We start from the raw sequence: 72,089 nt of genomic DNA on the forward strand, positions 1-72,089 counted from the left end.
ATGAAAAGTTGTATTCAATTGTTTATGTTTTGGTCTTTCGTGTGCACCTAGAGTATTTACACAACTTATGAAGGTTATTTTTGCACACATTCGTAGACTAGGCATTTCAGCTTTTTATTATATTGACGACTCACTGCTTGAAGCAGATTGTGTTGAGAAATGTTTGAATCGGTCACAAATCATTACAAGCAGGATGTCTGATTTAGGTTTTTATATAAATTATGAAAAATCCAATTTAATTCCATCAACTAGGGTGATTTATTTAGGTCACTTAATTGATTCAGTGGAATTTAAATTATATTTACCTGATGAAAAAATTGAAAAAATACTGAAGGCTTGCTTAGATGTTGTAACAGCTACTTCATGCGGTAAGCTTACAATCAGAAATGTTGCTCATCTAATTGGTCTATTTACATCTGCCAGAAATGCGGTGAGACTGAGTGCTTTGTTTTTTAGATTTTTGAATAGAGATAAAGTTGATGCTCTTTTAAAAAATAATGATAATTTTGATTCAAAAATGTCATTGTCTCATGAAGCACAAACAGAAATTAAATGGTGGCAGGAAAATATTAACATAAAAAAAGGAAAAGACATAAGACCATCTAAAGTCAGTTGTTATTTAGAAACAGATGCTTCAAAATCTGGTTGGGGTGCCACTTTTGAAGGTGTTGAAACAGGAGGTAGATGGATACAACAAGAGTCTTGTCTGCATATCAATATTTTAGAAATCAAAGCAGTTTATTTTGCTCTTTTGAGTTTATGCAAAGATCTACATGACACTCATGTGTGTATCAAAAGTGATAATAGTTCAGCTGTTGCATATATAAATAATCAAGGTGGTTCAATTCTGTCCTTGTTTAACATATCAAAGTTAATATGGCTCTGGTGTGAGGAGAGAAATATATATATCACAGCAGTTCATGTTCTTGGTAAGCTTAATATCACAGCTGATTATATGTCTAGACATTTCAGTGATTCCACAGAGTGGAAGCTCCATGAAAAATTTTTTGCAAAAATTTGTCATTTAAATTATGAACCAGACATTGATCTATTTGCTACAAGACTTAATAAACAAGTTTTAAGTTATGTGTCTTGGTTTCCAGAACCAGATGCAGTGGCATCGGATGCTTTCAGTATTAGTTGGTCAGATTTTAATCCATACATTTTTCCACCTTTCAGCATGATAAGCCGGGTGCTACAGAAAATCCAAGACGATCAGGTGAGAACAGCTATTCTTATTGTACCAATGTGGGCAACACAACCATGGTTCCCTCATTTACTAGATTTATTAATTTCTGTACCCAAAATGTTGCCAAACATTCAAAATTTATTACGACTAGTTCACAACAACCAATTACATCCAATAAACAAGAATCTCTTTCTAGTCGTCTGTACTGTATCAGGAATCACCTCAAAAAGAAGGGGCTTTCAGAACACGTTATTAAACTCATATGTAAATCTTGGAGAAATTCAACATCAAAGCAATATGATCTTGTTTGGAACAAGTGGATTATTTGGTGTAATAAATGGAAAATCAATCCCTGTTACCCATCTGAAAGTCAAATTTTAGGTTACTTATCTGATCTTGTTTACAGTGGCAAATCTTACAGTGTAATCAATACTCATAAATCTGCCATAAGTCAGACTTTGTCTTTATGTGACAATGAAATGATATCATGTAGTACAGTTATTTCTCGATTCATGAAAGGTATATATGTTGATAATCCACCAAAGCCTAAATACACATTCACATGGGATGTAAGCATTGTTCTGAGATTTTTGAAAACATTCTGGCCATTAGAAGAACTGTCTTTAAAAAATCTTACATTAAAACTAGTGGCACTTCTTGCTTTATCTACAGCTCAGAGAGTTCAAACTCTCAATTGTCTAAAATTGAGCTTATTAGCCAATTTTGGTGACTACGTTGTCTTCACCATTGATGAATTAACGAAAACATCAAAACCTGGTAAGAAATTACAAAAAATCAGGATAGATAAATTTAGTGATAAGGCTTTGTGTGTTATTAATACACTTGTATTTTACTTAAAACAACCTCAAAGATAAGAAAAACTGAAAGATTATTGATTTCTTTTAAAACTTATAAAGAAGTTTCTACTTCTTCTATAGCCAGATGGCTTAAGGAAGTTTTGAAACTTTCAGGAATAAATCCTGGTATATTCTCAGCCCATTCCTACAGAGGGGCGTCTACTTCATGTGCATTTTCATCTGGTGTTTCTTTGAAGGATATATTAACAACCGCAAATTGGACTAATGCAAAAACATTCTACAAGTTTTACAATAGAGATCTGCAGTGTTCATTTTCTAATGATGTTTTGTCAACCATGGATTAATATTTTATATTTGCAGTGAACAGAGTGACATTGACGTTGGATGAACATTGATTTATGTGATGAGTTCGTTGGATGAACATTGATTTATATGTGATGAGTTCGTGGGATGGACTATTCCGATTGATGAGAAAGAGACTTTATTTAGTGCTATGATAGAGCAGTGCAGTACATAATTGAACTTTAATACATTTATTGTTTTCTGGTGGGGTAATGTAATTTGGGATGATTACTTTATTAAAGGTTATTGATGGTATTATGTTTTATTCAAGGCCTTTTGTAATACGATTTGTTGGGCTTTAAAGATTCCCAATTAAACACGAGATAGCCTGGAGGCTATATGATAGAGAATATAAACCTCATCCAAGCATCCAAGGGATGTAATGGATGAGGATTATTCTCTGAATAAGCCGCTAGGCTTCGCGGGTTTAATTTCCCTCCCTAGTAATGTTGACCCTCCCTTTTGCAACAAATCTTTACTTTAAATAAGCATGAGGCGGGAGCGCGCTCGTCCTTATATACTACCTGGGTTGGTCACCCGGATGTTTTTTATTTTAAATAGTTCTTTAAATAGAAAGGCACGTGGCTACTTTGTTGACACAAATTCCCAATTAAACCCTCGAAGCCTTACGGCTTATTCAGAGAATAATCCTCATCCATTACATCCCTTGGATGCTTGGATGAGGTTTATATTTGTCCCCATTTAGAAGAAGTTTACTTATTTTTAATTGCTTGCTTCCAGGAAGCAATTCGCCGACATATTTTCCGTATGCATAGTGACCCGAGCGTAACTCTCCTCGTAAAATCCGGTGACCACAATACGCATGGATATGTCATTGAAATATACAAATATCTGATTATACATGTTAAACACGTGCTCAATACCCATGCTTTTTGTGATTTGTTTACTATAAGGTGACAATCGGTAAAACTCGGCTTCAAAACACGGCATTTAATGAGCAGCCATATTTGTTAAATCATAGCAAACAGAGAGAGAGAGAGAAAAATGACGATTATATGATATATTTGCGAAAATAATGATAAAATCGTGCACAGAGGACTAGGTTTATGATGTGTACATGCATTGGTCCATGAATTGGACAAACATTATGTTTCGACACTCACTCGTTTCATATGACTTTAACAAGTTATTTATAAAGCGTGAAAGAAAGCAAATCATATTGTTTGATAAGTGTTATGTTTTCAGTGTTTTAATTTATATTTTTACTTACGATGTATGTTAAGTTGTATTTGTATTTCATTTTAGAGAATCGGTTGTTACTATAGCATATCAAGCCAAAATTACATGTATCTTTGATGAATAAAGATACTTCATAGCGAAACCGCATACTCGACTTTATTGTCTGATTTGATGTGATCGGTGTTGTCTAAATAATGGAATTTGATGCGACTGTTACACAAGTTAGAGGTTTAGCTAGTTTTAAAACCAGGTTTAAGGTAGCACAATACAAAGATTTTATAACTCCAACTACCAAGTTTTAAAATGCTGTAACTTTCTTAAAATTGCTTGAAAATTTATAAAAGTGGTAGTTTTGGATAGCTAACAGATTACTCTTTCAAATTAATGCAATGTTAGCATTATGCAACAATTATGTAACCAATTATAATGTTAACGGTGTCTAAAATATTTTTCACCAAATTTCCACTTTCAAATGAAATTAGCTTCTGCATAGGTATCCCTAGAGGCTTGATTTTACTATATGTTGTTCCTATGGTCATTATCTACAAAAGGGTGTCTCAGATTTCAGATAGAATGTATAGAACAAATTTTGCACCTAATTAAACATTATCTTCTTTTATGTGGTTAGGATGTTTCACTAATTGGAGATTTATGAGAGAATATAATACAAAAGAGACAATCTGAGACACCCTTTTGAAGCCCATGATGTGTTGATTAAGATTTCGTTAAAATTTTCTGTATAGTTAAAGAGATGAAAGAGCTAAATTCATTCAAGTGACCTTACCCAGATTTTGCCACTTATTACATAGTAATTGATTACATAATGATTGCATAATAAAAATATTACATTCATTTAAAAGATTAATCTTTTATCTATCTATATGTACCTCTTTTATTATTTTCTATGCATTCATAAGAAAGTTACAGCATTTCAAATGTTAGTGATTGGAAGTAAAAAAATCTTTGTATTGTGCTACCTTAATCCACATTTTTCTACATACAAAAATGTAGTTAGGACTAAACAGTTGCTATATATTCGTTTGGTGTTTTTGAGATTTTAATTTTCCATTTGATTAGGGACTTACTTTCCTTTTTGAACTTTCCTCAAAGTCTCAATATTTTAAGAATTTGCTTTTTTCCATCAACCACAACTTCCTTTAATGGCAAAACATAAATTAATCTCTACTATAAATCTTGTCAATCACATAGCAGACTGATGAACTGATGATATCATCGGGTGCTGATAGTCGACCAGCATGATTATGGTAACTATTTAGCAAAAAAAGAGCAACAAAACGGAAGACATCTAGACGACAAACATTGCGGATTACAGCAATAGACTATTGTCAATAAGCAATATGTTACCTCTAAGTTACCCCTACGCATGAGTCCTCCCATCAACACCATATTTCTCAAGTGACATAACTATGAAGACAACAATATTAAGAAATAACACATAAGACATGCGGGGACATATATAGATAAGAAAATTCTTCTTCATTCTCAAAGGATTTAACAAGAACATTTGACTTGTATCTTTTATCAATAAGAAGTGTGTATGTTTGTCAAAACTTCAGATGAGAGTTCTTATTTTAAGGTAGTTCGCCATGACGTGATCACATCAATTTAAAACTTGCCACACATGTTCATAATTTAAGAACTTTTTCACATTAGCGACAAAGGAGTAGGTCAGGTAAGGGCCGATTTTGGCCTCAATTTTCAAGTTCATCTGACGAAATATTTTAGACACTTTTTAAACACTTAAGTGTCTATTTCAATTGATTTATTTAATGTTTGTGAAAGATTTTAACTGATTAAGTCATTAAAAACGCTCCGATTCAAGCTTAAATATGAAAAATCTATCAAATTTGCCAAAATTCGTCACTTTTCAGATGGTTTTTGTCAAAAATGAAAGTGGCCGCATCCGTGTTCATCCTCAACCTTTATATATATTATGTATTATCATCAAATACAACTTGCATTTCAATATTATGAATGAACATTTTAGACAGAAACCGTGTAAAATCGAACTAAAATGCTAATTTTATGAGGCTAGTTACCCGATATATATGCATTGTATTGTCAAAAACAGCCCATATTTATGTAGCAGAATCATTCTACTTTCCAATAGCTTCATGATTACATTATTACCATTTTGTAAAATGCTATATTTTGGGGCCAAAAAGGTGTCTTACTGAACCTACTCCTTTCGGGTTTATAAAAATTAATTTACGATTCACAATTAATTCTGAAAACGTGAAACATTGTGTCCTCATGAGACATACTCTTATATAGCGGTGTAAATATTACATTAGAAGTATCAAGATGCTTTTGTACGATTTGGTGTTTCTGAAATGTGAAAAACGGAATTGATACACATATGGATATTTACCAGCGTGAAGACCTTCTTACAGTTCAAAACTTAATAATTTCTATACATGAACTACAATTTCACCGAGGCACATTTGTCATCTTGTAAGAATTTATGATTGAAACTAACAAAAAGGTTAATTTGAAAAAGATATTAGTGAAATAAGCTGGAGGTTACTGATGCAGTTTAATTGGTATCCTAAATGTTACTATGACAGTGGTATTAAGCTGGTACCAAACACATTTACTAACAAAAATTTTGCTCGTTTAATTTTCATAAAATTTTGACAAAGTATTTACTTTGACCCTTTAAAAAAATATAAAATTTCAAAACTTCTGAACCAACTGTTTAGTCAGAAAAATTACACTGGTTATATAGTAGTTTGACAAATACCAATTTTGATCATTGAGAAGCTTATTATTCCCATTACAACACAACATAATTAAAACGTTAAGCTGATTTTACAGAGTTATCTCCCTGAAGCAAAGTTCAGCGGTTGTTCCAAATAAACATTATAACCTTAATATTTAGCTAATACATGTACCAAAGATTAGATAACTTGCATCGCGGTTGGATATTCGTGTCAAATATTACGATACAATAAAACGGAAGTCAGATTAACTTTTGAATTTTATTTAAAAGGGCATTTTATTTAAACTTTTATATTTAAGCTACTTAAATCACACAATTAAGTAGTATTTGATGTAAAGGCCTGGATACAACATAAGCATGGGATTTAAAAAAATAGTTCTAGTAACTTTAATTTTGATTTTATTGATTTGAACTGCGAATAAGGCACCGGTAATCTATAACTCAAATATTACTTGATTTTTCATTCATACTCAATATTGGAAGCTTATCCCTACCATACTCAATGCTTAAGCACATGTTTTTAATTCATAAAATTATAGAAAGCGCTTACATCACTAAGGCTAATCAATAGATGAAATTACCGAAAAAGATCTTTCGTTTATTACAAAAAATGCATTAACAATGAAATAAATTCTTAAATATATAAGAAATCGTCCCTCTTTTGTGCTTTAAAAAACCCGTACAGTATTCATAGTGTGTAAGAGAATGGTAATCACTTTCTTTATCTACACGATAAGTACTCGTAAATGCTCGATTATCACTTTCTTACAACTATTTATTAGAATTTCAGACGTCTCCTCAAATATTTTCATACAGAAGTTATGGATTGAAAGGGGAAACAAAAACACCAAACTCCCCAAAAAATTCAAAGAGGAAATCCATAAAAACTGACAAAATCGTACGATAAAAAAGAAAAATCTGTCATACTGTATAATTTATTGCTGCTATCGTCCAGTTGTTGAAATATACTGAGAAATGTACATTTAATTAGGAGGAACTAAGGAAATATAAACACAGAGGAAATAAACTCATCATAGATACCAGGACTATATTTAGTATATACGCCAGACGCGCTTTTCGTCTACAAAAGACTCATCAGTGACGCTCGAATCCAAAAAAGTTAAAAAGGCCTTTTATCACTTAATACGTTGAAATGAGGATCATACAGTTGCAATTGATGCATTATATGTATGCATTATGAAAAATTGAGTTTGAAGCAAATGTACCATGTTATTATCTCAATTGTTAAAAAAGCATACCTTTTGAATACTGATAATGTCTAGAAACTGTTGATTCGTTATTGTCTTTACTTATAAAAGTTTAGTCATAAAGTGTGATTGAATATTTATCAAAGGTACCAGGCTTATAATTTAATACACCAGACTCGCGTTTCTCTAACATTAAAAATATTAAAGGAAGAAATCTTTGATACTTTAAGCTGATCATAGAACTTTAAAATAATAGTTATAGTCAGGAATATGACAGTTGTTATCCATTCGTTTGATGTGTTTGGACAATTGATTTTGCCTTTTGATTTTGGATTTTCCTTTTGTATTTTCCTCGGAGTTCAGTATTTTTGTGTTTTTACTTTATACATGTACCGTAAATGTATTATTCCAAAAGTTAGAACACGTCATCGCATGGCCTCCACAGTTTGCCAAAAAAAATCACCAATTGCTACGATTTATGTTAAAAAAAGAATATCAATAGCCTAAACAAAACAAACACTATCAACGGGTCTAATTGTATACTTATCGTTACTTTTTAGATAATAAGTTGTATATTGTATAAATTTATAAAAAAAGGTTGTACTTTGTCGAACAGAGTTGACCTAGGACGAATTTGGATGTCATCTTTGTTCACATGTGCATTGAATATGCTCCTCATGCTCCTACTCTCAATGTGTGTTAAACTGTGAATGCTGCGTTGAGGCACTCAAAAGAAATTAGTACATGAAAAATGTGTTGTGCACACGGTTTCACCAGATTAGAAGTAAGTAATTATATTACATGATTTATGGTGGGGACATCTTTCATTGAATGCGTAGAATGGATGTTTTCTCGTTCAATTAAGACAATTAAATGCCATTCAAGACCTTCAACAGTAAACGTTTTGTGTTTGGCATACTGATTTACGTGATGTCTCGCCAAGTATTTAAGTATTATCTAATATGTAAAGAATATAAACGAGTAGCCAAACACCCTTTATAACGTCAACTTGGCATAGGTTAAATAATTCGTAGAACATTCCTCTCGAAAAAGATATACTGCCAAGGTAAGAATGAATAACTTCGACAAGTTTTTAATTCACGAGTTCAAAATTTTAAATGACTAGGAACAATTGATATGAAAGTTTCATTCATAGTATCGTATGACGTTATAAGCCATCCAGTATTATCATTATAGCAGAATGAGTAACTTCAGTCTAAATCATGGGAACTTGTCCTAGATCTTATCAAAGACACAATTTATCAGATGAATTGATGCTAGTACAAAAAGAGACACACAGAACCTTGACGTTTTCAGTGTAAGTTTTCCTTGTCATTCGAGTGACACACTTGATTTTCAACCAACATCGATTGAAACCAAATTAAAAAGCATCATCATATGAGTTGATACACCATAGCAAACTCGATGTCATGCATTGCATTAATGGTTTATGTTTCGACCAATTGACAGGAACTAATATAGACACTTTTGTCTAGTCAACTTAAAAAAAACATAGCATTAGTTTTAAATGTTTTTAATCAACAGTATATGCATTACATAAAGTGAATAGGTAAAAACAATTTAATAATCAACGATCATGAAACAATTACATATACATTGACTTCAAATTAAAACAATCAAGAACTCAAAATAGTATGTATATGGCACATTTGTTTTTGTACAAATTAAACTGAAATGTTATATCAGATGCTAGTAGTCCTAATGATCTTGATTATAAGAAGTAAAGTGTTTATGGTTTTCAACGCAGACAGTCTTAATTCAGTAAAATTGATAAATGTTACAGAGTTGTTTTGAAAACAACATTGTGTAACATTCTAAATATAAGTATTTGAAAAATGAGCTTTTAATTTCCATCATTCCATTAACATGACAGGATATAGTCGAGTTTATTTTGCATCTCGAACGTGATTTTATATGCTTTTCTAAAAAAGTGTATTTGAAGATACCAAAATTTTGTTGATGAATAGTTCGTATCTACAAATTATACATGATGGTCTTGAAGTATAAATTTTATGTAATTTTCATCCCACTTTTGTGTTATTGTGCTATAGTCAGTTGAGAATTGATGTCTTGTATTTTTAGAGTTAAACTTTGTTAATTACTATTTCTAGTTTCTTTGCTGAAACGGTTGTTTGATTTTTATAGCTATTGTCATGATTGTATTTGTTTTCTCTCAATCGATTTATAACTTTCCAACAGCGTTATACTACCATTATGTACCCCAATGTTGTATGTTTAACCTATCAGATCTGTGTGTTTTGTTCACACATTGAGGTCAATTTAAGAGAATTCAGAGGTTTAGCTATCTATAAAACCAGGTTTTATCAACCATTTTCTACTTAAGGAAATATGTGTTTCAAGTCTGGGATATAACAGTTGTCTTCCATTAGTGAAATGGGTTTTAACTTTTTGAATTTGCAATTTTATAAAGGACTTTCTGTATGAAATTTTTCTTGCAGGTCGGAAATTTTGTACTTTATTTTTGTATATGTAATTAATGGTAGTATGACAAACACGTTATGTACAAAATGGAAAGATCTTTATGATACACAGATAAAAGATAATTCCATAACTAGATATTAGATAACATATATACATTTCAATAACATGTCTCCACTGCTTTCACATAGTATCGCTATCGTTGTTAATTGAACGCGTATTTAGTTTGTCAATTTGTGCAGTAAACAATCCGATTGGCTAACCAAAACCACATGGATCATTGGCGCCATTTATTTTCTAGCTTTCAGCATGTTATTTGATATGTTGGTTCCTTCCCATTGGTAACAAAAAAAATGGATATAACAGTTGACTGGAAGATGAGACATACATTAGTCATTCCCTTTACTAGACTGTTTCTCGGGAAGATCCGTTAAAACAGGTTGTCCAACTTATACGGTTACTGGTGTCACGCAATCTTTTCTTTTTAGTTGTTAACTTTTTTTATTTCTTTTTTGCCATTTTTGTAATAAGGCACGTTTCGACCTAAAAGTTTATCACAGACCCTTTGGTCATCTCAGTGTTTTAGAAAATATAACCATTAGTATCAAGTAAAAGTCGCTCCTGAGTCGTGATGACGCTTTCGATTCTGATCGCTGTTGAGGGTCATTTTGAGTATTATCACCTAAAATACAAATGAAATGCATTATTTATCTAGATTTTCTACAAAGACACCGTTTTTTCAGCTATCTATATTTCATTTGGTGAAGATTGATAACATTTGGAGGTTCAACTTGTTTGAGATATACATGTATTAATGAAAAGCCCGGAGTCATATGTTATAAATAGCTTAAAAGGTGTCATACCACCAATTACACCCTCAAATTTAGAACATATGTGAAAGAAGGCCTACTCGGACAAAAAATAGTTCATTTGAAGTCATTGTTCACCTAAACTAACCAACAAATTTGCAGAAATGAAACTTTTGTTGAAAGAGAAATATATTAAGACCATTTTGAGCCAAATTTTACCTGTCTAGGAGTTTGCATTTTAAATTGAGGCTTAATGCGCTCCATGTTATACTAATTTAAGATTTCCAGAAAACCAGGGGTTATTTAAGTGGTACCTCCTTTCGGGAGCTCTCTTCTTTCTTATTTGATTTTGTATGTATGTTGAAAGTTGGCATGCAGAAAGGTGACACCTGTACCATCCAGGATATACCTAGTTTTTATGAAGTTAAACTTAAGGTAAAATATTTAGAAAGATGTAAAAATTGCAAAATTTGGTTGAACGGATAGGGACTTTTTATTGGTGGTATGACACCTAAAACTGTTAGAAATCGATAACGTTGTGTACAGACCCACGGACTGACACGTTTATTACTATAGACTTTCCGTAGATTTATTCGACATGGTCTCTATAATACATGAATTTATAAAAATTGGATAAAGGTCAACAAGACAGAAACTAAATAAGATAAAACAACGAAGTCCCGCTGCAAATGTTTGCACCTGTCCTAAGTCAGGAATCAGATGTACAGTAGTTGTCGTCTGTTTAGGTAGTTCATACGTGTTTTTCGTTTTTATATAGATTAGACCGTTGGTTTTCCCGTTTGAATTGTTTAAATTGTAAGGGCCCTCTATAGCTTATTATGCGGTGTGAGCCAAAGTTCCGTGTTGAAAGCCGTACCTTGACCTATAATGGTTTACTTTTATAATTGTTATTTGGATGGAGAATTGTCTCAATAGCACTCATACCATATCTTCCTATATCAAAGTAATTGTATAAAATGATAACGAATAAGACCTGCATGCTAAAATCGAATATGGTCAAATCCGACAGTTTATTAAGTAGTACTAATTGTAGTAATTGGAACAAAATAAAATGCTTTCGGTCAGAAAACTTTTCTCAATACAAGGAATAAAAAGGGTGTTTGAAACATCAAAACTTCGTGTTTTTTTTCAATTACTGCAAATGAGTACAATAAAGTTTTTGATCCAAAAGATAGAAAGTCTTGCAAAATTGTTTTATGTTCCAGTCGGAGAGGAAATGTCCGACAAGTAGGTACATGCGTTGGTTATCATCAAAATGTGCCTTAAGTTTTGAAAATTTTCGAATTCCTTTACATATTCCTGTGTGATATAAAATCAGCCAATTATTAAAATTATCGACTTATGAACTGTTTTTTATATTCGTCTGAAGTTGTTATAAATACAGTTGACCTACTGTACAAAAGCAAATAAATCGTGCTACGTTTCATATTTGGCTACGCTCTATTATCAACCACATAACCTTGTTTCAATGTTCAACGGATAGCGACCCAGACATTTAACGTAATAATAGCGGAGTTGTCTAAAGATACATAAGAATCAATTTAATGATATAGAAACACTTTAAGTGACTTAGCTTTTCTATTATGAAAGTGACACTTAAATGTACAAATCATTTGTCAACTAAGGATACAGCATTTCAATGGTATCATCATAATGAAATAGATAATTTGATTACATATACCGTGCTTAGAAAGTTCAAGAAAATGTTTGCATGACAACTTCTCAAACTTTTAAACATTTTTATTATATCGTTCTTATCCATCCACCGTATTTGGCGGTTATTGAAATTTTAGAACATACGAGCTTGCAATAATTTAAAAGTAGATGTTAAAAATACATTGTTTCCGTTTACTGGTTTTATATAAAATTATCACTACGTAAACGTATCTTTCCAAATGCATTTATTCCAATTAACTATGAAAAGATAGCGAAGAATCTATAGAAAAAATTAATCTACCGTAACGTATAAAATGAATGTTCTGTTTTTGGTGAACAAATATTTGAGATAGTTGTACACTTGATTTACCTGTTGCCATGGAGCAACATATATCACAATACAGATAAAACACCAAAATCATCTCTATGAAACATTTCATGCGCCAAAGCTTTGATGACAATCACTTGTTTTATTTCATAAATAAATATTTTTTAAGAATAATTACCTTCTCTTTTGATCTTTGTGATGTTATCTCCTATAGGAATAAATAATAAATAATGTAATAGTTTTACTTAGTAAAAGTTCCGTGAAAACTCATGTATGTATGACATCAAATGATAGTCCGATTGAAAAATGGATCATATTTTTTTTGCCAATAATATATATGCATATAAGAAGAAATATGATAGTGATAAGGACAACGACTTTGTTCTCTTTGACAAAATCCGTTTGTCCTCTAATGATATCTAGTGATAATATCTATACCCAAAGAGACACCCACACTTCCCAGGAATATTAATACAAAGGGTGTCCTGCTCACAAATTGGCTACTGCTGCTCACGTTAAAAGTTGAAAATCTGGATGCTAAGCAGCATATATATCTTATAATGGGTAAAACCATTCAAAATATTCAAATATCGCATAAAGGGGCATTACATGTCAAATTCCAGGCCACTGATTTGACTCATGTTGTCATATTTGACTTGATTTTATAAACCGTATATTTGAATTAAAAAAGTCTAATATATACGCTTAATAATGTAAAGACTTGCATTCCGTGTGCATCACGGTCAAGATGTCAACTAATAGACCCACGAGAACAGCCAACGGTCATATATTGACATAATTATAAATAGACAGGGAAGCAAGAGCAATTGGATTTTCTATGTCTGTTTGAATTTGAAGTATATCGTCGTTTTTTTATAATCATGATTTTTTGGTGGATCATATCAGTCAACCAAATGATTTAAACACGCCTAGTACTTGCGTAACCAATTTTAAGCTAAGAGTTTAAATTGAAGGTTACATGAAAACAGATTAAATGACATTACATAATTCACTTGCAGGTCAATGATACACCAGCAAAATGTTTTAATTTATTTTGACAAGTTTGTGACAAACTTAGTGCTTGTGACGAAATATTATTTCAAAATTCGACACTGAATTGTACTTGAAATAAACATAATCGTATTATATTTTGTCTAAATCGTTGCTTATGCCACTTTACACTTGCTAAATATACATCTAAAATATGACACTTTTAATAAAGAAATAATTCATTGACAGCAGGGATTAAACTTTTACTTATGCACTTGTTACTAACAGAATTAAGTAAGTATTCATAAAGACACGTGCTTCAAAATGGTTATATGTTTCCATATGATATGAAAGTTTATAACGGCACAACGTAGCACATATTTAAGTAAAATAAAAACACCTAATATTGCCTTTAACTAGGACATTATATAAATATATGTAATGGTCTTAATTATTTTAATAAATTGTAATGTTTACATTTTACTTCTATCTAAGATTGATATGAATATTTCTGGCTTATATCAATTACTTGTTAGAAAAAATGAGAATTTGATTTTTTCATACTCGTTTAGCGGTTAAACTTTCGTTTTACGGTTGAATTAACCCTAATTAATAAATAAATATTTATAAACTAATGTCAATAAACATGTTTGTGAAATCAAATGAGAGGCAAGACCGTTAAATAGTAAATGAACTCATTATATCGACATGTAAACTGTTAATGTCATTCCAATTACACACTGGAAAGATCATAAGTCATAAATTAATTGCTTTATAAGACAATTCTGATTACGCTAACTGACAAGGCAGCTCGTTATACAATGCTCAGGCAAATTGCAATTAATAATCCACCTGATGTAACGATTTATCAGTAATCTGGTAATGACAATTGGTCGTCATGGTTCATTTGCTGTTGAATTCAGGAATCTTGTAGTAAGATAACCAGAAATAAACTGAATCATCTTTGTACTTAATTGCTATTGTGTCTTGTAAACTGGCTTCCCATGCGAAACATTTAATTAAAACATCTCATTGCAGTCAGATGTATGAAAATATAAACTACATGTATCTAAAAATTTGATTAAAATCATTTATGCGAAATTCAAATATTACAATGAAGTATTACTTTAAATAGCCAAGTAGAATCTTAACCTACCAATTAAAACGATTAATCCCGCCGCAAATGTTTGCACCTGTCCTAAGTCAGGAATCTGATGTACAGTAGTTGTCGTTTGTTTATGTAATATATACGTGTTTCTCGTTTCTCGTTTTTTTTAAAAATAGATTAGACCGTTGGTTTTCCCGTTTGAATGGTTTTAAACTAGAAATTTTCGGATCTCTATAGCTTGTTGTTCGGATTGAGCCAATGCTCCGTGTTGAGGGCCGTACATTGACCTATAATGGTTTACTTATTTTTAAATTGTTATTTGGATTGAGAATTGTCTCATTGGCACTCACTATAATGTATCTAGCACTTACCACCAAGAACATGCACATTGATGCTCGTTGTTTCAACATCAGTGTTTATACTTGTTGCTGAGCTTCTACAAACATATATCCCAGCATCATCAAACTGTACCCTTTCTACCGTTAACTGACTTATAAAGGATCTCCCCGAATCTTCCGGTATAAAATTTGAAACGACTACCCTGTTCCGCCATTTTTTGTCCTTTTCATCTATCAGATTGCCATCAAAAAACCAATCGATTGCCTCAGGGGCACGTAAAGTTCCAGTCGCATTACACGTAAGATTCAATCTTTGATAGGCATTGAGGTACTTTGTTCCTGTTAGTCTTATTGCTGAAATGATAAATAGACTGTTTAGTTCTGGGTAGTTTATAAGATGAAATTTAAAAGCTTGAAATAATTAGATCAATTGCCGTTCATTATCACTGAACTAGTATAGATATTTGTTAGCGGCCAGCTGATGGACGCCGCCGGGTGCGGGAGTTTCTCGTTGCATGAAGACCCATTGGTGGCCTTCTGCTGGTGTCTGTTCTATGGTCAGGTTGTTGTCTCTTTGATACATTTCCCGTATCCATTCTAAATTTTATTGGTTTGTTAACGTCGTGTAATGATTCTAACTGGTTTACATATTTATGCATGCAAATAGATTACTATATTGCATTGCTTAATAATATATTTTCATTCAAATAATTGTACTCTGTAGTTAAGAGTAAATTGAATAAGCGTCGTATAATTTCTCATAAAATTACATTTCCAAAGATAAATTGATATTCCAAACGTTATTTTTGTAAAACTGTATTCGTACTTATCAACAACAAATTACATTTTATAATGTTAAAACATCGGAAAAAAGTATATATCTAACCGAAATTACCGATTAGGTGACTTATATTATAGATTTACAATTATGTTTAGCCATTAACAAACTTTTTACAGCAATAAAGGATCACATTGATCAACCTCATGTTTCCAGCAAAATTCAACATCAGAGGAAGACAGGCAGAAATCAAGAAGATTTGACAGTCAATTACTGACAGCAATTAAGTAGTAGGATGGTGATATACCAAAGTAATCAATGGCTGACCGATTTCCCCTACTCTAAACATCGATTGCACGCCCCCTGTGTTATTTGCTCTGAAATGTAAATGAAAGCCTACGGTAAATGTGAGTGTATTTAGCAACGTGTGTAAGGGGTGACCATTAACTGAGCCCCCTTGTGTGTATCCGTGATGACACAAGTTTTTGTGAAGTTCGTGTTGCTGTATTTAATTTATTTCTGCAAATTGTTTTGAAGACTCGAATGTCTAGTTATTTTTTAAAGCAACTTGTTTTATTTTTTTGAAATACAAGAAAATATACAAAATTGGTTCAATGGCAGGAAATAAATATGTTTTGTACGAGGCGAGGTCAACTGTTTTGTGCAGAATACAAAAAAGCCAGTTGTATTGTTATAAAATTGTAAACACAAAAAATAAACGTATTTCTATCCAGAAAAGAACCAGATTTTGTAGATAAATACAACAGGAAGTGTTTGACCTGTAGTGCAATATCTTTGCAATATATTTGTATTAAGCTAAAAGCACTGCCTGTGTCACACCCTTTAATATGTGTATCAAAGAACAAATGGGATACGGTTGGTTTCAAAATGCAGTTGATGTGCCGTTCAATGTAAATGTGTGCTTGCATAATCAACTTAAATTAACAAGACTTTACAGTTTTTAATTCCGTGTAACTTGTTGTTATCGTCTTAAACATGCATTTAACCCAGTTAATACAGACCAATGTTCTGATTGTGTTTTTTTGGGGGAAACCGATAGAGACTATAATAAAGATAGTGTATGTTTGATAATACTCACAAGGTTGCACCGGTATTGGGTGTCCTACAAATAAACACAATAAAATGTATCCTATGTCAAAAAACTTTCGAGAATCAAGTTATTTTTCAACTAATTGCAAGTAATTGAAATAGATCATGTAGTGACAGCGAAGTTCTTTCAAATCGAAATGGAAAATAAGAGATTTTTTTTCTCGTATACGTTATATTAAAAGAATCATTCTCTCTGTATTACAATTACAATTTGTGTCGATTGCTTTGTAAACAAGATGTACAAGTGTATATTTATAATCCAGATAGAGGATATTCATTTAATGATACAGTTTTGGGTTTTGTCAAAGATTCATGAAAGTTATTTTGAAGCAGTACTATATTCGTATTAGGAACGTAAAAAAACCATATAAATCAATATGCACTTTATGCTCGTAAAAATTATGATGAATTACATAGACGATAAGTTTTGACATATATACTTACTAAGGACAGTCAAATTGACATGATATGTATAGACTTCGGCAGCACTTATTTGGCATTCATAAGTTCCAGAATGAGACGGATTTGCTCGCTTTATAATCAAGTTAATACTTGTTGTTATTGGGTCATTTTCATGATAGTCGATACTCATTTCTTCATTTGGAGCATACATCATTTTGCCAACTGATAATGGAAATAATTCTGAAACTTTTCGCCAAACTGGCTGTAAAAGAGAATCATATTTAAAAATTTTAATACACGTAGTTACGTTTAGTTTGATCCATTTGATTATAAAATATATACTTGAGTGTTAACTCTTTTATAATCAGTTCAACGTCTAAATGTTAGTTTTTTTACCGGTTATAATTGTTAAAGCCCTTTCTCCCGCGATTCACTCGACATGACTAGTTTTAAAACTTTCAGATTTGACACTGTACATTGTTTCAAGAATTTGTCCTGTTATTTACCTTGTTTTCAATATACGCTATGAAAATATAACAACGCTCTGCGAGGTCAACCATGGTTTTGAGCACTGTCTATTCAATCCAACAAAACATTAACAAATTCGACTATTTGAGAAATCATCATGCATGGGTATTGTCATTGCGAAGAATTTTCATGGTAAAACCTAGGATAAGACTTCACCCTCAATAATCGATCATTTAAATATAACCGCGTAGTTTTGAAATGAACATTTTAACAACAAGACTAATCTAAACGAATAAAATAACTTTTGCAGAATAACGATATTCAGTACATTTTCCGCCATACAGGCATGCTATGTAAAGCCATCCAAAACATTGAATGCATTATGATAGTTCTATACATACTTCTCGAAAATAACATGATAACTGCCTTTCTTTTAACATCAGACGTTTTATGGTATGATGAATTGACATACTAGTTATGATAATTTATACATATATGTCGACGCGCGAGATATATAGCGGTTGCAATCATGGGTAATATTCAAATTCGGCAACAAAAGGAGAACGCTATGACAAGAACCTAAAATGACGCAAAGACACATAGGAAGTATGCGTTTTTTCACTAGTAAACTAGTTTTTTTTGTCAGAAACGGTCATTTGATCTCAACAGCTCTTTTCAAAATAAACAGTACATTTTAAGACTTATCCACTACAGAAAATTCAGTTTTGTTAGGATATATTTACAGTCAATTAAGATTATTCTGTCTATGAGTTCAGATGTACAAAATTAACTATCTACATATTATAGACCAACATCAACACTAAAATTAGTTGTCTAAAAAAGTAAGGTTTGATAAGGAAATTTCCGTTTTTAATTTTGTTTTGAGTTCGGTATTTTTGTTATTTAACCTTTAACCTTCAAGCGAAATTTTCTGCTTAATACTGAATTTACCGTGGTGGATAAGTCTGAGTAAATTGACTCAAAGAATGAGAATGACCGAATGATTTATTGTTTAAAATTTTCAAATGATATTAGGATCAAAATGACAATTTGATAATAAATAACAGTAGTATACCGATGTTTAAAACTCATAAATTGATAGAAAACAACCAAATCTATTTACGAGTGTTTGACAAAATATTATTAAAATAGTATTACAACGAAAAATATGTCCCTATACTCCTCTAACGCTTGAATCAATGACAACGATGCTACATCAAAGTTAAGTCAAAATTATACAGACAAAATATTGATTACAAATGTCTTAGATCATATTTGTAACGAAGTAAGAAAAACAGATAGTTCAAGTTATTGACGAAAAGACATTATGAATGTAATTCATCTTAAGTGGGCAGTTTAGCAATGTATAACAGTAATAGACCACTTACAGACCACATGTTACCAATACATCGCCAATATTTTGATCTATACTTACTGTACATCAATACAATAATCTTTGGGTTTTTAATTGTATCGTTTATATATATATGCTTTTTTTCAGACATTCATTTCTATTCGGTTACTTTTTTAACATTTTTATCCTTAGACGAGGTGTCTTAACAATGATCTAAGTGTTGTATAAATATTTTTGTTATATTAGATTTAAACAAAATTTGCAATTTCATTCGTACCTTTTAACGGAGCAAAACCGAAACAGAAGATACCTAAAGGATAATGAAAATCATAACTCGGAAGAAAACATACGATTAAGTATCGGCAGCGGTGATTTCAGGTGATCTTAAAGGGTGACAGAACCTGTTCTACATGTGAAACACATATTGTCACTACTAGTCAGATAAGCCGATGTTTCCAATTACTGTTTTTGCAAGAGGACGGGATTGTGGCAATTAGCTCATATAAAAGAGGGACGAAAGACACCAAAGGGACAGTCAAACTCATAAATCTAAAACAAACTGACAACGCCATGGCTAAAAATGAAAAAGACAAACAGAAAAACAGAAAAACAATAGTACACATGACACAACATAGAAAACTAAAGAATAAACAACACGAACCCCACCAAAAACTAGGGGTGATCTCAGGTGCTCCGGAAGGGTAATATCCGCATCCGTGGTCATCTGCGACATAAATATTCCATCTGTAACGGGCAACACTATCATGATTGTGGAAATATTTTTCGAAGGGATGATTTCAGTACTAGGTTCAATAGCTTCCTTGTAAGCATTAAACTTCTACTAGCGATTTAGAACTAACTATACGCTCCAGATGACATAGACCTTTGTTTACTAAAGTAAACAGCATGCCAATGTACTAAGACAGTTCATTTAGTGACACAACGTGTACTCTAACGAAAACATTTTACATTCCTAAGCCTGTATTATGTTACTTTGAATTTAAAAATACAGATGAAAAACTGGATGTTCGTTCATTTCACTGGCTAATTAAATAACATAAGGTTCCTTCAAATAATGTTATTTTGGTCGTCCGTTGAATGCTCTATAATCTAGTTACTATATTAGTATTCTTAATTACAAAGATTTATTCAGTAAGCAATCCTAAATCGAATTTATGAGTTTATTTATGACCAATTGCCGATACGACATAAAGCTACGAAAAAATTTCTATAAAAACTTTAAGTGCAATACTCTTCTTGTGTATACCATACAAAACATTTGACTTCTCCAATCATTTATAATATTTTGCTTTAATGTATTCAATAAGCTAGGCTTTAGTATAAAGTTGGAGCTTGTATTTCCAGATGTATTTGTTAAAATGTGTCAATCTACCAAAAAACAACCCTTAAAAATCTCGAACCAGATGCGTTTTTTATATCTTATCGGCATGTTAGTTCTTGTCAGCACATCGTATCAACATTTTATTTCCGTAATGGGGTAATTATGTATTTTCATTGCATTTTGGAATTCCGACACCATAGTTAGTTAATATAGTTACAGGGACATTCAGCTTATAAGAGCAAAGCAATAACTTGTCTTACTAGAAAATTTACTCATACAAGTGTACATTTTGTAAATTTTAATGAGATGGAAAAAACATAAACAGGTAAAGACAGTATGTTAGTTGATAAATGTTATTCTTACAATGATATCGTATTTCATATGACGGCGCCAAACTTCGAAAACAGTAATCAATGTCAATATGATCAACAAAGAGGTTTATTCGGACACATATTTCCACTTAAAATATTTTCAATTTCAAAACAGAAAACCAACAAATGTTTACTTTCATGTGCTTTGACAAGATGAATATACAAGTTATAAATCAAAGCTATACAACATTCTGCTCATTATCCTTATTTTTATCAAAAGTTTCTTTAAGATGAAAGAAGAAACAAGCATCAATCATTGAGATTTGAGTTTCAACAAAGAAAGAAAACACTTTAATTTCACAAAATCGTGTAGATTGTTAGTTAAGATGATTTACGTCTATTCATTGTGCCTATTTATCGTTAGAAGTGAATTACATGGTTGTTTTGTTCACTAAGGGCATATAATGTACTTTTTTCGTTCAATTTTGTTTGTTCGTAATCAGCAGTCTCCTCTCGATGACATATTGATCAAATGCAAGGTCCAAGAATAATATGCGGCGAATATATAGTATATTGGTGGAATCACATTATTCAGTCATCCATTTTGAATGAAGATTCGACAAAAACAGCTTACATGAATGTCTGTAATTTTTTTTTCTATTTTTGTTTTACATTAGTATTCTTGTTTTACTTTAGTATTTTTGTTTTACATTAGTATTCTTGTTTTACATTAGTATTCTTGTTTTACAGAAGTATACTTGTTTAAAATAAACCAATAAAAAAACAAAGTATAAAAGACTAGACCTACTATAGTCAATATACATACATGTATGGAATGATAAATGTACTTACATTCAAATTGGTCTTTGTTTGTTTTTTGTTGTTTTTTGTCTTGTTGGAATACAGTCATAATCACTTATATCCCATATTTAACTTTATTCATATATATATTTACACCTACTGGCGAAGTTCAAGGATTGGCGATTTTCCTTAACTATTTACCGACCATATCTATTAATTTTTAAAATGCATGTACATGTACTATGTCAGATATGGCGGCGTTTCTTTCTATTCTAGTATGATTTCACACACTCTATATCAACTCAAATTCAAAACCTTTCAATTCCAGTAATAACATGTTTGATATCATACACTCACAAGCATAATAAATAAGATCGTTTGAAAATATTATATCCATGTATATGTAGGTACTAACTGCGACCCCACACGTTTCACTTTTGACATGGGTTTTAAGAGAAGTTTTCTAGGGTTCGTACAAAAGGTTGAAGAGACTGACCTAATATCTCTATTCCAGATTCAGTTGTATATATCATGTATCGTCTATACATTCGTGTTCGAGCTATGATGAATCAATTTGACTATTATACTGAACATATCTTTCAAGTTGTAATATATTGACAAGTCCTGCGCTTGATGTTTTGCATTTCAGAATATCGGGGGAAATCTTTGAACTAGAAAACAGTATCGGAAACCACTAAGTCGAAGATGATTTGGACTTGGATGCTAATTAAATATAAGATAAAAATAGATGATGTGGTAAGATTGCTAATGAGACAAATATCAACTATAGATTAACAGGACGAGTATATGCGCACTTATAGATTATGTTACCATACTGCCTTCAAGTCTTAGCACAGCAAAAAAAAACCCGATTAGGTAGTCATAACAGACCCGAGCATTTAAATATTTGTTAATTCAAAAGTGAACATCAACAAGTTGAACAACATCTACTAAAAATCCAGGAAACCGTTTCAGACATACGTATAAAAAAGTGTTATTTTTATTTCATCGATACAACTGCTGTATGACTATTGATCAGCAAGGTATCATCAACTCAGTAGTGAGTGCTACGGTACTGACATGATTTTTAACATTTCTTATTGTTTCAAAGTTTTTAATGTTTCATTCTTTAGAATTTCCGTGTAGTATTGACGTCATACAACTACCGTACTGCTGGCTGCTTTGTCCGATGTTGTACACAAAAAGATCTGCGAATACTAAATTCAAGAATTGTGTGATTTATCAACCATTACATATATTTTTGACTTAGATTCGTAAGATAAAAGATGTATACTTATATTCCCAATATGCAGATATTCAAATAAAGAAGTTAACTGCATGCAAAATGAAAGTTTCCGCACGAAATACTGTGCTATTTGTTGTAAAAAGTGAGTATATAAATAAAGGCAACAGTAGTATACCAATGTTCGAAACTCATAAATCTATAGAGAAAAAACAAATCCGGGTTACAAACTAAAACTGAGGGCAACGTATCTAATATAAGAGAACTACGAAACAACATAAAAACACAACTTTAAAATGTAACACACACAGAAACAAACTATAATATAACAATGGCCATTTTCCTGACTTGGTACAGGGCATTTTAAGAAAAAAGAAATGGTGGGTTAAAACTGGTTTTGTGGCATGCAAAACCTCCCGTGTAAATGACAATGTTAATTATAACATTAAATTGACAACATTACATGACAGGACTACAATTGAAATAAATGGGAGAACATATAGGACAGTTAAAACAAACGAATAATAGCCAACGAAAGGTACCAGGTTTAAAATTTAATACACCAGACGCGCGCCACGTCTATTATATGATTGCTTATCCTACTGATAATATATTTTTTAATAATTCCGGTCAGGATTCATTTTCATAAATTTTTCGTTTTCAATTTCCTCGTTTATCATCGTCTTTACTCTACCTTTAGTCGGCAATATACTGTCTTTTTAATTTGTGATTTTGACGTATCAGAAGCGTTTTATATGTCTCTTTATTGAAATCTAATTCTTGTTCCCGTTTAAATATAATGATAACAATAGCCAATTAAACTTGTACATCTAGGATACGTCAACATGTCATACGTCAACATGTCATACGTCAATACGTCCATACGTCAATGGATATATTTTCTTTCAAATATCTGATCTACATTTATCTAGAATAATTTGATATACTTATAGAGTAAGACATATATTTATAGTACCAGGCACAGATACAGCAACCAATAAAGCATTCAAAACAAGACAAAAGATATTAGATTATCAAAAACAGCGAAAATAAATTATTAATAAGAAGGACATATTTTGCTTTTTCTATGTAAATTGGCCTTAAATTGATATGACATGAACGTTCTACTGTATACTTGATCTGAATAAATGAACTGTCTGCCAGAGATATGTAAATTGGCATGTTTATTTGACAAGATACTGCTTCGCAAGGAAGTCGAAGTTGCAGTTACAAGGGTTTGTGTAGACTGACATTTCAAGAGGGAAGATCAATGGTTAAATTTAAATAATTGGACAAGTTTATTGATATATCTTAGATTAGTCTATTTTAAAAGATGCAAATTATTCAAAATTGATATACAATTTTAGACACCGCAGCTATCTTGGAGAACAACATAAAATAAAGTTAGGAAAGCACTTTATACAGTAATGCCATTAAAATGATTATTCAAAAAAGATTTATCGGTAAATAAGTTGAACTTTTTAATTGTTCTGTCTGGTTTTTGAATTCTATTATGAAAGTAATACTGTTAAGGTGGTACCTAACACTACAGGGAGATAGCTCTGTAATATCAGCTAAACGTTTTAATTACGTTGCATTGTGAAGGCAATGTAAAGCTTCTCTATGATCAAAAAGTAAATACTTTGTCAAAATTTTATGAAAATTAAACGAGCCAGTTTAATTTTAGGGAAAGTGTTGGGTACCACATTAACAGTAATGTTTAACACAACAAGCAAAATGGCTATTGTTATCTTATTTTTCGTTTCCGTGTGTGTTGCATTTGAATGTTTCTGTTGTGTCGTTGTTCTCCTCTTATAGTTGATGTGTTTCCATCAGGTTTAGTTTGTAACCCAGATTTGTTTTTTTCTCAACCGATTTATGAATTTCGAACAGCGGTATACTACTGTTGCCTTTGTATAACTTAATATATTTGGTTTTAAGTTTGTCACATTTAATTTAAAATTAAAATAAACTTTGTCGTTCAAATGAAGTTTCCGAATAATAAATGCTAGTTTGTAGTAAATTTTATCAAAGACTATTTTGTCTAGTGTTTTTTAAGACATATGTAATGTATGCATTGGTTGAATTTGTTTTAAAATAGCTTTCAGTATTAAACTGAAATAGTTGTTGTGACGAAATGGTAGGTAAAATTATCATATTTTACTATAGACTAGCTTTACTATAGCATAATAGGTCGGGGGTTGTATGGCGCTGAACAAAATGTAAGTTTTATTGCCACGTTGTCTCACATGCAGGGGTTGGAATCCCGCTGAGGAATTTTTTTTTGGAGAATTTGCATTGTTGGGCTAAATTTGTCACGAAGTACATGACTTTCATTACAGTCAAAGATTTATTGGTTAAGTATTACTTTCAGCTTTTGATATCTTAAAATGATAATGATAATGTTCTAAAAAGTAAATTCACAATATGCACTGAACTCCGAGGAAAATTCAAAACGGTGAGTTCCTAATCAAATGGCAAAATAAATGATATAACACATCAATCGAATGGACAACAACTGTCATATTTCTGACTTCTTTCCATTGTTCATCAGTCGAAAATTCAATTCATATAGTGTAACTGATATTCCACAGTTAGAGACCTGTAATATCTACATTCGGAACATTTGTTACTTTTACCAGACGATAAGGAGTGCACAAATAGCACCTCAGTTGGTTTCCTGTTTGATTAATACACGTTCGCTGCCGTTTGTAAATTTCAGAACTAATTGACTTCGTTAAAAAATAGAATGATGAAAAGATGTGTTTACTAAAATGGGTTTATTTTGAGAATTGTAAATAAATACGTATACAAAAAAAGATGGGGTATGATTGCCAATGAGACAGCTCTTCACAAGAGACCAACATGTCACAGTAATGACACTTTTATATCACCATATTGCCTACGACAATAAGCAATGCCCATCACGCATAGTCAGCTATAAAAAGGCCACGATATCACAAATGTGAAACAATTCAAATGAAAAAACAAAGTTAAACGACCTTTTTATGGAAAAAATAAATGTACACGTTACAAAGCTTTCGAATAATGTGTCACTAAAATCGATTTCGTTTTTCTGTTTTGTCAAGTGTGTGTGTCTTCACCATACCATTTATATGCATATGATTGAACAGAATACTTACAAAAATTCTGACACATACGATACAATATATGCTAGCAAATTTTGTTCTGGAAAATCGTCGTTGTATGTGATACCATATAATTGAAATAGAATACTTTAAAAAAATCTGTCATAAACGAAACCATACGAGTGTTTACAATTGTTTTTTTTCTTGCAACTCGTCGGTTCGATTTGAAAGTTATTTATAGCTGCATTGTATCTAAATCAAGATTGCTTTTGTCAAAAAAGTTGTTTGTACCTGAACAATTTCAGGAATTTTAAATACGCTACAATTTTTATACAACTCTTGTAAACGTTAAAATGAAATTGGCCACTTGAAAAGAAATTGGTTTTAACGCATTTATGGTTTCGTTAGTTCTTAAATGCAGAATGAATATCTTGACTTAACAGTACCAGACAGTTTGTATTCGAATCATAATCAAAAGAATTTAATCGCTACTGACATCAAATTTGTCATGGCTTATCAAGTTTGCTACCAAGAGATCGATATCGCAGATTTCTCTTGATTATCTAAATGGATTATATTTAATGTTAGAAAAAGTGTTTTTCCATCAATTAGATTATAGTTTAAAGAAACAAATTGAATAGATTTCTTTTAACAACATGGCTCAGCAGCTGTTGGTTCGATTGCCTTTCACGCAATCATGTTTGTTTAGACTGATTAATCTGCATGCAATTCAATGTGAAATGTACCGATTTTGCCGATTTCAATGCGTTAATTTGGACTTCTCTTTATAACCAATTGTTCGGAAAGCAAATGAAATATATGAGTCTATTCCTTTGAAACTTTATATCCATTCGAATCTCAAACGTTACCAAAAAGCGGGCGGAAGCAACAAACCAAAATTTCGTATTCATAAATGTGTTGCGTTCTAAGCGCTTTTCTAGATTCATTTTCATCTGTAACGCTCATACTAAAGAATAAAAGTCAAACCACTATAACTACCAGTAAACAAGAAATTCTATATGATCACTAGTTACATTAAAGTATAACCAAATTCATGAAAGATCAACTTGGCATAATGGAGTTGAAACCTTATTTCTTTTTTCAATTTCTCAATATATCAACGAGTATTTAAAATGTAAAAACGTGGTATAAATCATGTCCGCACCGAAGCACCGATTATTGAGTTGATGTTACATTCGCAGACTTAAAGTACAGCAGCAGCGGTATCGACCAAGAGATGTAGACAAATTAAAGTAACACAGTAGAAATGTGTTGCATCAGAAGCACTTTTTCAGGATTTACCGTGGTCAAGAATACCCATACTCGAAAATTTGGAAGCCAATGTTCAACAAAGTAAGGCTAAGCTCTAAATAAACTCATCACAGATACCAGGACCAAATTTAGCATATACTCCAGAAGCGAGTTTCGTCTACAAAAGACTCATCAGTGACGCTCGAATCCAAAAAAGTTAAAAAGGCCAAATAAATTACATAGTTGAAGAGCATTGAGGACCAAAATTTCTAAAAGTTTTGCCAAAGACAGCTAAGCTAGTCTATGTCTGAAGTAGAAAAGGCTTAGTATTTCAAAAAAAACCTCAAGAATGTGTAAACAGTAAATTTATAAATATAACCATATCAATGACAACTTATGTCAGCACAAAAAGTGCTGACTACTGGGCTTGTGATACCCTCGGGGAAATACATATCGACCAACAGTGGCATCGACCCAGTGGTTGTAAATAAACTCATCTCAGATACCAGGACCAAATTTAGCATACACACCAGACTCTAAACGAATGACTAAATATATCTGGTGTCTTCTTTGCATAAGGGAGTGTGAACCTTATTTTTTTCAACATTTTGTTTTAATTTTACGATTGAAGATTTGAATAAGAAAGTATGTTTTCTCATTTTTGTGCTATTTTCACATTTCCTGTACGGTGTCCGATATAAATAAAAAAAACATATAAAAATCACTCACTGCTTTAGGACCTAAATTCAGGATCTTGCATCTAAGTATGGCTGTATCTCCTCTGTTGACTACTACATGATTGGTTTTGTCAGGAATAAAACTTGGTATCAATTGTTGTCTCTCTGCTTTTCCTGAAATAAAATAAACAACTTTTTTATATATTGTTTGATTTCTTTTTTTTTATTTCACTAAAAGAGGGACGAATTTTTCAGGATATAAAAGAAAGATAGACCCGTAGAGTATCTGTGTTTACTAGTTGCCATTCAAAACTTTAGTTCCCATTATTTGTGTTTATTATTACTGATAAACCATTTCAATCAAATACCATCTTTGCTAAGTGGCATTATGCACTTATGGTTTATCTGTTTCCATTATGATATTTGGGATTTCCAATTGTTACACATCTGCAGGTTTTGATCATTGTGCTTTTTGATATCCTGAAATTGTTACACATTTTATGACCTAGTCGAATTAACGTGTCTTAAATTACCAAATTTGTCTTTTACGCATTATGATATTTGGGATTTCCAATTGTTAAATATCTGCAGATTTTGATCATTGTACTTTTTGATATCCTGAAACTGTGACAAATTTTATGCCCGAGTCAAACTAACGTGTCTTAAATTGACAAACTTGTCTTTTAATCGAATTCTGTAGAAACAAATTATGGTTACCCATGAGGTTTAAAACAATGATACCCATGATATTAGTTTTGGTTTTCCACAATAATGGCATCGATTCAGTGACAGTTATCTGATGTATGCATTCTGTTTTGTTAATATCTTACATCGGATCTCTGGTCTCAAACATGTCCCAAACAACCCTAAATGACCACAATCCTTGACTTAAATCAGATTGTTATATAGTAGAGAGGTTTTACTTACACTTATTGACTAAGTGATACATTTATTGATGTTTTATGTTGTACAATAATTTGTTAATGGATGCTCAATTACTGGACACAAAACCGCTAGACATACATCAGAATTATATACTAAACATAATGCGAATTAATATTTTATAATCCTTAGTGTTATTCACAGTTATAAACACTGTTTTATCGACAGATATCATAGCTATGATGTCAGACATCCCACATTGGCAATAAATTAGCGCGAAATGTTGCACAATGATGCAAACTAACAGAAGTTAATGGGTATATTTTATTGGTTGCAATGGTATCGACTTATAATTATACTTATATTGTTTGGTATTAACAATTTTATGTATTGACGAACCATACTAATAAATAAGTCAGGAGCTTGTAATTCGATGGTTGTCGTTTGTTGAAGTATATCATATTTGTTTGTTCGTTCATTATTTTTTAATACAAATCATCAGGCCGTTTTCTCGTTTGTCATCTCTGGGTCTTTTATATGCATAGATTTTTCTCATCGTTGAAGGCGGTACAGGGACCAAAAGTGTTTAGTTCTTTGTCTAAGGGTCGCTGCTGGAGAATTGTGTCCTTGGCATTCATACCTCATCTTCTATCTTATTCAAGAATGAAAATCCCACCATTTTTCAACAATATAGTACTACTGGAATGTTCAAATGATTCGAAATTATAAGGCTTATGTGTAAATTTTAGGTCAGAATATTGATGAATTTATTTAGTTAAATTAATGCAATCTGATAACAAATTGCTTTTTAAGACATATCTAGAATAAGCTGCGTACATGTATTTCTATTTGGCAGCAAATTCAATATTATTAAAACCCGGTGTTTGTACGCTGATTTCCAAAAAGTTGGATTCAATTAAAGCAACTCCATCCCCTCTTCACATTTCGAAGTAACCACAACAAAAAAAAGCTTTTAAATTGAAATGTGTCTTCATGTCTTCAAGAGATTCCTTATATTCGATATAACGCTTCATGTTAACATGCTGTATGTTGACCTACAGTTGTTAACTTCTGTGTCATTTTGGTCTCTTTTGGAGAGTTGTCTCATTGGCATTTATACCACATCTTTGTTTTTATGTATTACTGCAGGGTTTGTTACTCGTGCTATGTGGATTCAGTAGAATGTATCCCCGTGCCTGTAGTTTATGCCGTTATATTTTTACAGTTAATAGGGTTGTTTTGCTTGTGAGAGAGCTGTCTTCTTATTCTATTAGCCGCACGGTGACCCATAGTTGTTAACATTTGTGTCATTTTGGTCTTTTCTGGAGAGTTGTCTCATTGGCAATCATACCACATCTTTTTTTATTATATTTACAATGTGCCGCACTTTTATGTCCTTTTTTATACGAATACTTGCAGCAAGTGAGCAACGACTTTTATATTGCTTAATATTATCGATGATTACTTCTTGTTTAAGCAAAAAGTTAACGTTCAAATGTGCGTGCCTTTCAGTGTTAGGCTTTGATTAAACCTAATTCTCTTCTGCATATTTTGTGACATAATGGGTTAATAGCGTGCACCATATATTTAGAATAGAGCATGTGAAAACTTTGTTTTCAAAAATCAAAACACTTTTGCACACCTAAATGTTTATAGTAATAAATTTTAAATGTTTATACACTGGTGACGATATGTTACATACTTCTTTTATACAGTTTTAAAATGCTAAGTATTATGGCGTTATTAATAAACAAACTTCTAAAACAAGCAAATTTGGTATTAGATGATTTGATATAGATTGCATGGAATTAATATATATCTTGTACGTTGTATGTGGAGTAATTGAGGGAAATGAAAATGTTCTTGTTATAATTATCACATATAAGTATTCCACATAATATACTTTGTTAGAAATGTCAATAAATTTATTTTATTACTTTCTTTATTTTCCCATTTCGTTTCCCTCATGAAATAACAATAAAAACATACGAAATTAATCTTTTATTTAAATATTAATTGAGCAATATCAATCTTGTTCAGATACCGGTATACCGGATAATGGATATTAACAATGATTATACAGAACTGTAAATATGTTGCTTTTGTTTAATCTCTAAACATATATAAACTTTTTCATGGTAATACTGAAGTATAAAACATAGATGTTACTTTGATATCTGAGTATTGTAATGCAGATTTCTTCGAAACGTGTAATACAAAACACAGCAAGGTTTCGCAAATGAGTTGTAAGTTCTTAAATGATTCAAAGAAATATTAAACTGCCACCACAGTACTCTTTGGAAATCAGATTAATAATATAAATGGTTTCCTTATGGTAAGAAGCTAGACTAGTACTAAACTGTATTAATAAGAAGATGCGGTATGATCACTACATACCAATGAAACACCTTTTAATTAGAAACCAAGGACACAGTAATTAGCAACTATATGTCATCGTACGGCTTTCAACAAAAAGTAAAAACCCATACCGCATAGTCAGCTATACAAGGCCAAGAAATTTCAAATGTTAAACATTTTAAACGAGAAAACTAATGGTATGATTTATGAAGGAAGAACAAATAAGATATACAGCAACAAACAATAACTGATTTACAGGCTACTTAATTGGGATAGACACATACATAATAAACGTCAAAGTAAGATATATTTCATGAACTGTTTATTTAAAAAAGACAAACTGACACCTCAAACATGTTAACTGACCCACTGTTGCCAAGTCAGGAGCCTGTCAAACATGTTAACTGACCCACTGTTGCCAAGTCAGGAGCCTGTCAAACATGTTAACTGACCCACTGTTGCCAAGTCAGGAGCCTGTCAACATGTTAACTGACCCACTGTTGCCAAGTCGGGAGCCTGTCAACATGTTAACTGACCCACTGTTGCCAAGTCAGGAGCCTGTCAAACATGTTAACTGACCCACTGTTGCCAAGTCAGGAGCCTGTCAACATGTTAACTGACCCACTGTTGCCAAGTCAGGAGCCTGTCAAACATGTTAACTGACCCACTGTTGCCAAGTCAGGAGCCTGTCAAACATGTTAACTGACCCACTGTTGCCAAGTCAGGAGCCTGTCAAACTATGCTTGTTGCTTTCTGTCTACATTTTTCTTTTTCATTGTTTTGTTTTAAATTATGACACTATTGATTTTTTATTGGTTTAAAACATTGTCCTGTCAGGACCGTTTGTAAATGCTTATTTGCTAATTGTCGAAGGCATTACGGTTATCCATTGTTGTTTACATCAATATCATTTGGACTCTGGTGTCACGTGGTATTCATTACACGTCACAATATTATTTATTCTTATCATTTATACACAAACATTCGGAAATTGCTCATCATGTACCACAATAAAAACAACACGTAGGATGAATGAGTGAGTTTTGCACGTGCATTTTGTAAGAGTCTTGCTAATTATATGTCTTTTAGCTCAGAATAAGTAAACGATGAAATGAGTGATGAACGTCCGCGTTGATATATTTAAATCAAATAGTTTGGTGTGTCAACCGGGAGATGGTGGTGTTTTCAAAACGTTTTAATGTATAAGTTCAACTTGATTTTTTTTTAATATATAAGAATCCTTGATTCAGTTGCTTCCCATGATTGCTCGGACAAAGATTTATGACTGATAACACCACTTCAGGTCGTTTTCATTTTTTAGTAAGCAACCAAGATTGCAAAAACAATTGAGTTGAAATGACAGTACATGGTTGTAAAACTTTAGATCAATGTGGAAAAAAATGTGAACTTTTTATTTCAAATATATTCTCTGATCCTTTTAACCTTTTGAATTACACCATTTGGTGCCGATTATCTGTGTTAATAACTAACCTTACATCAATTTCAAGCCGATTTACTTCTTCAGTGACAAGAGTCCTTGATCAAATGTCAAACGTTAATGGTAGCATTGCGTTTTATAAAATACATTCACGTTAAAAAGCAATCAAGTTTTTTGTTTTATCTTTTGAGGGTTGTTAAATTTATGCACGAGACATTACAAATACATTTTCTGCACATGCTTTGATTGAGTCAGTTCATTACTTAACCTACATTCGGAATAAATCACATAACACTATTACTTCCGAAGGATGCATCACACTTGTCTGGACGATATATTTTTTATTTTAGTCTGTATTTGAATGAAAAAGTGATTTGACGACGGATCGATTGATGATTTCCGAACTGATAGGCAAAATGAGAATAAAGAAACAATATATACGTTTCAATAAATCTATTACATTAATTTCTGATGGTTGAAATATTTATTAATGACCATGATTTTCTATAATTAAATTGTTGGGACAGTCTTGTGGGAGTACATCAATATTGTTCTTCCTTTATATATTTTGATCTGAATTATCTGCGCCTTTTATTACTCTGAACAGCGTTTACCCCGATATTCAGTCGTAGACATAGTTATTCGCATCATTATATTATAGTTTATGCATTAACAATAAGACTGTTTGTCGAGTTTAAATTTTCATCAGCCGAACGCCAGGATTCAGTAACAGAGCATAACCTGCATACTTTCCCAGAGTAACTAGTTCGACTCCTTCAAATATATATTTCTGTTCTAGCTTACTCAGATGCTTTCTTTACAGTGTTTTGTGGGCTCTAGTTTTGCTTTCATGATTTCGATTTCGTCATAGCCGATGTACATTCTTTTACTTTTGAGTTTATTTATAGCCATTGGTATTTTACCATTTTTCATTTTATCGTGGGTGGTTTAGAATAAGCTTAATTTAGTCGTGTTGATATATCTGTCTATAGAGAGGACCTGAATTAATTATTGTTACTATTTCATGTTATGTTTTGTTCGTTTGGGAATCTCTTGTTAATGGACAACTTGAACTCATTTTTTACAAATTGTCTGGTCTCTTGATAATTTGGAGCTTGACATATGATAGATATGGTCCCTTTTCTAATCAATGCTGACCGTGTGTTGACCTATGTATTTGAATATCTCGAAAACGAAAAATAATTGATATATACGATATGTGTCTAAAAAAAATATTTGTTAAAGAGATTAATTGATAAGCTTTCTTTATTATTCGTTTGGTGATAGGTGATACATAAGTATTGAAAAAAGCGACCTAATATACGTAAAGTTTATGACTCACATATATCAAAGTTATTACATTTTTAAAGAATTTAAAGTAATGATAGTGCATATTTGTTAGCTATAACTGTTTTTGATGTCATGAATTTTTTACGAAAGAAATATTAGTTTTTTCATCAAAGTGAAACTGACAAATAGCTAGACTCTAGAGATTGCTAATAACTGGATAATGACTTTTCGTTTGAATTGATTATTATCATTTCATAAACTGACAAATGTAATTTTGAAATTTTTAGAATTTTTAATTACTTTTTTCTATTTTAGAATCTCGTTTAGATGACATACACTTTTCAAAATGTGAATTATTCATACTAGAACCTAACTGAATGGCTAGACATTGCTAAAACAGCAATCATTTTATCTATTTCCAATTTTTATGGACTTAATTAACACATGTACAGTCTGTCATGTTCTTGTATTTTTATACGATAATGTAGTATGTTATCTGTAACAATTTGTTTTTTGGGAAACAAACATTTATTCGATTTTAAATATGTGTATATCAACATAAAAGTGTCAAGAAACACATTTTGGCAAATAAACGTAGTTAAAACTATGAGGGTTTATAAGTAAACTATGAAAGAAACATTATAAGTGTTTAATGTTTCGAATATGTTTCAAGAAACAATTTTCAAAAAAGCATGAGCGATCATTGACTAATAACGTTATACATAACAAAATAATACGTAGTGTTGTATAAAAAAGTCATAGAACTTACTAAAATAATAATTAAGTTTTTAATAAAAATGAAGAGTTGACAATAGGAAAACTGAAATAATCAAGATAATTATGATCGATCCAACTAGATTCATAGTTATAGTTGATTGGTTGTTGTTTGCTTTACGTCCAGTGGCAAATATGTCATGCATGATACGTCATGTAATAGGGATCGACTGGACAGATGGGCTGGAAATTTAAACTGCTTATTCAGCAATTATAGTTTAAACAAATTCATTTCTAGATTTTGATATGAAACATATCCTTGCAGTATCCTTATTTTCTATTCACTAGGATAAGTAAGATGTAAGTATAAAACAATATTATTCAGTTTAAACTTAGAAACATAAGTATTCTTTAGAAATTTTAAATAATTTTGTTTTACGATCTTTTTTCTGGTCTCTAAATATGTTTTATATAAATTATGAGATTCAATATTTTCAGATTTAATATGTTATCATAGTCGCACCACATACAAACATAAAATGAGATTCACATAGTATTACATAGATTTAAAACATTAAAACATTTGCATTGTTTTTTAAATAAATACAAGAACAATGAGGCAAACAATTAAAATACCGTCTGGTGGAAGATAAATTCACCACACTTAACAAATATGCAATCGACAAAAAGGTTCAGCATTCATATTGTTTACACATAGATTTCTTGTTATTAGATTCAGTTTAATTCTTAATAACTGATATGTTTTTGCTTCTCCATTAAGGACTAAAAAATTGTATTTGCGTTTATCGATTTATACTCTGTATGTATTCTGATATATAGAATACACCATTTCAAAACTCAAAATAGATACACAAAAATTTATCATATGTTTTTATTTCTTCAAAATATATTTTCTTTGAAGATATTTGAACTAAAATTAAAGCTCCGTCGGGTAACTTTTTTTAAAAGTAGAACTGTTAGCTATTGCTCACTAATGGTACCCCTGCTCTAAGTATTTATGTAATAGAATGTTGAAGAGCAAGATAATTGTGATATTGTATCTCACTATATAACCTATTCACATGAAGCCTGCTTTCATTTTTCAGAAAGAGACAAATGCGATGGAATTTCATGCACGGTCATATTGTGATAGAGTCTAATAAAATAGAGTTTTATAAGTATTCGGTAAACAGGAAGTTCATGTGTGAAGAATCTGAAACCGCGTCACACAGTTTTAAGCATTTTCAAATAAAGCATGATAGCATATTGTTAGAAGCTTATATTTGAAGGTCTTTAAGAGAATCAACCGTTTACGAAAAGAGAGAGAGAGAAGCTCAAAGTCAAATATCTGAAAACTCAAAATCTGACGAAAAAAAAACGTTGACGAGCTGATAAAGTAGAAAAGGACCAAATGTATAGTCAGTACTGGAAAAAATCTTCAATATAAACAACAAAAATACATTTTATTGGTTATCTGATAAAGGCGCAGGGTAACCATCCTTCCGGGTATTGCACCAGATTGTCAATTATATTTATAAAAAAAACTGTTTTAAAATGTCAAAGTCAATTGAGAATTAACCTGCATATCATATAATCTTGCGAGGATTTTTTTTTACAGATTCGTTGTTTAAGAACTATATAATCCAACATGACGTCAAAGTTATCAATCCATATATATATCTTTTGTATATATTTAATTTACAATTGAATAATGAGTTATCATAATATGGAAAAAAAAAGATATATCCTCTCTTCTTAACTTAAAATAGTTGCTGTCTTTCTCTCGTTTTCCTTGTTGTGATATTGTTTAATAACCAATGCATAAAACAGATAGATGTATCGGAAGTGGGTTTACTTTTGGCCTACAGCCATTTCATAATTTTTGTAACAGTTGGTTTTTATGCTTTAGAATTTTTCATATTTTACATTTATATCAAAGTTATGAACAAAAAAGATAGAAGATGTTCTGATTCGTAAACCAGACATTAAAGTACTTTGCAAATATAAGTATTCTCACAAACAGGAAATTATGCCATTGTATGTTATAGGATAAATTCCGTTATTTGTGATTTATAACTGGCCGTTTTCCGAAATAATACTTAAACAATAGATTAAACGGTGACCTAACAGGACTTACAATCGGTGCGAATAATGGATTGAAAAATTATAGTTGCAACTGATTATTTGTCTGTGTATATTGACGTTGGTTGTTTGTCCGAATGAGAACATTGCATGAATAATTTCACCCGTATGCATATGGAAATTAAACAATCGCTGCACTAGTTGTTTGAAAAGTGTGTACGATATTTGAAAAATCTAGCCTATGTTTCTTCAAGAACATATTTAGTTTATTTTAAACATATTTAGTTATAGTAGATTAGGAACAAGTTTTGCAACTTATATTAATCTCTTTCCACTTTGAACATATACAGTGGTTGTCGTTGATTATCTTCGCGAAGGGCCACTTCATTCATGCAACGAATGAAGATGTCTTGATCTGCTGGTACAACTAGGGTATTTGATTTCATGGTTGCAAGATGTGCTCATTAAAGCAGCAAAGCAGACAATAGCTCATTTATTATTCTGTATAAGAAGATATATGATTATTAGGGACGGAAATAAAAATAAATCATTTTTGAAAATATTAAACGAATATATGGAAATTCTCTTTTTAAAATTGAATATTCAATTCGTTAAATATTTAATTAGCCTAAGGTAAAGTGTGTTCTAAAAGACAAAGGATGTTTTTCATAAACAGTTACCAAACTGCTGAACTTTGCAAGTTATGTTAACGTTAACACACATAAATAACTAAATGGGACCTTCGATGTTCATTTTCTGAACATGCATGAAATATTGGCAACTGGACGTAAAGCAACCAACAATTAATTAATGGATGTTCATTTGAACGACTATAATTCAATATCAATAGGCTGTATTAGTTATAGCCGTTCAATTTTGAAATCAAACATGCTTTCAATTCTAATTTACCAACTAAACTATTTGAATTTAGCGCTGTGTATTGTCTGTTGAAAGAAAATTTCTTTAAAATCCAAAGTGATCAGGGGGGTCAGGCAATATCCTGAACGACTGTACGTCTCATGTACAAGAATCTTTACTATAAGGATAAATAAAATTACATCAGTTTGAAGAGCAGGCTTATTTGTAAATAATTGAATGTATGTTTTAATATCTGGAACAGAAATAAAACCACTCTAACACAGATGTATACTAAACAACAAAAAACGGTTTGAGTCTACTAAATCAATGATGATTGACATGTTAAGATGATTCCGATGAACTGCAATCAGCTCTATCAGTATAAACTTGTCTTCTAGTAAAATACAGATGGATAAAAGCCGACTCGTATATGCAAGATAATCAAAATAAATAAAAAATATCGATTTTCATTAAGATGAACTTAGGAAATGCAATTTAAGTTTATATCCATGAAAGAGGCATTGGTATTTTGTTTAAATTAATTAAATACATGAAAATTGCCATGAAATTTTAAATATCATCTGTTGTACTAAATGGGCAATACAATGTGCAGGTCTGAAATTCCTGTATTTACATGTACTGCAACATGATACAACTGCATTTGTCTGATATATCCGACTGGGGGGAAATATGTTGCATGCACAGAGTAATTTGTATTTAATACAGTTTACAAAGTTGCGAATTGATACATCATACAGTATCAACGATGTACCAAAAAACAAATCCCTAACGAAAAAAAATATCAACAAAAACGTTTAAAGACAGACAGAAAATACAAAAGAAATGTACAAACTTACAAATCGACTACAAATTGACAATCCCACGACAAAGAAAAAAAAAATCTATTATATGACAAATAGTTACCAGACACGTCAATATAGAAAACGATAGAATGCAGAAACTCGAACCCAAACCAAAATCGTTGGTGATATAAGGTGCTTTCAAATTGGATGGGATATCAGATCATGTTTCGTATGCAGCACCCGTGCTGCTAATGTAAGTATATATTCGGTGATAAGTCTAATACAGCAATGTCACATTGGAAGAAATGAGGACGGGCTTGTGGTACGACAATTCGAACATGTCCGTTATCGCCTGTCACATATCTAAATGAAAAAGTATAGTTACTATAGAAAGGTCAGGGAAAGACGCAGGGACATGTAATGGGGTATGAGACTCCCAACCCTACCTCTTAATGTAATATGTCTCTTAAAAAGCAAAGACTTCAACTTTCAAACAAGTAAAGGCTTATATATGTAGGACTCTAAAGTGCGATGGTACTCTAAAGTGCGATGGTCACGCTATAGTGCGATGGTATACGCCAAAGTACGATGATGTCTCACGCTAAAGTGCGATGGTTGTTTGTTCGCTAAAGTACGATGGTATATCACGCTAAAGTGCGATGGACCAAAAGGGTAAGGTTCGGAGCTTTATAAAAAAAACCGTTAAAGAACACTAAATGTAAAAATAGTCCTTTTGTATAATCTAGTATTATAAGGTGTATACCATAGATGTGAAAGGGCAGTATAATTTAACAGTAGTCTTAAGTGAATGATTCTCAAAGACCGACCACGTAATAATTGCTCAAGAGGTAATTTAGGTGTCACAGAATACTATATATTACTTGTAAATAATTTTTGACAACTCGTGCGTATTAAATATTGTTATAACTGGTGTAGCTTGCCGTACCCACTGTGACAATCTATCGCTTATGGTAACACCTCCCCTTACAATCGTTCTTTTAAAATTAAAAGATACAAAATTCGATTATTGTAATGGAATATGTAACATTGATTTATTTGTTTAATTTAAATGAGAGAGAAAGGCGATGTTTGCCGAGCTTAATTTTCGCCTTTTTTGTAGCGACTACACATCCATTTTATATTTTCCTGCAATGTACCATCTAATCATGTTTTAGCCGACAATTTATAATTTACGTATGGAAATATGTACCTTTATTTTGCCGACGTTACTTTTCAATAAAGCGACAACATTTTTACGGAGACCGCAAAATATACCGCAAACATAAACAATGATTCAAATGCATCCGTTCGCTTCTAAGCAGGATACAGGAAAGTTATGTGAATACTATATCTATAGGGCCTAAATTAAAACGGTCGACTGCAGGATACAAGTTCTTCTTCCAGCTACCAAAATAAAACACATTTGCTTTAGTCGACAACGCACGGTAAGGTTTAAATCAATTAAGTCATTGACATTTGGTTGAAAAGTTCTTAATCAAATATTTGTAATTTGTCTTCCGGGGTGTTCATTTTTAGTCTGTAAAACGACTGATAACGTCATAATCCAACTACGTATCGTACGTCTATACTTTCGCAGAACATCGGAATTTAGCGTATGTAGGAATCGCACTTTAGCGTAGACCATCGCACTTTAGCGTGACCATCGTACTTTAGCGTCCCCATCGCACTTTAGAGTCCTACATATATAATATAAAGTTAACACATTTATTGATAACATTGAAAGTAAATTTGCCTAATGCCGGCGTCACACATTGGCGTATAATTGACCGGCGTCATAGCTTTTTTATGTTGTAAATGAAAATAAAAAAGGACATATTATAAAACCAACACTTTCAAAACAGGTAATTTTGCTCAACAGTTTATTTTATTTAGTACAATTAACATTCTGAGAACCAGTTATCTCCACTATCGCTTCTCATTAGTTCATGTAAGTGCAGCAATCTAACTCCAATAAACGACGACCAACAGATTTGAAGTTGGCTTTGTCAATACTTCATTTATTTAATTAAATGCCATTTATTTTGATTACTGCATTTGTGTTACACATTTGACACGCAACTCTTCCATCTCACAAGGGAATAAATGCATACAAATTGTGAAACTGCTTTAGGGGATTAAGTGATAATGAAATATGGTGTATTGTTTCACAACGACCTTTATAATAACTGTTTTCTCGGCAGAAAAAAGTCTTAGGGGATTGGAAAAAGAGCAGAAACAAAACACAAACTAAATGAAAAACATCTATTGTGTTTGTTAGGAAAATGAAAATGCAATTAGTAGCATTGGGATATTGTTTTGCTAACAGTTCAATGGCCTTCTAAAAAGAGAAAAAGCAAACAAGAAATCTCCCTACACAAAAATTAATTAAATGATCAAATTAAAGGTGTATCAGTGATAAAAGCGGACGAAAGATACCAGGAGGACATTCAAACTCCTAGATCGAAAACAAACTGACAACGCCATGACTAAAAAAGAAAAAGACAAACAGGACACAAAATAGTACACAAGACACAACATAAAAAACTAAAGACTACGTAACACAAACCCTACCAAAAATTGAGATGATCTCATGTGCTCCTAAAGGGTAAGATGATCCTGCTCCACATGTGGCACCCGTTGTGTTGGTTATGTCATTACAAACCTGGTAAATAGTCTAATTCGGTAGGTCATATTCGGGGAAAAGGGAACGGGATTGTAGGTACGACATATGGAGCATATCTGATAACATCCATGATCCAACTCAAAGAGAAAGAAATTTCCAATCTTGAAATAAACTTCAGCATGAAGGGTGATCTGCAGGGTTTTAGATCTTGAAATGCAGGCTTTAATTCCTTGCATATGACCACAGATACATGTAACAAAACTTTCACCTCTTGATTTACAGTAAAACATAATAAATATCGTATTTAATGACGAAAGCATTATGCTTTATGGATTTGTCATTTATCAACTTTAAGATAAACAAAGATATATATGGTAGAATGACAAATTAAGTGTTATGTACAGTAAAAAAAAGCCACCAACAGCAGTTTTAAACTAAAATGTAGAGTAGCTATTGTTATCTTTTCTTATTCAAAAGCACCCTTACTTATACAAATCCCTTTTCTTGAACTTATACCTTAAGATTGACGCAATTGTAACCAAATTTAAAGCAAACCCTATCCTTAATCACAGTGACCCTTAAGTAAAAAGAAAGTTCCCAATACATATCTAAATATAAAATCGAGGCGTAGGACCAAAGCCTACGTTTCAAATATAGAAAATGGTGGATTGAACCTGGTTTTATAGCGCTACACCTCTCACTTATATGACAGTCGCATCAAATTCCATTATATTTACAACGATGCGTGAACAAAACAGTCATATCAAACAAAAGTCAAAATATGGGTACAGCAGTCATCACTGTGCTACAATCAGTAAAATAATTCGAACTGGAAAACCAACGGCCTAATAGCTTAGATTATTTATTATTATGATGTTGATCTACAAATGTAACTAATTTTTCGAAATTATGCTTTACGTAAAATTCAACCGACGATTGTAGATGTGCAAACAACTCATCAATCATATTCCAAGTAACTTCAGTTATCCCTCGTTAGCCTTAAACCTTTCTGGAAGAAGTATTTACGAAGGAAAATACCATCAACACACGAATAGATTTCGTAAATTTGTGGTTCCTTCCTACGGTTGTTTCTAGTCTTCGTTTTCCCAAAGGTACCATATGGTTAGAGACATTAAAATACAATTACATTACGCAAAAAACTTGCGCACATTACCGTTGCAAAAGCTATGTCAAACTTTGTTCCTTTGAGAATACTTAAAAGATTTAATGAATACCGACTCAAATAAAACATATTTCTTTCTAACATCCATTTGTTCAATTTTACACGGCACAAGGAGATGTACGTGATGTGGAAAGAATATTTAAGTAATTATACAAATTTAAGATACTTGAGAGATAAAACAACGAAAAACAAGAAACAGTAAAATAAAGATTTGAATAATAGAAAAAATATTGCAACTTCTTTAAAAAAACATTAGTGACAATGAAAAACAAGTATTCCAGCATGTTGATTATAATCGAAATTACTTCAGTATATCAAATTCTAATCGAATACATGTTCCTCATCAAGTGCATTCCAAATCGGTTTTAAATATCACTTGATTGTATACGATTCTCATTTGCAAATTGAGTTCATTTAACCCTATTTGAAATAAAAGTTTTATGTAGTAGCGTGTGCAGCTACATTGTAAGTTCAATAAAGATGAAAGGTAAACTTTGTTATCTGATAAAGTACGAATATATATCACACCCTTTAAAACTGTATTGTCTTATATACCAAAAAATACAGAAATTTCTAAACGGAAAGTTCCTTATCAAATGGCAAATAATTATCAAATTAGTAAACGTTTGATTTCAGCATGCTGTATTAAATGTTTATACCTAGCAAAATACAATACTCCCGTATCCCTTATAAATCTCATGACTATTAAATGACACCAGGCCTTAAATCATAAAACTTGCTCAGTGCTCGGAGCACAAAAATCATGCTCGAAACATGAAATCCAGCAATTTGATTGGTTAATTTTCGAGTCTGAGTACAAAAATCATGCTCGAAAGTTTTATGACCGTGAGGCCAGAACAACAAATTGGGCGATATAAAAAAATTTGAACGGTTGTTGTTGTGCTGTTTGACAGATTCTTATAATATCTTATTTGATGAATTGAAAGAAAACTGGACAATGCGCGTGGCGCACGATATTCCCCTTAAACCCTATGACTTTATCGTGGCATCTAAAAAAACACTCATAAGCAACTGGGTGATCTTATATTTGAAAAAAAAACCACCAAACACATATTGTGCACTTTTGATGTATTGCTAAGACTGTTAAATCAATTTTGACCATGCAAGACGTCATCTGTATAAAAACATCCTCAGTTCGTCGACCATACAAGTTTATGATGAATCGTCATTTATATTCTGAGCTATTTTTATTTGGAGTAAGAACTTTAAAATTGCAGTTTATCAACATATTCCCACTATAATAAACTAAAATCTGCCACAAAACTGGATAGTATTGACTCTTTAATCTGAAAATTCTACAGTTTCGATTTTTAAGCGAGATCTTGATGTGTTGCGTTCTTTGACCTCAATGAAAGATTTTTTAAATAGATTTGTTTCTTTCTTAATGTGATAATGATCATTATATATCACCTTAGCACGCATGCACTATATATTACAGAAGTCAATACTCAAGGATAACTATGTGCGTGTTTTTCCACACGTTTAGTATAAGTAAACTTTTCTATTTATATATGTACAAATGTAAATGAAATATACTGTTGTTGTTGACAGCAGATCTCTTCGGAAAATATATTCAGGAGATTTGATTCTTGATAAAACGAATGTCTCTTTTCTAATTTTGGAGCAAATATGTTGATTTAGAGCTAATAAGTTGACTCTGAAATAAATGTCATTTGTGTGTATGCGTGTGTCGTTGGTAAGCTGCTATCTAATATTTTGCATCAGCAATGTCTTGGACAAGTTCGAACATGAACGTCGATCAATCATTTTTCAAAGAGTTATGCCCCTTAGAAATATTATCTATATTGAAAACTGCATTGTCAGCGCTCTTACATTTACAATTATTGTCAGATATTTATCAAATTGATACATGCACATTATCGATGTGTTTTATTTTACGGACTTTATGTGTTGAAAAATCTTTACGAATATCATAGTACGTTCAATACATTATATAGCAAACAAATACTAATATAGCTAAGTACGCTGTAATTTTATGAGTAAAACCAGAATGAACAATCAAGACTTAGTTTTATTTGTTAGACCCTACATTTGTATTTCCTCGAGACTTCAATGAATGTAAGACTTGTTTCTGATGTGATATACATGTATGTTACACATATTCCATTGGAAAATATGGTTTGGCAAGTAAAAAATAGATAGATTTATATAAATTATTCATTTTTGAAGTGGTGCAGTTATGTAAAAATTAATCTATTTAAAAGTATTGCTCAGAATTTTAAAACCACCTTTTTTTTTAACATAGTATCAGATGACTAAGTTTCAGAAACAATTCAAGTCATTTCTAATAAACTTCCTTAATCACTGAGAATTATGCAATTCTGCATCATATTTTATTTTACTCTTTACACATCTTGCTGAGTTGTATCATTTGACCTCTATAATGATTTTTTAGATAGATTTTCTGTTTGCTTTATGTGATAATTCATCTGTTTGGCAAATATGTAATATATATCACATTCTAATACATTGTAGCATTCCCTTCCGTCAATGTTGTATATGTATTGTAATATTTTTATAGAAATTTTCCATATTTCAAGATACATGTATCTTGTAAACAATCTTTCAAAGAAATGAAATTTGCATGAGTTATGTGGTCCATAGTCTGGGATAGCTTACAATTGACATGAAATGAAATCATATGACGATATCAAATAGATTGTCTCTCATCTAACAAAAGATCAGCATTTGTATGAATTATGCATTTACTATAAATTATTATCTTACACCAATACAAATCTTTTAGGTATCATCTTTCAAACTTAATAATTATTTAAAAGTTAGTTTTGTCAATTTATTGGTTTACTGCGTAAACCGAAAACATAACTTTGTCTTTTGTTGATACAACTTTGTATCAACTAATAGCTCCGACAGCCATTTATGCTGCTATCTTCTTTTGTAAATGGAATGAATAAATAAAACTTCAATTTATTTTTAGGCCATACATTTGCATGTCCTAGAAACTGTTACTTTTATGATATATCTTACGCAGACATCATTTTGTGATATGGTTTATCAGAAAGATGTATATGAATTATTAATAATTTGTAATGGTTCACACTTGTAATATTAAACTATTTGAAAGTATTGTTCAGAAATTCAAATCCACAAACGTGTTCTTTTATCATATTATCAGATTAATAAGTTTCATAAAACAATACAAGAGGATTGCAAGAAATGTCTAATATTAATAATATCATTCATGTGAACAAAAAAGACAAGTTTTTTTTAGATTGCATGATAACTTCTATTATATGTTCTTGCTTTTTATGCGTTCCGGGTTGCTGTCTACTTGACAGCATGACCCAATTCACCATCTCCTTTTATTTGAATTGGCTATAGGGAAGATATATTATATATGTACATTATCATGTCAATAGAAACACGTTTTTAGAAAACTTGTACTTTCTATAACTTTATATTATAAATAAAAAAGACATCGCCGAAATACCAACGAGACCACAAACAAACGACACAAACAAAAAGCCATACACAAGTAATGCCTTTGAAATATGTACTTTCCTAGTCGAAAAGTATTGTTTTAAAAGTTATTTCAAGGGTATCAAATAACCACGAAAGTCTAAAGTATCAAAGAAGCCTTAAAAATTTGTTTTTGAATTAAAAAAAAATCCAGAGTTTTATGTTTCATGATTTAAAAACGAAGTCTTACGATATAAGAGTAAGAAGAGTGACAGACAACTATACCTCATTTCATAGTATTCGATAATCCATAGTCATGAAAATCATTAGTGGAAATATCGTAAACAAGATAGTTTGAATTATTAAAAATATATCTGCAAAAACTATCAAATCATATTGACACATGCAAAAATAGAAACAAAAAGATAATATTTTCACAAAATAGATAAATATAATTACCTCTGATAATAAATAATACCAATACTATAGTAAAGTGTTGGTAAATGTTTTTATGAGTAAATAATATTTCCATGTCTTGATTAAATCCATTGAAGAAAATTACTGTGTCTGTCAAAACACATATGGAAAATCGAACGATACCAACAATCCAAAAATTACTGTAAAATTAAAAGATCTCATTCAGATGAATGTTTGTTGTATACTAACAGTCATTCCAAATTGTAGGCATCATTATAACTAAGAACAAATATCGATTGTTTTAAATCTCCAATTATTGATGCTGAATTCTAATTCAGTTGTAATGAAGTGGAAGTTACAATCTTTAATAACTTTTCAATATTTGCACTCGCCAGATTACACAGAATCCGCAGGTGATGTGACAGTTAAAAGTAGCTGATTAAAAAACACAATAAGTACATATAATTAGTTCTACTCTTCTGTAACACTGTTTACTTGAGATGAACACTTATAAAGTTTTTTTCTTGCTTCATCGCATGTAATTTTATCATTTTTGGTATATTGATTGTGGTAAGTCACGTGGAGAGAATGAAAGACGTTCATAATTCTGCTCCAATGCATTAAACGCAAAATTACCATAAAGTAATAAAAATATAAATGAGGAAGAGTTCACGATCATATCAATATAACTGTAAAGTAAATGTTCGATGAATCATAAAAAATAGACAATTAACCTGATCTAATGTCCAGTGTTCGACGAGAAACGTTTCAATCTTATAAGGGTTCTCAGACAACGTATCTGACATTCGGGGGGATTTATTGGATATTCTATGCAAATTTCGTCTTTGAGAAAGGGTGATCAATTCATACTTGGAAGCAATACATCAAAACAATACTGATTTATTTATTTGTCTTAGTTAGCACTAATTTGAAAATTATATACCATCGTGTTTTTTCTACAGTACTGAAATTTAAAAAAATTCTTTGAGATGTAGAAGTTATCGAAATTAAAGAAGTCAATATATTAAGAATACATCTAATATAATAATGAAGTCAACTTAAAAAAACAAACAAACAACGAAAGGACGAAAAACAAAGAATTATAAATTGAAGAAAGAAAACAAATCCTGTTCACAACAGGTTATTCTGATTCCTCTCTGAAAAAACTAAAATGCCTGACAAAAAGGGGGCAAAAAATTAACATGCGTAGGAAAATTTCAACATTTTATTTTGTAACTGGTTCACAAATTTACTTTGTTCTATGCTGCATGTTAATGGGAGGTTGACATGACGGATATTCATCTTGGAAGAAGATCACCACTTTAATTTTGAGATAGCTAATTCTACATTAATTTTGTATTTTTTAATCTACATTGTACTTCTTTGTTCACTGTGTGGAAGGCCATTGGTGGCCTTCCATTCTCAATTTTATTCTATTTTTCTATTTGGGTCACAAAAGTCATTCTTTCTTCCAACTAGTATGTGTTTTTCGTCTTTTAAGTACCATACATATAATTTTTATCATCAAATTTGTATGTTAAAAAAAAACCCAGAAAAGTACGAAGGTGATTTCGAAAAAGCAATGTTCATCGTGTTGATGAAAGATGGCGGAGAATCTGTTTACAGGTATTTTGCAATGCTTATACCTAAAAACGGTTGGGTTTAAAAATAAAATTTCTATTGCATTTTTCCTTTTTAATAGTTTACCGATTTTATATCCAAATTCAAATATGGCGAAGAAAATGGATAGCGTTTGTTGCATAAAAAAAGGAAAGAAGGACTATTCATTGATGGTCTAGATTGTGAACAATAAAAACAACTACAGTAATAATGTTGATTATGCTTTGGGGTTTGGTTGGTTCATTGCAACTCATATGAAATTAGTCATGACGCTTATATATTTGACACAGAAGGTTATGTTATGAAAAGGTGAAAAACTTCTGAAATTTTTCTGGATATAAATTTCATCGTTTCAATGGAGGTCAAATGATTGTAAGCTATTATAACACAGTTTAGAGCATACAACCCAAGAACACCAAGTTCAACATTGTCTGATTGAGGTGCAACATTTAGAATCATATTCAAAACAGTGTGGTCCTGGCCATTGATTGACGACCTAAATTATCCCATTGACTGGGACAGATTAGGTGAACGTTTGTCTGTAACGACCATTGCTCACTTCTTACTTATTATAGAATTTAAACTGTGGGGTCACCAAAGGATCTTAACGCCTTTAATAATCAAATTATTCGAAAAATTATTCAGGAATAACCTTTATGTTTTGATTTATATTATTAATATAAATCAACACATCGTATTATTTCGGATTCGTTTTTCGAATTGCTTTATTTAGGTGTTGAGAACCTTTGGTGACCCCACAGATTCAGTGTCTTTAACAAGTACATAGTGAGCAGTGATTGTTACCGACAAACGTTCACCTTATCTGTCCCAGTCAATGGGATAATTTAGGTCGTCAATCAATGGCCAGGATCACACTGTTTTGAATATGATTCTAATTGAATTAACGTCATCAATTTTGTGAACTACAAATACACAGACAAGATTTCTTATTTATTTATTTCTAAATCAAGCCAGTGCCGTAGAAACTGATGGTGAACTATGCCCATATTTAAGAGTGCAACCTATTGAGTAAAATTGAGAATGGAAATGGGGAATGTGTCAAAGAGACAACAACCCGACCAAATAAAAAACAACAGCAGAAGGTCACCAACAGGTCTTCAATGTAGCGAGAAATTTTCGCACCCGGAGGCGTCCTTCAGCTGGTCCCTAAACAAATATATACTAGTCCAGTGATACATGTAATGAACGCCAAACGTCGCACGATACTGGTGTCACCTAACGTTACACACTCAAAGACGTTAGCCAAAATAAAAACGTCGGAATGCATGTTGTTCAGATGTTCTTAACAATAAAGGATTGATTTATTTTCCCTTATAGGAAGGATGATTTTTTTTTCTTAGATAAAAGGTGTTAAGCTTTAGTTTTATTAACAAATAAAAGTTTAAAAAAATTAACTTGAATTGAAACTATTTGTTTTACATTCATTTTAATTATAAAGTATATAAAGGCTATCGACTTTTTTTTTTTATGGATATCAACTTTGCTCTCCAGAATGTCAAGGCAAAAGAACTTCTGCATATATATCTAGCATGGCAGTTCTGCACAAATATATGCAAGAGAATTAGCGGGAACAATTAGTATAGCTGGTTTTTTTTCTATTAATTTGTTTAATAGCGGATCCGACTATTATAGTCCGGAAAACACTTCAGTTCCGCGAGGAAATCTCTCTCTCCCACTCCTTCTCTATTAATTGGTAGAGCCTCAACATAAAACATAAAAAGCATTTTAAATTTTTCTGATTAAGCAACAAAATAAAATAACCGTATTCCAAATCGTCTGTGAATACCGCAATAATTACAATTAGACGTTGGAACGTTCGGTATATTTTATTAAATAACGTCAAAATCGTATGTGGGGACATTGTATCGAACATTTTAGTTTAATTTGATATCTCGTATATTAGATTTAATTTATGGAAATTTAATATCGAATAAGAGATATTTTTAAGTACTTTTATCCATTATAACTTTTTTTATGAAGCAAATTGCACTGTATTAAATAAACATCATAAAAAAAACAGAAAACGTAACCCTACGTTTAATTTGGTTTGAAGGGGACAAAATGTCGGACATTGCTTTTCAACTCGAATAAAAAGAATTTGTTTGAAAAATTCCTGATTATTGCATAAGGAGAAAGTGTGATCTTTGTACAAAATACTACTACAAGAATTATTTACTTTCGACATGTGAATTGCTATGGAATTCCCCTTTTTAGGACAATTTAAAAAAAAATGGCGGCAACCTTTCTTGCATGGGACACATAATTTGTATCATCTTGATTCCTTTTTTTATATTCCCGTCTTTTCGAGAAAAAAAATCGACATTACCTCATCGCCCAATAATGAAGTGATTGTTCTAGACAATCTTTTATATCGTTTGGAAACAAAATGTATATGTTTTTACAGTTTTCAGAATTTCACAAAATTAAAAGTGTAACCCGGGACAAGGAAATCATATTGCAAAATAAAGGTTTTGTTGAGTTTTAAACAATGAAAATGGTCTGTTACATAAACAAAAATGCAATAAACTGAAAGAAGAGTTTAAAAGCTTTAAAATGATATACAACACTTTATAATATCAATTTTTATGTTTAAAAATTAAAAATATGAATGTGTCTTGTGCGCGATTTCACCAAAGTCACACCAGTAACATGCGACGTTTCATTATACAAGAAACTAAAATTAAAATAATATTGAAGTATACCTTAAACACAACTTAAAATACTTCCGGGAAAAGATTGAGTGACCGCTGTTATCTATAAAATGACATAATAGCTTTCATGTTTGGCTGAATATTATAAACAACGATGGTTTATAGTATTGTAACCATCGATAAAAGCAATCTTTAAAAGTTAAATGTACCGTCTCTCTCGTGAGAGACTGAAAAGTACATTTTGTATTCTTGAGTAGATTTGTATTATTATGTTAGTCACCAATTTGGAATTAAGGAATGCATCTCGCTCACACATGGTCTGAATCTTTGAATTTTAAATATTTTGGCATCGAGCATTACTGAAGTATCATTTTCCCATTCAATTTTTTTTTAGCATTATTCATTTACTGCTTCTACTAGGCCAATTATAATAGATAAAATCTGAAACCTTCATATATCGCACTCTGCCTGGTTCTTACAAAGAGCTGTACTTAATTGTCGAAATGTGCATCTGGTGCATTAAAATTGATAGCGTTAATAACAAAATAGTATTTTGTATCTCGAACCAAAGGATAGTGTTTGTCTAAGGTTGTGATCAGCAAAACTGCACGGTATATTACGTATCAATTCTGCCAATGTTTGCGGATTGTTTGTAATTTCTGAGCAGTCAGTTTTTCGGTTGAATATGATTTATTGTTTTTCATTTTAGATTGTATATAAAAAAAAAGAGAAAGAAATATCCAGTGAAATTAATGAAATTTAAATATAAACATCCAGTGTTATTAAGAATTCATTTTGACAAAAAAAACCACCATTAGCTTAAAAAAAGAGGTGCAAAAGAAATAAACACATTATGCTGAAGAAAGTATTAAGGAGAAAAATTAAAACAAGATTACTGCATTTTATCATGAAAAAATGTTGGGAAAAAAGTTGCAAAAGTAATGGGATACATAGTCAACATTTTATCGAGGTTGTTCATTGTTCACTCTTTATTTCAATCTTTTTTTTATTTCAACATTTAAAATAGTCAGCTAATCTGCATACCAGGGTTGAGTTCAATATCGTAGCAGCTACATTTTTGTACGTAGTACTACGTAGATTTTGACTGTTGAACGTGTATAGCTATAGACTAGTTGTTACACAGATATTGATTGCAGCTACGTAACTGCTACGATATTGAACCTAACTCTGCTAATCTACTCTACATCTGACAGATTCTTTACAGATCCTTCATTTAGATCTGTAACCGTATTTATGACGTTTACTGTGTGATCGTTTGCGACAATTCTGTTTCCAATTAAATACTAAAATAACTTGATTTGTACAAGTGCTTACTCTTTTAACTTTTCCAAATACAAGTGCGTAATTATAGTATTGACTGATGCAATATTTAGATGAAGTAACATATTGGCAATGCCGTTTTATTACAAGGGGAGCATACCATCTCATAAAACGACAAAAATCTTAGTAATGCAATCAATAATAATGATTAAAAGATGAAAACATTAGTGAAGCACAATTTCCTCCAAAATTTGATTTTGATTGAAAATAATCTTGCGGAACGTGCTTGTTTTATGATCGTAAATTGCATTTTAGGTTTCGTAATAAATGATAGTACAATTTATCAAACGGTACCGAGAAAGATGTTTTATAAAATGATTAAACGTGACATTCTTATACCGTTACATCTCTTTCTCAGGTTAAACCTTGTGAACTTTCAAAACTCTGATCTTGCTCTATACAAAGCTGGTTTTTTTTTCTCAATGCGATGTTCAAAACTATTTTAGGAAAGATTAAAATAAAAAAGTATAAATTAAACGAATAAATATGACTCTTTAATTGGAAATGTACATGTATGTTGTATCAATTGTCGCTACATAATAAAAATTTAAGTTGAAAATTCTCCCAAAAACAACCGTTATGTTATTATTTTTAAAACGAAGCTTGTTCAATGGTCTATCATAATTAAATATTGTTTCTGGCGGATGTCACAAACCAAATGAGGATGAATTTTAGCAGACCTGAATATGCATCAACCATTCTTGAAATGTTTGATTCAAATTGGTTCAGAGAAGTAGATTAACATTTAAAAGCTTACGACCAACGGGCTAAAACGACGGAGGGCAAGTGATGACAACAGCTTGGTACGGGCAAAGTCTAACATCAGGCCTCTTTCGACAAGTATGAAATATTGTATTCATCTCATTTATAAAACATATAAGGAAATGTAGACATAATGCATAATTGATTATTACACATGATTGGTGTCAAACCATGTGCATTCAATAGATTTTATCTCGTTTAGTAAACCGGAAATGGAATTGATATCGATGGAAGCCGTGAGCACCCAAGCGGGTATTATGTTGATATTTCTAATAAAAGCCAATATCAATCACCATCCCCCTGATAGACCAGATAAGCGATATGCGTTTTATGCAGTATCTGTCACACGAAAACAATTGAAAAACATTAAATAATTAATATTGCTGCACCTTTTTTGCCTTTTATGGAGCACCCCATACTGAGATTATTTTAAATCCAAATATAGTCAACTAGTTGTTCATTAAAAGAGATTTTTTTGTTTTCAATTTAGGAAAAAGTGTTTTTATGGGTGTTTGATTAACTTTGGGAATACTTATAAGAGAATAAAACCGTAGGTTACGTTGTAATGAATGTATTCAAATTCCCCGGGGTTTGGAGATTTGTATCTTGTCTCGACTGTCCCATTTAAAGCAGCAATCCTATGCAAATCGCATTACTGGAAATAAAATTACTCAACTAAGCGTTATATATCGGATGCATCATTTAATTGTTTTATCTTACCTAACACTCAAATATCAAAATAACATGATAAAATAACTTTCTAACACAGCTTTAGTTTCAAATTAGCAGGCATTTTGCAAGTTAAATGTGAAAATAATGTAATAAATTTGAAGGTATCTCGATCAACAATTAATTCAATTTCCGGACATTTATGCTTGCTTATGATAAATAAAAAAAATAAAACGGTCTTGAAAAAAGTAATGTTTTAGGTAGTGTCAAATATAAAAAAAAAACAACGTTAAAAATGTGTATGTTTGTATTATTTTTATTTTAGTTTCTTGTGTACAATTTGGAAATTAGTATGGCGTTCATTATCACTGAACTAGTATATATTTGTTTAGGGGCCAGCTGAAGGACGCCTCCCGGTGCGGGAATTTCTCGCTACACTGAAGACCTGTTGGTGACTTCTGCTGTTGTTTTTTTATTTGGTCGGGTTGTTGTCTCTTTGACACATTCCCCATTTCCATTCTCAATTTTATGCTTATTTTCAAGTTTATTTCTCTACTGATCAGCAAGCAAACAACAATAAAGTTTTTTTTTCTATATGTTTCATTAAGGCAGCTGATCCACGCATTCCACTGGGTATATGCAATCTAACTCGGACTGTTCATGGCTTATTTAAATTTCATTATCTTCTGTTTGAAATTTTATTCGAAAAGAACACGGGAGCCCGCAAACATGTTCAACTCAGCCACATTCTATAGGTGTCTATCCAAAGTCGGAAGCCTGAAATTCAGGGCGTGTCGTTTGTTTCTGTACCTCAAGTTTGTTTTTCATTTTACTGTTTTGTTCATGAACTATGAGTCCATGATTTTTATGTTTGAATTGTTTTATATTTGGCATTTCGCGGCATACTCATGTAAATGTAGCTTGACATGTGGTATTGGCGTTGTGCATTGTTGAAGGACGTGTCAATTGTTTGATTTATAGATGATAATTTCTAGACAAATATATAAAAATTGAAAACATACTGGTCGAAGTATGTTCTGATACAGAAAGAGATATTGCAAAACTGAACTTAGTCATTGTAACTTTTGCTGAATAGTTGGAATAGTTGATTAAAACAAATCTCTAAATTGATTATGTTTCCGCTGCGGTTAAACGATTTTATTGAGTGACAAATTTAGTTATGTGATCATTAATTTTTTTTGCGCAAAAAGTCAAAACACAATGCGACTGTATTTGTCACTGCATGGTAGTGTCATTGAAAGAGACGAGACCATGTAAAACAAATTATGATAACTATATTTTTGATATCAATAAACCCTTTTTTTTTTAAATCTTGTAATCCAAAGAAAGGTAAACAACACGAGTTAAAACTATAGTTTAGCTATTTAGTTTTGACATTGAATTTAAGTACTTAGTTCTTCACATTGGTATCATGGTACTCATTATTTTTCGATCAACTTTATTAATAACACAGCGTACATGAATTATGTTTTCCAATAAGAATTGAAACAAAGCTTGAATGAAATACATTGGGTTCCTGGAAGTTTTAACTAACAAAATAAGATTGTAAAATTATTAAGCGCAGATGGTTAAATAATTTAAAAATGATTGAAAAAAAATTCGTTAATGAATCATTTGCAAGGAATATAAAATTACATTTTCGGTTTAACAAATACATTTTATCAAATGTCTCTTGGTTTTCTATCATTCTAGCGTTAATATGATTGAGTTATTATGATCCAGATCTGCAATAATCTCTAGTCGATTATATCACTATTAATTTTATTGTATAATAAATATGAGCTAAAATGAAAGTAACGCTTTTTACATGTTGAATCGCTTATTTAGATTTAACTTCGTATGACACGCTCAACGTAAAATCAAATAAAGCGAATCCTGTACATTTTTGTACAAGGATAGAAACAGATAAAGAGATAGAACAACAAAAGACACAATAAAAAATATTGCCAAAATGCATTTGATGATTGTTGATTAGATTGCAATTACATCAACAAAAATAAAAAGGGATCTGCCACTCGTTTCAATTTGAATATCGAAATGTTAAAAGCCTGATTCCGACAATATGGGAGAAGTATTGACGAAAGAACAAACTTTAGTACTCATTCTTTTATTTTCTCCTGTGTTTTAACCTATTGCGTAAAAAATAGTTGTTACTTAGTGTACTTTTTAAAAGTATTTTAACCACCTACATATTTCTTAATGTAAATTACGTATATGAACAGATGGTTCAGAAGCGTTTATTACACATTTCAAAATTCAATTTAGAAAATAATAAATATCTAAATATATTCTTTATGTTATTCCATCCCGAACTTTATAATAAATTAATCAAGATGTATAAATGTATATAGCATGCGTTTTAATTCTGAGTTGCTACAAATAAATACAATTGTCTTAAATCAATCTCAAAGTTTAAACTTAATATCTTCTTTTTAATAGAATCTGTATTCATTTGCTTTGGTAAATAGTAAATTAAAATAAATATATTAGTAATGTTTTCCAGTAAATTACATTACGATTGAAAGGTGGTAACCTTTATAAATTTGGTTCATATGTCAAGTCTTTAAATACCTGGGTAAGTTCAATATCGTAGCAGCAACGTAGTGCTATGTAGGTTTTGACTATTGAACGTGTAGCTATAGACTTGTTGTTATATGAATATTGATAGCAGGTACATAGCCGCTACGCAGCTGCTACGATATTGAATTCAACCCTGGGTAACGTTCAACATCGTAGCAGCTTCATAGGAATACGATGATTTATGACTATTGAACGTGTAGCAAGCCTAGTTGCTACATGTAGATATTGATAGCAGCTAGGCAAGCTACTCGTCCAGTAGACAAAGATCTACGCAGCACTATGTAGCCGCTACGATATTGAAGCAACCCAATTCTCTGTATTATATGGAACGTTATTTTTAGTTAAGCATACATACATCATAATTTATTGTTTTTTTAAATGAATTATAGCTATTTAGAAATAAGAAATGAAATACAAATACATGTTCAATTATGTTTACCTTCAAATAACACTTTTTAAACTTGTTGCATCCGAAACACTTTTATGGATTTACATTCATAAAGAACGCTCATATAAAAAAAATGAAAGTCAACTACACGTAGGACTATGTGACGAAAAGTGGATTAAGATGACATACATTCATATAAGGTCAAATTTGCCTGAGTAAAAAAATCAATCTTATTCAACTTTCGATGTACCGGTGATCTTTAGATACTATGATTGCAACTGATTGCACCAGGAGGCTACGTTGTTTCAACGCATAATTTAGTCAACTTGAGACATAAGCTATAAAGGCATACCATCGGTGATAAATTTAAAGTTTACTTACTTACAATCTATTTGTTATTTACAACCGTCCTCTTCAAATTCAGTAACACTTTTGGAGTCCCATTTACAATCAACTAAATCTTAGTTAGTGGTTAATATTTTAAGACTTATTAACAGGATAAACAGGCCCTAATGTGTAGCTTTTTGATAGCAATTATATGGTGTTGGTTGTTCCTGCTGAGTTCATATGTGGATTGTTGCATAGCCAGACTTCTTTGATATGTTCCACTTGCCTGTGATATCATTAGATCAGGATTCTCACACAATCAATGTGAAAACTATTCAGCTAAAGTCACTATAATATTGACACAATGTCAATTGATTCGGCTTTTCTTAACTTTTACGTATTATTACTATTTTTAAATTGACAAGCAGCCTACACATTGTAATTAAACTATTTCAGTCTTAATGAAGTATTAACGAATATACAATTTTGGTTGGCATTAGATTCAATAACTATTATCGAATTAAAACACAAAATATATTGTCGTTCCAATTTTCTTTAAATATTTCGATGGACTTGTTGTGTACATATAACTTACACAAAGCTCTTTGAATGAACACATGTTGAAGATAACACCAATTACGGTGATTGCGATCATTAAAACCCAAAGTTTCTGAAAGGTTTGCGAATTCAGGCAAATTCATGTACACCGATTTGACTCAAATTCGTATATTTGATTTATAACATACTAAAACGTATATTCAAATTATGAAAAGTCTAAATTAAACAATTAAGAATGCACGGACTCGACCATATGTATTAACATTTCTTGTGTATTTCAGCCTAGAATAAGCTCTCTAAATAACCATTGAATTAACCTCTGAAGACTGCCAACGTTCATATAAGTCGATGTAAACATAAACGTAAATATGATAAAAAAGCAAACACGTGCAATTATTTTTTTCCAGGTCTAATGGGTTTCATATAATATTAGGTTTGAAACATATGCTAATAATTGTTTTTACCTGTACAAGACCTAGATTTTGTAGACTTAACCAGTACATCAAATGATTTGACCTTGTTTAAATTCCAATGTTGACATTCGTTTCTTTTTAAATCTTAACACGCCCACTTCATGCGTAACCCATCTTTAGCTTCAGCATTCTGTATTGACATAAATAATATTGATACTGTCGTAGTTTTGAACGCTTTAAAAAACTGTAGATTTTTTAAAAAGATTTTTTACTCTAGGAAAAGATTACTACAGCTGTAGTTGACAAGGAGATCATGGTATTTGGTCCTCAAATCCCGTTAATTTCGGATATCATTTGGCTTTACGTATTACCTTTTTATTCGAGCCGGAGCGATGAGTATTTTGTAGGGTTAGCCAATACTGGAACTACATATGTTATACATTCCAACCGTTATCTGGGTTCCTGGGTTCTTTGATAATTCAATCGTCATTTGTGGTGACGTCATTTTGCTCATGTAAATAACATTCATGATTTGAAAAGGAAAATTTATATTTGGAAACGATTTCTTTCGATATGGAAAATAAAATTTTAGATTATACAGTATGTTTAGGAAAACATGTAACAAGTAAATAATCTAAGTTTAGAATGCTATATTGGAAATTTTGGTGGATTTTCTGTAAAAATAATTGGCTTGCTTTTCTCAAATTCACATTTTCTGTCAAGTAAAAAGAAACTGTTTGGACACATTTTGGAATTGGGGGTTATCAATGTTCTTAACCTTTATACTTGTTTGGCTTTCTAGCTATTTTGACTTGAGCGTCACTATTGAATCTTGTGTAGATGGAACGCGTGTCTGACGTATTGAATTATAAGCCTGGTACCTCAGAAAACTATTAGTTTGTCGAATTGTACTATTGTATTGTTTATTTGTGTATTTCTCTAATCTGAACGTGCTTGCATTTATTTGTATTTCGAACAGCGGAATACTACTTTTGCCTTTATTTTTTGCTATGAACAACGTTTTCCTTTGGTATGTGTAAACAATGGCACGTCTCTTGTATGTTTAAATTTTGCTGTGTATGTTTTGTGATATAATTGCACCTTGAAAAGTTCGAAAACCACAGACGTCATTAAAGGGTAATAAACCTTAGGTATATTGTTATGGATTAATCGGATTTATAACTCATAATTTACTATCCTATTATTATTAACATTTGATGACGCAAATTGAGTTAGAAATATGATATGATAATCTGTAGTGGACATTTGATCTGTTACACGATGTAAAAATGAAAATAAACAGTTATACAATCTAAGTAGGAATGCCCTCATTTGAATTAATATCGCTTTCGATTAAATGGAAAAGGAATCGTATTGCCTCTTATCTTATTGGTTTTAAAAAAAAATAAAAATCAAGAGATATAGAGCAAAGAAAAAAATATATAAACATCGTTTTTTGTAATTTTTCTATAAGGATAATATGAAACGCTTGTTCCAATTGATCTTTCATTGTGTTAGCTTCTTTTGTTCACCGAAGCTATCACTGATGTGCTATAAATGACTGAAAATACCAATACCATTTATAGTATTTTGTGTCATATGGTTTTTCTAGAAAGCAGTTTATTTCCGTTTTCCAATCTAAATGTTAATAAAATATTGTGGTATAATCCTTCGACTGGAATCATTGTCTCACCCTTGTACCCTTGGCATCAATCATTTAAATCTTTCTAGGCAAATAGTAACTTCTGTATTGAACTTTTCTATTAATGTATATACAGTGTAAATTACTTTTTTGCCTTATATTGTCTAGCTGTCGAAATTAAACGGAAACCATTACTATTTTATAGAGCTTCAAGAGTTTTGGATGACAGTGGCATAAATATGACTTCTTTATATCTTGATTCAGGATAAATATATATACCTTACTTAAGTGAGATAAACAGGCGTCCAATGACGTGTATTTTGTATAATCGTTATGTTGGTATATAATTGTTAATATGTTTAGGTTCTCTACTTGTATCATCATATAACAGACTTCCAAGGGTTGCATCTGTAATTTTGCTGTTATATCTTGAAATATGAAGTATCATTTATAATTTGTCGACATCGATCTTGTAGACATATAAAAGTGTGGACGTAAATAAGACATCAAGTTACAAAACACATGAAACAATGAAGAATTTGTCGACGTCATCATGTAAATTTGGTGTTTTCCGGTATACATCTATGTAAATATTCTGTACTGATTGTATACAAGTTAAGCACATCAAAGAAGATGGTAGAAATAATATTTTCAACAAGGACATTTCAGTAAGATTTTGCTATTTGTCTCAATAATAAATGAAACTTTAAGCCAGAAATGGTTGGAATTAAATGATACAAAACAAAGACCAAATAACTAAATCCTAAGGATTATACCCCTTATAAATCATTCAATTTATCTTGTGGAATGATATGGTTTATATTTACAAAATAATATCGGGTGAGGAGGGCACCTTCATATCATCCGAATCATTCAGACATGACGAGCAGGTATATCTTTAGGTTGAAGGATGGATCATCCTCATTTTACACGATATTAAAACATTCTAAAATGGCAGGGGGTGGAAATGACCATCAATTTTATGTGATTTCAATAAGGTACAACATTTGCAGTCAAAAAAGTTTTATTGTGTGTGTGTGTGTGTAAATTGTACAAAAAATTATCAAAGTCATAAGTGACTATTCATCGGTTAACAGTGAACTAGGCCATATATTCCCATGGTCATTACTGAAGATCCCATGTTTTATCATTTAATGTTCTCAATATAAAGTATATCTTTCGAAAATAATAAATGTTTTTTTTTACATCGGGTTCTACAGTAAACCATCTTTTCTATTGGTCCCGCAAGTATCCCTCTGTAAACCCCATTGTACAACCAAAACTATGATTTCACCACTAGACATGTTAGTCTAAAATATTGTGGAAGCCTCAGTAAATCTGACTATAGTTTTTTAAATGTGAATGTCAGAACAATTTGTTGAGATTAAAGTCTAGCTCAATATATTAAACATACAAACCTAGTATAATAACATGAAATCTTCTAATGAAAGAATGTGTACACTTTTATAAGTATACACTACACCTGAGTCAGATTATAAAAATTACAGTAAAAAGATAGGAATGAGGTCAATAAAAAATACAATCAACACATGACCAACTAAAAAGTTGAGTAACCCTAGAAGCAATACATTAAAATAATAAGGCTAGAATAAATATATCTTTATGTTAGGCTTTTGAAGGCTAAAACCGTAGAGGGGAATGAGAAACAGAATATAATAGTTGACAGTAGCTGCATAAACTATGATCAATTTCAATTGATTTGATACCTTTGATTGCATTACTAGTTTTATAGAAAACTAACATGAAGGGAAAATTATTCTTATGGTTAGTATAAGCGTAAGGTTTAATTTGGAAATCAGAAATTTTTCAAAAAAGAGAAATAATTGAACAGATTCTGATGTTCAGATTAAATCCAGGTGCATCAAGATCGTATTGTAAATCAGTGCAGTATTTACAAAAGAGGATTAATCAAAACTTTTATTTAAAGAGTCTACTAAAAAAATGCAATAGTAGGACTCATAAAAGTGCTATTAAAGGGACACAACTCTATCCACAAGGTGTGCTAATCTCCCCGGCAAATACGTGTGAGAAAGACTCAATTCATGATGCAGGTTAGTTGCTTAGAACTTATTTACCACTGTGACATTTTATTCGTAGCGATAGGACTAAGTCTTGATGAATTGTAATAATTGCATCCTTCATGTCTTGTCCAAATTTTCTTCTTCTGATGACTTGATATGATTTTTTTTCAATAATACTTAAACAATCCTTTAGTTATTACAATTCATGCCTTTTGAGACATTATTCGTTTCCCTAATTTTTCCTGTCACATTGGTAGTATATGTTCCGTCGTTAAGAGCCATATTTATTCACACGTAAACATAATTTAATGGATTTTTCGTACTTGATGTTAAGTAACATGGAACTTCACAAAATAAGGTAATCAAGTATAAATCTCTAGTGGTTACTAGTTTTCAGGCAAGACTAATTTGACAAGGAAGTTCGGGCCACTAATTTTCTTTATCAGCAAGTCAGCAACTTTGTAATCTTTCACTTAAGACAAGATTAAATTTTCATATTTTTTACTTAAATCGGTTAAGCATTTGAAGCAAATCTAGGTTTAAATAAATTATTTATCATTGTTTACCTTAGAAAATGTAACTTTTTTGGAATTTCGGATCCTCAATGCTCTTCAACTTTGTACTTGTTTGGCTTTATGCATATTTTGATATGAGCGTAACTGATGAGTCTTATATAGACGAAACGCGTGTCTGGCTTACTAAATTATAATGCTGGTACCTTTGATAACTATTTACTTTTACATCTGACGTGTAGCGTTGTTTATAGTTATGTTTATAGTGGTTTTTGACATTTTATTCAAAAGATCACATCATAAAAGATATGTATCTAGTGAAAAGTGATGTGACCAAACTTAAATGTAAAATTACCAGTACACAATCCTTAACATAATACATGATTGAATAACTAACACACATTCTGTTGTCGGGGAACAAATTGAAAAAAGTTAAATAACAAAAAAATACCACACTCCTAGGAATATTCAAAACGGAGAGTCCTTAATCAAATGGAAGAATCAAAAGCGCAAGCAGCTCAAATAGATTGAAAACAACTAATATGCCTGACTTGGCACAGGCATTTCATTATTTTGAACATTTTGGATTTAACCTGTTTTTTTTTAGCTATCTCTTACTGATGTGACAGTCACACAAATTTACAATACACTGACAACAATGTTTAAACAAAATAAACAGACATAATAGGTCAAATGCAAAAATTAGGGTACATCAGTAAAAATTGTGAACATGTTCTCCAAACGTACAAAATATGTTGTCAACTGAGGAATTAAGCATTTTACAACATTTATGTTTGAATAGGAGTGTTTTTATTTTTTCAAAAAATGATAACTCAAATGTTTTAATGATATTGATAGAGGAAAGAGTGCTGAATTTGTATAAACTCTAACTAATCTGTGGATTCTTTAAAGATTCCTATATCAATTAAGACCGCCTCTAGAGATGATTATTTCAAAGTAACTATTAAGTCCGGCTGTGAATTCTAACACAAGTTTAGAAAAAGGGTTCGTTCAGCACTTGGAAAACCGAGTTATATATCATTTACTAAAATTTCAATTTTAGTCTGAAACGACAATTTTGGTCTTTTAAACAAGCAACTGCAAAGTTTAAACAGCTATTTATTATTAAAAGTCATATTCAGTCTTTTAGTCAATGGTAAAATTCAGTACTGTATGGATGATTCGCTTGCGGTCAAATCAGTACCGTTCAGCAGTTTTTCAGTCAATTCAGTATGATGTTGATGTGCAAAAAAAAAAATGAACAGTCTTAACATAACTGTATCCACTGCAATCGAATGGTCTGAACAGTACTGAGTTTATCTCAGGAAATAAGTGTGAAAGGTGACCGGAAAATTTCAAATGACTTAATCATGTATTGGCCAGATTAATAAGAGTTGTTAAGATCAAAATGACTGTTTTAGACAAAAAGTTGGTTGGTCACTAGTGCTATATGGCTTCTGTAAACACTTATTTAATTTAATTATCCATAAAAATTGTGATCAATCTAGTTTTCATCTTTGATTGATAGTCCAAAGTTATATACAACAGGCATATAAGTATTCATGATTTCCTCTTTTCAACTGGAAAATGTTGTTGCGAGTATATGTTGAGGTCACAGTTGAATTGTCAATACCTTAATCTTTTTATGAGCAGTTGTTGTATAATGATTTACCCTTAATCTATGTTGTTTTGGCTTGGGGCTTTATCTAGGGGAACAACAACAAGTTTGCCATGTAGGAAGGACTGGTGCGCAGGGACATTTTCTATATGTAAAAATCGATGAAGCATACGTAATTATAGATCCATTCAGTTTTTAATCATAATTTGAAATCAACAACCTCGTTGCTTTTGTCGATTCGGAAAAGTATTTGTCTACTTTTTAGTGTTTAGCCAATTTACTAACAAAAACCTCGATTGAGTCCATCAGTACTTCGCAGTTTCCAAAATAAAATGAAATCTGTCGAAGGAAAAAGTTGTCAATTTGATGTTTAAGCTTTACTGATCAGGCGTGATATGGGATGTCTTCAGATATTGCATAAGTGACAAATAAATTAAACGGAGCAAAGTAAAAGATTAGATTGCAATCAAGACTGCTTCTGATAAAAAAAGTTTAAACTTGTCACTGTAAATTTTACCAAATCTGTAACAATATTTGCAGTAATTGTAAACTTCATCCATCGCAATAGCTAGTAATTGAGTTATGTAATAGGTGCAAGTTTTTGTATAACGAAGGATTTTCCCGTCACTTCTTCCATCTCAATTCCTATACTATAAGACCTGTCACTGTCAGGTCGTCTCATCAATGTAAAACTGTAAAGAACCAAAAGAATCAGGGGATAAATGCTGCATAGTTACAATGAAGAATAAATGATTCAAAGCTTGTATAGTACTGTTCCATAGAAAACACTAGTCATGTTTGTTACACAACGATGACTACATCCATTATTAATACACACTTAACTAATATTTTAAGAACCTTTTAAAAGTATTCTATGATTTGTCATGACTATGAGAATAACAACAATCACACGGTGGGTATGGTTGTCCTGCGAGAGAACGTACTGTGCTGGTGATTCGGTCCTGACGGGTGCTGGTGATCAATGAAAAAATGTAAACAAAGACGAAAATGAAGATTTTTGACGTTTTCACTAATAAAAAATGGAAGAAAACAGTTGATATTTTTCAATTTTGTTTCTAATGGGTTCATATATAAACCATTGAAAAGTTGACCCTCTAAACTGTTTCAGTAAGCGTAACACAAAAATGCTCATTTTCAGAAAATCTCGAACTGAAAAAATAAAACCAAAATGCTCATAGAGTCCGCTTGCTATACCGCAATCCACACGACAAAACTATTTTGTAAAAAAACATTGCAATTTATACAAATTTAGCATTTTCTCAATTTACTCCTGTCCTGATACTGTGCTGGTGGGTCCTGTCATTGTGCTGGTGGGTCCTGATACGGTGCTGGTGATTTTGGATTAGAAGTTGGTCATATTTGAAACAAATGTTACAAAATCAATAAAATTGGGCAGCTAATTGTTGTCAATAGGATCTATTACTCCTATTTAGCTCTTGTGCATCCATTTGGCTGTTTAATATGTGTTTTCAAATGATCGTAACTTGTATAACATAATAACATAAAAGGGCAACATCTTTCGTCCAATATCAGAGAACAATAATATATAGTATCTAAAATAAGAATAGTTTTATTAAGATATCAAATGCCCCTTACATTGATGCCTCAACAATGATCAAAGCCCATGCCGCATAGACATGTTTGTCAGCGCTCCGCATACCCCTCCCCACTTCCACCCAACCAACCCTCCTCATTTCCTTCTTCATTGTTACAGTGGTGTACCAACACAACAATTTATCACATTAAATAATTACACAAAGACACACATTATTGAACAACGAATGCTCGCAGGTACTGAAAGCTAGTTCAAAGCCGCATTTTCAACTAATAGATAAACCATGTTCTCATATACAAAAATCTCAATCGTGTCGATTAAAAGTCTCAAAACTTAAGTTCACATTTTAATGTTTGATGAAGCAGAACTTTAAAAGTGTGCAGTGAATCTTGTGCTCACAACAGTTATTGTCATAATTATGTTTACATGAGACTTATATAGGAATTAAGAAGGTTCCAAGAAATGTTTTACAGTTCAATTTAATTATCATGAATGGAAGGTGAATGGAAACTGTGGGGGGCAAAATTTTAAATTGCTTATACATTTTGCTGGACCCAGTTTCGTTATCTGATCTGAATGTTCTGAAATGTGCAAGGTGAAAAGACATTTTGATTTTTTTTATTCGGAAAGTTTTATTGCTTGAACTTTTGCAATATTAAAGCCGATTTCAATGAGTGTGAAGACAAAGGGAATATCTTTGGTTATATTGCTTGATGAACAGAAAAGTTATTGTTAGGTTATGTAAACTACCCTACTTTAAGAGTATACTAGTCCGACAAATGACACATTTTTCTGTCTGTAGGACCAGGCAACTTCGAAAGGAGGGTACGGTTTAGCTTACAAGCAAGCTAACCAAAGATATTATGTTTTCCTATATAGTCGATGGAATCGGCTGTAACTAAAAACTCGAATACATTTTAACAGACAGTGGTCATGTTTGTTGATGAATATTGTTTTTCCTAGATTCACTCTTGAAAAATGATTTGGTAACATTTGGTCAGGTAATTTCAAAAAAGATCTTTTTGTAATTGCGGACACCAAGACAATACATGAACCTCACACGACCCCTCGACACAGGTGAGCTTATATATGATTTGTATTGTTTTAAACTGTTATGACCGTTTAAAGTTAAATGTAGATGTTTAATCTTAGAATTTCTTTTTTAAACTCAATTGGTAGTATGAAGCTATTGATTGATTGATTGTTGGTTGCTGAATGTCCAGTGGCAAATATTTCATGCATATTCAGGACGAGAACAAGTTCACAATAAATACAATAGGTAGGTCTTGTCATAAAAGAGGCCAATAGTCGTGGAATTTTGGACTGCCACTGGAAAATGAGAATGTATTGGATAGGAACAGAAATTTTGCCTTGCAGCAGGCCACCTACGGACCCTTCAATGAGTTGCTGCAAGGGTTATTAACGTGCAAAGAGCGTGGCACTCTCTTTACACGAGACATCGGATTTAACGTCCCCATTCTGACCGGACGCGACTGCGAACTTGATACATCCCGCACAGCCAAACGGACGCCCCACTTCGGCAAGCGTTTTACTGCCGGTCAGGAGAAGACCAAGTGACCATATTTCTATTTCCCAGTAACCCTTGGGGAATTTTGAAATGCACAAATTGTGAATATTCTACAAAAATAGTGATTTTCTTTTCACCAAATTCTCTTTTTCTGCTAAAAACAGTAATGAACTATAAATAATAATGCTTTGCAAGAAGTTTCCCCTTGATATATGTACAAACTTATGTCTCTATTATTCATTGTCTGTGCTGTTTTGATACTTTTGCAGTTTGCACATTCCGTAATTGACAAGCCACAGAAGGGGTCATAAGCCATACACGAAAAGATAAAATATTGATCTGAGTACTTATTTTGCATCTCTGAACCCCCACCCCGGTCTGTTTTTTAGGAGGGTGTCTAAAAATGATCGATTACAGACAGCCGAGTACGCATTTTACTTTCCAGGCGTGTTTACGTTGTTACTGTCCTGAAAACGGAAAGATGGAAATAAAAATGTTTGATATATCAGGCTTTAGATTCGTTTTTTTAAAAATATAAATTAAGGCTACATTTAAATATAATAATACTAAGAATTCACAATATAAAAAAATGCAGAAAAAAATGGATGAAGTGAAAAAATTAGTATGGAGTCATTACTACAGAGATGTTGTGTTTGACACACAAAACTTAAAAGCTTAGTGATATTACCAATATTAAAATAAAAGTGTATTTTAGTTAGGTATTTTTTCCATTTACTCATTTTCAATTATAATTAAGGCACATTTGATTTTGATTCATAAAAATATTTAAATATAGTAAAGTAGGACACATTGTTCACTTCCTCCTCCGTAATTCTTTATCAAAAATATTTATTTATTTTGGAATTTTGAAATGAAAAAGCTAAGAAATCTTAGTTTTGTTTATAGTGGTTTCTAGGTTATCTCGTCTTCATTCTCTGATATATTCTAGCCTGCCCTTTCATAAAATAGTGATTTGTTTTAGTGTTATATCGAACTTTCGAAAAAAAACCTGATAACCGTTCAGACAAAAAAGTTATGTTGAAAAAATCTTACAGATACAGCAAGTGATTCTAAATGGCTATAAGATACATTTTTCTTTTAAAATACAACTTTTTAATCTTACGGAAAACTATTCCAAGCTTAAAACTTTTACTGCAACCTCGCTCTTACTTACCCTCCCCCCAAAAAAACCAAACAAACAAACCCGCAATACTATCGTCATTCTTATAGTCAGCACTCAATTGTTCACATAAAAATGTGATTTAAGCTGCTAAAGACATATGATTCAAACGCTCAGAAAGTTCTTTGTTCTATATTTTTTCCGTCCATTTTTATGCAAAACGGTAACCTTTTACATTTTTATTTAATGGGTTATTGTTGAAGGTATTACGATGACGTATGGTTATTAACTCATACTTCCTTTGGTTTCTTAAGGAAACTTGTCCATTGACAACAAACATGCCACATCATCTACTTTATATAAGTATTGTATAAATTACAACGTATTTTGGTGATCTTGCAAAATGATCGTAATCCCGAAAATCGTAAACATATTTTCTTATCTTAAAAGGGGACAAGAAGGGTTCCATTAACAGGCCAATAAATAAGGTTACAGTTAATTTGAAAAAAAAAAAAAATGGGGTATTTTTTCTTGCATAATAACAGTAAACGGATTAAAACAATGTCAATTTCAAGAAAGCAGGCAACAGTTAATTAGTCAATAACAGTACAGCATCATTAATGATATTGATTATATGCCACTTTTAACTAAAATATAAAGGCACAGAACCAGGACATCGGAGCACAGAACCAGGACCGTTTTTCTTATCACCAGCACCGCGTCAGGACAATTCCGTTAAACGAACTTGCACGACTTTTGCAATATAATATTGTTGTAATATACTTTGCATGGTACTTGTGACGCATCAGAGAAAAATTAAGCAACATAACAGTCGTTTTATTGCCGTTCTGATACAATGTAAACAAACCCACCAGCACAGAATCAGGACCCACCAGCACCCGTCAGGACCGAATCACCAGCAAAGTACGTTCTCTCGCAGGACAACCATACCCACCGTGAATCACGTCTGATTGTCTACTACTATGGATTTATCTATTTATGTTTTTAATGAATTATTTGACTCATTATTCATAGTTAAGTAATACATTTTCATAGTTTACGCCCTCAATCAGTTTTAATTTTTCTAATGCTTAGTCCATTTCTGTGTGTGTTACATTATAATGTTGTCTCGTTGTTCTCCTCTAATATTTACTGCATTTCCCTCAGTTTAAGTTTGTTAAACCGATTTTGTTTTTTGTCCATGGATTTATGAGTTTTGAACAGTGGTATACTACTGTTGCCTTTATTAAGCACTAAAAATGTACGATTATGGTATATTTTTGAGGTAAACTTTATATTTGTTTTTATAAATTCATGATTTATAAGAATTCAAGTTGGTGCTTGCCATTTCAATTCATGACCAGTATATGGCTCGCTGTTATAATGCTTTTGTCAAATTATCTTTTATATGCTTACACAATAATTAGTATATATTCGTGTTGTTTATTCTTTATTTTTCTATGTTGTGTCATGTGTACTATTGTTTTCTGTTTGTCTTTTTCATTTTTAGCCATGACGTTGTCAGTTTGTTCAAGATTTACGAGTTTGACTGTCCCTTTGGTATCTTTCGTCCCTCTTTGATTGAATGTTCCTTGCTTAACGTCCAATGACAAATGTTTCAAACAGTTTAAGGACACGAACAAATAGAAAAATACAACAGGTACGAGTAGGTTTTGGAGAAGGGCGGGAAATGGGGTTTGCCACTGTAAAAGATTACGGCATGGGAGATGCTTTACCTGGCATTTGACCATCTACTGTCCCCACAACGTAATCGTATAAGAGTTTTTAAACTGCACAGACTATGTCACTCTTCCTAAAAAAAATATAGAAAATAGCACGGACAACTAATTGCATTTAAACACTACTCAGTACTAAATGTCCGTATTTAAAAAAAGATAGTACGTAAGCGGTTAATGTTTTTTAAAGTGTTTTTATTTAATGTACAGTGATACAACGGGCTTTAATGTCAGCGTTTACATGTCCATTTGTAATTTGTTTACAATGACTTATTTGATCTAGTAATACCAATGACTTATTATTACAGCTATAGAACATATTCGAATATATGAATTTCTACACATGAATCTCTTGGGTATTAATAATTTACAACTATTCAGTTGCTAACAAGAAACAAGGGACACAAATTTGACTTTTAGATGACAAAATACTGTTATCGTTTTATCATATTTCCCGTGGTCGTCATTTAATACAGACAAATGATAGATTATTCATATAAAAGATCAAATAAAAGATATATAGATATACAATTTTAAATATTTAATTAGTCTTGGCATCAGCGTTGTTGCAGTTAACGGTATGAAGTGCTGTTTTGCCTTAGAAGGTCATTGACAATAGAATTAATACTATACTTTGGAACAAGATCAGGTCAGAAAATAATATACGTGCATTGTGTCAGGAAATAGAATCTCAATCCCTCTAAGTCTTTAGAAGATAGTTCCTGAACCTAGCGACACAGGCATTATACCTTTTTTCGACTATACGTTTTTACAAATATCCTCCGAACGTTGTATATATTTAAACTATTGTCTGCATGTATGTCTTAAGTTTTTACTTTAACTAATTATCGTAAAAGGGAGTTCCTAAATAGTCTGAGTTGTTAATAACAGTGATAAGCTTTCCTTAATTTGTGTTGGTCTATAAAACTTCAGGAGCATGTCTAATTATGGTATAGAGATGGTGAATGAAAGATCAATTTTCTCCCCCGATAATGAAGTGCAATGATGCAGAAGTATCAAGGTTAGACATATTTCTTAATTATCTACCCTCGTTAAACCTTCAAGCCATCTGAAATCTTAATATACGCCACTTATAATATACAAGAGTACGGAAGTATATCTTGCTTAACTATCTAGTGTTTAAACCTCTAAGCAATGCGCAATCGAAATAAACGCCATTCAAATAATTAGCTCATTAAAGCCATCTGTAAACGTAACACCACTGTTATAAGGGAAGGTTTAACAATATTACAAAGTTACCATTTGTTACACCTCTACACTCTTTATATGACTGTCGTCCTCATTCCTTTGTTAGTCTATTACATGTATGAATGTTTTTCGTTTATTGTTTCATCTTTAACCATACCTTAATTTCCCTTTTAAATTCTTTCATATTTTGTTAAGCTTACCTTATTATACGCAATGAAATTTGCTCATTGTTAAAGCCAATAGTGTGACCCGTAGTTGTTCACATTCTTGTCTTTAAGGCTTTGGTGGATATATGTAACAGTCAATATCATAATGATAATCATACCACATTTTTGGTTATTATTTTTTTTTACAAAAAACAATCTAGGCCTAAATAGTGAAAAAGTTTGAGAGTCTTGACAACATGCATTAATACATTATGAGTCTGGCGTACTAAATAATAATCCTGGTACCTTTGATTACTAACTACTAATTAATTATGAATGTTATGAACATCTGTTTTCATAAATTGAAATTACGTTTGCGGTAAAACCAGTTCAGTTTTCGGAAACATGCAAATAAAAAAGTATAATATTTATATGATCACATCCTGGAAGATCAAAGGACGCATAAATCAAATATTGTGCTATGTTTCAAACTTGATGAGTAAGACATAAACAATACAATTTCTAATATAATGTTACTTTAGGCCACACCAATTTGATTCCTTGTTCGACGGACCCGCCCGTACCTATTTTTTTCAAAACAGATTTTTTTTAATTTTTATTATATTCCCGCTTCCCGCATCCGAAAATGAAATCATGTCCATTTCCCGCACCGTTTTTTGTAAATATTATATAAAGATCTCAACATTTGTTTTTTAAAATCACAGTCTAGCCTTTATATAACGATTTAAAACCTATCAGCACCCCACAACACTGTAAGTATCTGCGAGAATATTTGTTTCAGCATGAAACCAATTTATTCCTAGCGGGAGTGCTCCAATATAAATAGAAATACCAGTACAGAACAAAACGTTGGTTTCTCTCCCCTAACTTATATTCCCTATAAAAAAATGTTCGTTGTTAAAATAAAGTACAAAGAACTTCTGAAGGATTTGCCTTCAACTGCAATTATAATGTATGGTGACGGTCATACCCGCTGCAGGTTTGTGCACCTGTCCTGGTTGATTCAGAGACCTGTCGTTCAGCAGTTATCGTTTGTTGATGTGGTTCATTGGTATTTTCCCGTTTGGAAATATAATTTAGATCGTTGGTTCTCCTGTTCGGATTGTGTACAATACTAAGTTGTGGTCCCTTATAGCTTGCTGGTTGGTCTTGATCAAAGCACTGTGTAAAAGGCCGTACTTTGACCTATGTTTGTTATTATCATGTTGGGACCAACCCTCCTCCCTCAGACAAGGGCCTTGAGGGGGTAATTTTACCATGTTTTTTGTTCAGTCTGTTGTAGAAAAGAAAATAGAAATACTAAGGATTTGTACAGTGCTACTATACAAAACCTTTGACAACTTTTGAGAATTTTTTACTCACAAAGAGGAGAAATACATAATATTTTAAACGACTTTTCTAAAAGAGGGATGGGTCCACTTATTTTGAATAATATTAAACTG

General features: G+C 31.5%; 1 protein-coding gene and 1 long non-coding RNA gene across 2 annotated transcripts in view; one reads left to right on the forward strand and one right to left on the reverse strand.

Annotated features, from left to right (window-relative positions):
* LOC134714277 (uncharacterized) overlaps positions 1-2,585 on the forward strand; it is a 3,301-nt gene extending 716 nt beyond the window's left edge. Inside the window, exons 2-3 of the long non-coding RNA XR_010106530.1 lie at positions 1,180-1,219; positions 2,368-2,585. This is a non-coding gene — a long non-coding RNA (uncharacterized LOC134714277). The remainder of the gene's footprint in view (positions 1-1,179; positions 1,220-2,367) is intronic.
* Positions 2,586-9,096: 6,511 nt separating this feature from the next.
* LOC134714278 (uncharacterized) lies at positions 9,097-46,662 on the reverse strand. The gene is made up of 7 exons (XM_063575514.1): positions 46,189-46,662; positions 28,089-28,210; positions 17,543-17,762; positions 17,088-17,111; positions 15,244-15,564; positions 12,953-12,982; positions 9,097-10,642 (listed from the first exon to the last, which is right to left on the reverse strand). Exons 1-7 carry the CDS (start codon positions 46,259-46,261, stop codon positions 10,530-10,532), a joined length of 903 nt encoding a protein of 300 aa, XP_063431584.1. The 5' UTR covers positions 46,262-46,662; the 3' UTR covers positions 9,097-10,529.
* Between the last annotated feature and the right edge of the window lie 25,427 nt (positions 46,663-72,089).

The sequence above is a fragment of the Mytilus trossulus genome, chromosome 4, assembly GCF_036588685.1.
Source record: "Mytilus trossulus isolate FHL-02 chromosome 4, PNRI_Mtr1.1.1.hap1, whole genome shotgun sequence".
Taxonomy (NCBI): Eukaryota; Metazoa; Mollusca; class Bivalvia; order Mytilida; family Mytilidae; genus Mytilus; species Mytilus trossulus.

What these genes read in the sequence shown, in the direction of transcription:
- LOC134714278 (XM_063575514.1), bottom strand. Translation starts at nt 46,261, where the DNA reads ATGGAAATATTATTTACTCATAAAAACATTTACCAACACTTTACTATA. An exon ending in GGTATTATTTATTATCAGAG is followed by an intron (nt 28,211 to 46,188) that starts GTAATTATATTT and finishes ATTTTATTTCAG; the next exon opens with GAAAAGCAGAGAGACAACAA. An exon ending in TGTCAATTTGACTGTCCTTA is followed by an intron (nt 17,112 to 17,542) that starts GTAAGTATATAT and finishes GTTTATTTGTAG; the next exon opens with GACACCCAATACCGGTGCAA.